This window comes from Beta vulgaris, chromosome 1, assembly GCF_026745355.1.
Source record: "Beta vulgaris subsp. vulgaris cultivar EL10 chromosome 1, EL10.2, whole genome shotgun sequence".
Taxonomy (NCBI): domain Eukaryota; kingdom Viridiplantae; phylum Streptophyta; class Magnoliopsida; order Caryophyllales; family Amaranthaceae; genus Beta; species Beta vulgaris.
The window spans coordinates 25,925,757-25,997,845 of record NC_079202.1 but is presented as its reverse complement, the minus strand read 5'-3'; the positions used below and the strand labels follow the sequence as shown (position 1 = coordinate 25,997,845).

At 37.9% G+C, this 72,089-nt stretch overlaps 2 protein-coding genes across 2 annotated transcripts; one reads left to right on the top strand and one right to left on the bottom strand.

The window, feature by feature from the left end:
- Positions 1-9,115: 9,115 nt before the first annotated feature.
- On the bottom strand, positions 9,116-9,714 carry LOC130592139 (uncharacterized). The gene is made up of 2 exons (XM_057396316.1): positions 9,602-9,714; positions 9,116-9,528 (listed from the first exon to the last, which is right to left on the bottom strand). The coding sequence occupies exons 1-2, from the start codon at positions 9,692-9,694 to the stop codon at positions 9,154-9,156; spliced, it is 468 nt and encodes a 155-aa protein (XP_057252299.1). The 5' UTR covers positions 9,695-9,714; the 3' UTR covers positions 9,116-9,153.
- A 21,516-nt stretch (positions 9,715-31,230) lies between these two features.
- On the top strand, positions 31,231-32,009 carry LOC104885737 (uncharacterized). Its single transcript, XM_057391563.1, has 4 exons — positions 31,231-31,352; positions 31,442-31,624; positions 31,713-31,823; positions 31,916-32,009. Exons 1-4 carry the CDS (start codon positions 31,318-31,320, stop codon positions 32,007-32,009), a joined length of 423 nt encoding a protein of 140 aa, XP_057247546.1. The 5' UTR covers positions 31,231-31,317.
- Positions 32,010-72,089: the final 40,080 nt, after the last annotated feature.

Below are 72,089 nucleotides of genomic sequence, written 5' to 3'. Positions count from 1 at the left end.
AAGTTGGGTATGAAGTAGAATCTGGCGATACTCTTGGATAATTGAAAATGATATGAGTAAATTGTGGTTAACAAGAGATTTAAGATTTGAGCTTTGTATATCTATTTCGAGGATTGAAGTATGGAATAAAGATTTAGCTGTGATGGTTAACCACATTGGGATATGTTGATTTGACTTTGGAAGATACGAGTTTGAGAAGTCATCAACTAAGTATTACAATTTTCTTTCGTATAGGGAAAAGTGCAGTTAGAAGTTAAATTTAGTCATTTAGAGATATCTCAAGGAGCTTTGACACTACTACAAAATAGGGCTATAGCAAAGCCCTTTTATGCAACAGTTTTACAAGTGTTAGTTGCTATATCATATATATTGCAACAGTTAAATAATTATTAATTTGAGTAGACTTTGACTTTGGAAAATTGTTGTTATAGGAAAACTATTGCAATAATTTTATATTATGACTATTTTATTGCAATTGTTTTATATTATGACTAATTTATTACAACATTTTTTAGTTTTTTAATATTTTGATCAGATATTGCAACAACTTTTTTGTCAATCATCTAAAACAAATTTAAAATTAAAAAAAAATGAAATATAGGTTATTAAAAAGTCTCATTACATCACTTCTTTTTGTTGTTTTCCCTCCCCACTACTAGTGCAAAAAGTTCAAATGACACAACACTCCCAAAAACTGGATCCATTTACAATAGGTTTTCTCGTGTAAGGAAGAAGAGGATTTAACTGTTCTGGTGGTCTCTTGGACCGGATAAGTTAGCCACCTACTCTTCATTTCACGTGCAAGGGAGAAGGGGTATTAGGGTTCCTACAGTTTTTCTTTCTTCACTCTTCATTTCACTTCACTCTGTCACCCTATTCTTTCTCAAAACATGCATAACCAAGCTCAAAGCTTCGAATCAAGGCTTCTTGCACTCAAATCTTACCCCTTTCTTCACTAAAACAAGTAACTCGCTCGAATTTTCCTTTTTTTTGTTTTGATTGATTTGGTTCAAATATCAAAAATCGATTTAGGGCTTTTTATTTTTTCCCTTTTTAATTCCTCGAATTTTCTTAATCGTTCGTATTCGTTTTCGATGTTGATGGCTAGATGTGCTTCGAAACATCGGATCTGCCCTGGGTGGAATCCCCTCACAACGCTAGTGCAACACGACTGCACCGCACCACCACTGAATGTCGCGTTCGGATCCCTTCTTTTCCCCCAATTTCAGTTTCTATTTTCATTAATGATATTTTGATAATATGTATTAATTCGATTATTATTCATCACTAGTGGAAAAAAATGTTAAATAACACAAAAGAACTAATACGATTGGGTCCTAACCCAGATCAGTTCAATCATTATTTTCTCTTGCAAGAAAAAGGGTGAATTTACAAAACCGGATCAATAGAATGATCCAAGTTGGTCCAAAAACACACAACCCATTTTTGACGTCACTCATCTTTTGCTCTTTCTTTTCCCCACTCCTGCTTTCGTATCCTCTCTCCTCAGTCCTCTCTCTACTCTCACACTCGAACCCTAAACCAACAACCATTGTCATATCTCATCTTCTCTCCACCACTTCGAACCGTACACTATTTGTCACTTTTCCTTTCATTCTCTCCCATCCATTCACGACCACACTCAAACATCCACAAAAACGCCCATGAAGCCCCGATATTGTTAATTCTCTCATGAATTTATTTGAGTTTCGATTCTTACTAGGTTGTCGGCAAAAAAATAAGCGACAAAGAAGAAAGCAACTGCTAAGGGAGGATGAGGAAAACCTAAAGCGTCGAAATTTACATCTTAATTTTTCCATTGTTAAAGATATCAAGATGTCATAACAATAGTTTGTGTTTCTTAAATATCTCTCCATCTTTTTTCTCTCTGTTTGGGCTTATTTCCCAGGTTAAGCCAGCCAGGGACAATTCAAGCCCAGCAAGGCCTTAAGCCCCCAGAGGGCCCACCTGTGATAGTGCCTCCCAGCTGTCAGTGCATTCCAGCTGGCCTACAGCTGGGATATCTCAAGCACTATAAATACTCAACCCCCTCATCAATGAGAAGGTATTGAATTCTTACCTAACAAACCAGAGCATCTCTCTCTAGACTTTATCTCTCTAAGCTTGATCACTGACTTGAGCGTCGGAGAGGCGATCCCGGAACCACCCCCGGGGCAGTCTAACTATTACTTTTGCAGGATTCTGGCGTATGGACTTTGGACTCAGGACATTCAGATCTTACCCGGTATTCCCTAAGCAAAGGAATTAGCATCCTTAATTTATAGACAGAAACAGTTTGGCGCCGTCTGTGGGGATAGAACAAAAAGTTACTTCGCCACCACTCATTAAGATTTACTCACTCAGCTACTCAGCTTCGAACGCAGTTGACAATGGCACCAACTAAAAACACTCGCGGCAAGCAAGCCTCTGACCAAGTCCCTCGGCCGGAAAGAGGCCACTCGCCCACACATAATAGGGAACCCCCAGTCCCTCGGCTAGAGAGAGGCCACTCACCCGCGCATAATAAAGAGGCCGAGCAGACCCCCTCTCCGGGTCGGAGGTCAACCACCGTCCAAACTCTGGATCCCCGGTCGGTCTCCCAACAGATTCAGAATGTGGAGCCTCAGCCGCTCTTTGCGACTGACCTGGCCCTTATCACTGCCCAGCTCCAGGAAACTTTCCAAAAAGGTATGATGGACATGATGGCCATGCTCCAGCAGAGGCAGCAGCAACTCGTCCCGCTCAATCAGCATGAGCCCAGAGAGCGCACAATCGTTCGCTCCCAAAGGGACCACTCTCTTTCTAATCGGGATCAGCAGCCTAGCCGGCCACGGTCCGATGCGAGAGACCCAAGCCATCGAGAAAAAGAAAAGTCGGCGCGACAGGGGTCGGCCCGTCAGCATGCGGAACCCATGTACAAATCCCCAAGGGGGGCGCGGGTCGGAAACCCCAAGACGCCCGGGAATTCCTTAACAACAAGAAGCGCCTCAGTCAAGGCTATGACGCCCGGGAGTTCCTCAAGAAGAAAGCAAATGACCGAGAGGGCCAAGGGGACTCGGCTCATTTTCAGCCTCCTAGGCTAACTGGAGGTGGGCTCAAGTTTCTGATCCCCTTCAGTCAGGAAATCCTAGGGACCCAAACCCCGGGGAAAATTAAAACTCCCTTGATCGAGCCATTCGCGGGACTAACCGACCTGGATGATCATATGGCTAGTTACAAGGCTCAAACGAGCGTTCAGACAAGTTGTGAGGCCACATGGTGTCGTTTTTCCCCACCACCCTCAAAGGTCTGGCCCTCAACTGGTTCCAAGAACTCCCGGCGGGGGTCATCACTGACATCGTCATACTTGAACACCTCTTCATCCACCAGTTTGTGGCTGGAAAGAGACAAAGAAAAACCAGCCTTCACCTCATGGGGGTGAAGCAAGACAAGAATGAACCTCTATCGGACTACATCAAAAGGTTCAATGAGGAGTCCCTCAAAATCACCGACTTGCAGGATGCGGTAGCTTTCGCAGCCCTCATGTCCGGGCTCCAGCCGGGTCGGCTTAGATGGTCGCTGGCCGAAAACGAGGTGAAGACCTACTCGAAAGCCATGGCCAGAGCCCAAAGGTTCATTCAAGCGACAGACATCTGTCGTTACTCGGATGAAGGGACCAAGAAGAGAAAAGATGAAGGGGTCCATGGGTCAGCCTAAGCATCAAGAACGGGGGGCCGCGGGGATCGGCTCACCGATAAGGCAACGACCCCGATTCAATAAAAACCGGAAAGAGATCTACTTTGACATCCGGAACAAAAATTGGCTTCCCAGGCCAGCACGCCCATCCGGACATCATCGTCTCGGAGGGATAAAGATGGTGGTGAACCACAAGGAATGTGGGCACACCACCAAGGACTGTCAGAGCTCAAGAAATCCTTGGATGGTTTGGCCGACCAGGGCAAGCTCAATCACTACCTAAAGCGCTCGAGCGAGGAAAAGGGGAAGCAAAAGGTGGGTCAGTCGAACAGCGGGGACACGGAAGGATTCATTGGTGTCATCGCTGGAGGATTCGCGTCGGGAGGCCTAACCGGCCGAGCACGCAAGGCTCACCTCCAAAACCTCAAACATCAGGTACTTGATGTCCAGCTCCCCCAGCAGTGGCCCCGTCATGACCTTCGGGGAACCCAGTCGGACGTTGCACGTTCCGCACGACGACCCCTGTCATCGAGCTCAAGGTAGCAATACAAAGGTAAGAGGGTATTGGTGGATAGTGGGTCATCCGCTGAATATCACACCCTTGACTGCCTCAAAAGTTGAAGTACACCGAACGGGATGTTACCCCCATGGCTCAGCCGCTCATAGGCTTCGGGGGCAACTCTGTCCCCGGTCGGATCAATAAAATTACCCACTCGGATGGGTGAAAAGGGTAAGGGGAGAAGCCTATCGACTTCTTGGTGGTAGACATCCCTTTGCCTTACAACATAATAATGGGGAGGCCCATGCTAAACAAAGCCAAGGCCGCCATCTCCACCTACCAACTCCTCTTGCAGTTTGAGACTGATGACGGGAAGGTAGGAAAAATTCAAGGCGACCAACAGGCAGCAAGAGAGTGCTATGTGAATAGCCTCAAAATAACGACGTCCAAAAGGACTCGGACAACGACGTCCAAAAGGACTCGAAAAAAAGAAATATGAAGGGGGTCAGCCCTCAACCAGCCTCGGGGTGTACATAACTGAAACCCCAAGCAATATGAACGCCTCTCAGCCAGCCGAGGATGACGAAGAAGTCGCATCGGCCAGGACCCCGGTCGGACTGTCAGGGTAGGCAAGGCCATGGACCCCAAACAAGGCAAGATATCATCCGAGTGCTCACGGAGTACCAAGATGTCTTCGCCTACGAGGCCACAGAAATGCCTGGGTCGACCCGAAAATCATGTGTCATGAGCTTAACATCAAAGAGGGGTTCAGACCAATCAAACAAAAGCTCAGGCACCAAGGTCCTGAAAGAAATGCCGCAGCAGCCGCGGAGGTCAAGAAGCTGCTCGAAGCGGGTTTCATTGAAGAATGTCAATACTCGGAATGGCTGGCCAACGTGGTATTGGTCAAAAAGCCGAGGGCATGGCGAATGTGTGTCGATTTACCGACTTAAACAAAGCCTGCCCAAAAGACAATCACCCTCTGCCAAAATCGATAGGCTGGTCGATTCGACGGCAGGGCACGCCCTTCTCAGCTTCATGGACGCAAATGCTGGCTATCATCAAATTCCCATGGCCGAGAAGGATAGGGTTCATACGGCATTTATCACTCCTCAGGGTGTCTACTGCTATAAGATGATGCCGTTCGGCCTCAAAAATGCGGGGCTACATATCAGCGAACCGTCAACAAAATCTTCAGCGACCAATTGGGTCGGAACATTGAAGTATACGTTGACGATATGATAGTCAAGAGCAAGGCCCAGTCGGATCACCCTGCGATCTGAAAGAAACGTTAGCACCCTAAGAAATACCGAATGATGCTCAACCCAAAAAATGTGTCTTCGGAGTTAAGGGGGAAAGTGCCTCGGATTTCTAGTGGATGAAAGAGGAATCGAAGCCAACCCGGACAAAATCAAAGCGGTCCTAGAGATGAAATCTCCTCGGAACGTTCGGGAAGTACAGCGCCTAACCGGCTGCTTAGCGGCGCTCGGTCGTTTCCTCTCCCGGTCGGCGATAAGAGCTTGTCGTTCTTCAAGGCCCTGAAGCGAAAAGAGTTCGCATGGGACGATGAAGCCGAGCAAGCCTTCACTGCCCTCAAGAATCACTTGGCAACTTTGCCTAAACTGATCTCCCCCTTGCCGGGGGAACCCCTGTTCATTTACTTGGCTGTCTCGGACTACGCTCTTAGCGCAGTCCTAATAGCCGAGCGAGAAGGAAAACAACATCCTGTCTACTTCATCAGGCATGCCTATAGGGGGCCGAGGCGAAGTACAGGATGTCGAAAAATGGTCTTTGCCTTAGTAATGGCGAGCCGGAAGCTCAAGCCTTACTTTCAAGCACATCCCATCAAAGTCCTAACCGGACAGCCGCTCCGGAAGCTCATTGAAATAGAAATCACTCGAGTCGGATGAGCGATTGGGCAGACCAGTTAGCAGACTTTGGGCTCGAATTTGAGCCACGAAGGGCAATCAAGGCCCAAGCACTCGCTGACTTCATCACGAATGGCAACTCGACCCCGGTCGGTTCACAAGAGGAGTGGGAGTTGCTTGTTGATGGGTCATCCACAAAGAATGGTTGTGGAGCAGGGCTGGTCATCAAACCCCCGGTCGGGAGAAAATTGAATATGCTGTTAAGTTCGAGTTTCTCGGATCTAACAATGAAGCCGAGTATGAGGCCCTCATCCTCGGATTCAACTATGCATCCTAGCGGAGCAACATCAGTCATAGCCAAATCCGACTCACAACTCATTGTGGGTCAGATTTCTGGAGAATGAGGCCAAGGAAGACAACATGAGAATGTACTTGGCCAAAGCTCGAGCTGTCATTGGAAGGTTGTCCGGATTCCGGATTACCCATATTCCTCGCTCGGAAAACCAACAGGCTGATGCACTGGCTCGGATGGCAGTTCTGCTGAAGGGTCGGCCCGAGAACTATAACTTGGGAATGTTGAAGGAACCTAGCATCAATGCCAAAGAGCAGCTTGTACTCAATCGTTCCTCGGGTTGGATGGGTGAAATTGTGGAGTACTTGCGAGACGGGACATTACCCGACGATCCTAAGGAAGCCGACCGGATCAAACATAAATCAGGTTGGTTCCTTTGGCATGAAAGGCAGCTCTATAAGAAGTCCTTCACCCATCCCCTTCTCAAATGTATAACCCCCGAGGAAGGAAACTATGTCCTTAGGGAAATACACCAAGGAGCTTGCGGGAGCCATCAAGGGGGCAGAACGATAGCCGGAAAGGCATTAAGGGCGGGATACTACTGGCCCACTCTGAAGGCTGATGCCACGGACTTAGTCCGGCGATGTCCCTCTTGCCAGATTCACTCGGACATACCAAGAGCACCTGCCACTCCCCTTACCACCATTCAAGCGGTTCTACCCTTCGACAAGTGGGGCATGGACTTGCTCGGACCTTTTCCCCCAGCTTCCGGGCAAAGGAAGTTCCTGATTGTGGCTATCGACTACTTCACCAATGGAAGAAGCCGAGCCACTCGCATCAATAACTGATAACCAGGTTCAAATGTTCATTTGGAGGAACATCATCACTCGCTTCGGAATCCCAAGAGCCCTAGTGTCGGACAACGGTCGGCAATTTAACAGCGGGCCGACCAGAGACTATTGCTCCCGGTTCGGCATTCAAACAAGGTTTTCAGCCGTCTCCCGACCCCAAACCAATGGGCAAGCCGAGTCGGCCAACAAAATTGTCCTCAAAGGCATAAAGAAGTCCCTAGATGCTGCCAAGGGGGCATGGGTAGATGACCTACCCGGCGTTCTCTGGTCGGCCAGGACGACTGTAAAAGAAGCCACTGGGCATTCTCCTTTGGGTTGGTATATGGTAGCGAGGCTGTCCTTCCGGTCGAAGTGGGAATCCCCTCTCCTCGGATGACATTCTATGAGTTTGACCAAAACGAGGAGGAAAAACCCGTCAACTTAGACCTGTTGCCTGAAACACGAGGCAATGCTTACTGCAAGCCATCCGTACAAGCAAAAATCACAAGGCACTTTAACAGGCGGGTAAGCCTCGGCCAATCAGCCTGGCGACTGGGTCGTCCGAAAGGTGGAAGCCACCGGACTCTCCCATCTCAAAGGGAAGTTGGGGGCAAATTGGGACGGGCCCTATAAGGTTACAGAGGTCCTCAAGCCAGGGACATTCCGACTCGAATCTCCCGAAGGGGTCCCCCTGGCTCGACCTTGGAACCTAGACAATCTCAAAAGATTCTATGTTTAATTTCTTTTTGTTACTTGCAATAGGGGCATATTGTAAAGCCAGCGCTACCTGGTCGGTTTTTGCTAGCAAATTCGAATGTAACTCGGACTTAGCCAGTCCATGTAACTCGATTAGCAGTCAGTATCAATCGGTTTTTACCCCAGAAATGAAAAGACTTAGCCAGTCTTATTATTTTATCAAAGTTGCAAACAAGACTTAACCAGTCCATTGTATATTTATGTTGTGATATTGCAAATAACAAAAAATAGATTATTAATAAAGACAAGTAAAGTTGCAAAATAATAGTTGTATTTCCATTGATCAAAGTTGCAAAACACAACCAAAAGTTTACAAAAAATACATGGTTGAAAGCAAAAATCCAAAAAAGCCAAACATGGCAAAAGCTAAGAGAGTAAAATCCTAAGGCAGCTAGGTGGAGGGGTCGGCCGCAGGTTGCCCAACAGCAGGTTGCTCGGCAGCGATCTCTAAGGCGGCTCGGTGCTACCGCCTTCTTCGGCAGCTTCTTCATCGTCATCATCATCCTCGTCATCCGAGCTCGCCTCCTCAGCCATTTTTGCTCAGATTACGGCTGCCTCGGCCTCAGCCAGCTCTTGGTAGCGAGACCAGACCGAATTCCAGTCAGCTGAAGGGCAGGAGTCGGCCAGAGCAACCCTGAGCTTGGTAAGTGCCTCATCCTCGCCCATCTTGTGGGAGGATTGGCCCACGTCAGCGCAGAAGTCGGTACAGGCATTCGAGGCCTGCCATGCTTTGAACCATTCCTCCTGAGAGCGGGAGACTGCTGCCTGGGCTTCTTTCAGCTGGGCCTCGGCCGTGGAGAGCTTGAACTTAACCCTTTCCAAGTCACCCTCGGCACGAGCCAGTTTGGACTTGGCCGCAACCTTGGCAGACTCGGCATTGGCTTTAGCCAGTGTCAAGTTGGCCCTCTCTACTTTCCAGTCCTCCTTCTCCTGCTGCCAAGCCGCCTCACCTTTGTCGATTTTGGTATTGGCCTCCTCCAGTCGCAACTCGGCCAACCGCTTGTCCTCCTTGGCCGCGTAGAGCTCGTCAAAATGAGTCCTGGCCGCCTCCTTCAACCCCTGGACCTCTTGCACCAGCGCGAGCAGATCCTCAGCCACCTTAGTCATCCGGATGGAAAACTGCAAAAGAAAAAACCAGTTAGAAGGTAGCAGTTAAGAGGCAAAAAGTGAAGTAAACAACGATACTTACGTCCATCCAGGTGCGGAAGAGCTCGCTCGACTCATTCCTCTCGTTCACCGCCCTGATGTGATCACGGTCGGCTTTAGTGCAGAGGATCTCCAGCGCATCGCTGATCCTTTACTTCTTCTCAGTTTTGGACAACTGAGTAAACGGTGGGGCGCCTCGGACATCGCCTGCTCAGTTTGGGATCCCCCTGGCACATGGCCGGGACTTCGAACTGGCTCGAAAACGGAGGGGTGGACGGAGATGTGAGTATTGTCATCCACGGACACCGGTCGAGGGCTGTTGACCTCGACAGAAGGCTCTTTCCTAGCCTTCTTCGCCAAGGCCTCCTTCTCGGCCCGGGCATTGGCGAAAGCCTTCTCCGTCAGCTCGACCCTCTCCTCAGTCCTCTCCTTGCGCTTCCTCGGCTTAGGGTTGGAAGGGTCCTAGAGAAACCCAAAAAGTTGGTGAGAATATGAAATGTAAGCCTGAACCAGGCCGGATAAAAAGAGTGCTTACCTTTGGCTTGGAGGGTTTGTTGATTTTGTTGGCCTTCATCTCGGCCCTGATCCGAGCAGCTTTCAGAGCTGCAGAAGTCAGTCGTTCGGCCATTTCCTGGTCGGTTTCCTTAATGAATGCTAGAGAAGCGTCTGCAAAAGGAAAAAGAGTTAGAAAATATGGCTAATAATACAATAAAAAACAAGTCAACTGGACCCTCTCTTGCCGAATTACCCTTAGGAAAGGCCGGACTCAGGCCGAACGCCGCCAGAAAGTGCTCGTTCTTAAATAATTTGCAGCTCGGGAGCCAGTTTCCCGCTACAAAGACTTCACTGCCATCTACTATCTTGGCCTCCAATTGCATGTAAATAGCAGCCATAGCTTCCTCATCGGGTAGCTCGGGCACCTTGAAGTTTAAGCAATGGTTTGGGTCGGCCAATGGAGGCACGGTGGGGATACCCCATTCCCCTCCGTGGTATACAAAAGCAAACCCTCGGCGGAACCCCTTTTGGGAAGTGGGAAGGTCAAGGACCGTTCGGTAGGCCCGCCGAGCCTGGAAGCACCACCAACCAGGACCATGGTCCCCTGCCGGCATCTCGCACAACTTGTACATGTGGCGCTAGAAAGTGAGGTTCGGCCTAACACCAATAATGTCGCAGATCACCTGGACAGCCAGAATTCCGTCCCAGGAGTTCGGGGAAAGCTGACCCAGACACAAATTGTACGCGTTCAGCAAATCCTTCTCGAACTGGGTCAGCGGGAACCTCAAGCCCATTTCCATGGCTTTGTAATAGAAAGCAGTGCACCCATGTGGAGGAGACAGAATAGTATGGCTAGCATTGGGTCGGACCAGCAAATAGGGGTCCTTTATTTGGAATTTGGCCGCTTGGCATCGGGCATCTTCTAGCAAAGCCCTTATTAATGAGGGCTGAGGAAACTTCGCTCCCGGTCCGCCCTTGGGGTCTATCTCCGGATACTCGAATCGCCCGGACGTCGAGGCTTCGCCTTCTTCTCCCGGCATAGTTGTCCTAACTACACCATCAGACAAATATTTGTCTAAGTAACTCCTCGAAGAGGGATAGGCCAGGGACACCTCCCAGGGTAGAGGGATGGTACCCTCGGCATCCTCCTCCTCGGCTTGCGAAGGAGTACTCGGAGGGAAAGCGCCTCAGGCACAGCCGAGGGATCCGGGCAACTTATTAAAGTTGACACCAATACCATTCCCATACCCTCACTTCCTCGGCTAAATTATAAGGAGGTAGAGAGGAGGTGTCACTGACTCGGACGAGCTCCCCATTATTTATCAACAGAGGGGGTCGGCCGATTTTATTAAAGAAAGACGAAAGAGAAACTTAGCGAAAAAAGCAAAACAAAAGCGTACCTGGTTGGACGAATAGAGTGAAGCCCGGACTTAGAGAGAGAAAGAGCTCTAAAGTAGAGAGAGAGAGAGCAGAAAATCTCAAATTTTAGAGAGAGAGAGAAATGAGGAAATGGCAAAATCTCTCTCTCCTCTCCCTATTTATAAGCAAAATTCCCCGGGTTTTGTGTCCCGCGTCAAAACTTGGACCGGGACCTGCTATTGCGCCCCCTTAATGGGCCTCTCAGATGGCCCAAAACTAGTAATAGGCGCAGCCCTAAAGAAGGCGAAGAGTCGCGAAAGGTCATAAATGACCAGAAGTTGAATCGCCACCATGTTTTCAAGCACCCCAATAATCCACTGTTGCCACGTGGCATTTCGAGTTTAAGGAAACTGTTGAGTTCACCAGCTCAAGATTACTAGTTCATCAGCTCAAGGTTACCAGCTCGGTCACTTCAGCCAGTGGTCCAAGATCTTAGGTACCGACTCGGACAAGCATGGGGCTCATTGGCCCCTCATCCGAGCCGCGTCCAACCAACTCGGCCCAAGGAGGCTCTCCTCTTTGGTTGAGTAAATCTCCTAAGTCCCAGATTGACTTAGCGAGAGAAGGCACCGGCTCGGACAAGCATGGGGCTCATTGGCCCCTCATCCGAGCCGCGTCCAACCAACTCGGCCCAAGGAGGCTCTCCTCTTTGGTTGAGTAAATCTCCTAAGTCCCGGATTGACTTAGCGAGAGAAGGCACCGGCTCGGACAAGCATGGGCTCATTGGCCCCTCATCCGAGCCGCGTCCAACCAACTCGGCCCAAGGAGGCTCTCCTCTTTGGTTGAGTAAATCTCCAAAGTCCCAGATTGCTTAGCGAGAGAAGGCACCGGCTCGGACAAGCATGGGGCTCATTCACCCCTCATCCGAGCCGCGTCCAACCAACTCGACCCAAAGAGACTCTCCTCTTTGGTTGAGTAAATCTCCTAAGTCCCAAATTGACTTAGCGAGAGCAGGCACCGGCTCGGACAAGCATGGGGCTCATTGGCCCCTCATCCGAGCCGCGTCTAACCAACTCGACCCAAGGAGGCTCTCCTCTTTGGTTGAGTAAATCTCCTAAGTCCCAGATTGACTTAGCGAGAGAAGGCACTGGCTCGGACAAGCATGGGGCTCATTGGCCCCTCATCCGAGACGCATCCAACCAACTCGACCCAAGGAGGCTCTCCTCTTTGGTTGAGTAAATCTCCTAAGTCCCAGATTGACTTAGCGAGAGAAGGCACCGGCTCGGACAAGCATGGGGCTCATTGGCCCCTCATCCGAGTCATGTATGAGCAATACCCTTCCTTTCCTCTAAGAGACCGGGTCGGCGCATGCCTCCCCTCTCCTCAAAGAGATCGGGTCGGCACATGCCTCCCCTCTCCTCGAAGAGACCGGGTCGGCACATGTCTCCCCTCTCCTCGAAGAGACCGGGTCGGCACATGCCTTCCCTCTCCTTAAAGAGACCTCGAAGAGACCGGGTCGGCACATGCCTCCCCTCTCCTCAAAGAGACCGGGTCAGCACATGCCACCCCTCTCCTCGAAGAGACCGGGTCGGCACATGCCTCCCCTCTCCTCAAGGAGATCGGGTCGGCTCATGCCACCCCTCTCCTCGAAGAGACCGGGTCGGCACATGCCTCCCTTCTCCTCAAGGAGACTAGGTCGGCACATGCCTCCCCTCTCCTCCAGGAGACCGGGTCGGTCTGGACTCAAGACTATCTAGGTTCCACCACGAACGGGAGACACTTTAGCAAGGCCTCGATATTTCCCATTCCTGGCGTGGGGCTAATTGTTTGGGCTTATTTCCCAGGTTAAGCCAGCCAGGGACAATTCAAGCCCAGCAAGGCCTTAAGCCCCCAGAGGGCCCACCTGTGATAGTGCCTCCCAGCTGTCAGTGCATTCCAGCTGGCCTACAGCTGGGATATCTCAAGCACTATAAATACTCAACCCCCTCATCAATGAGAAGGTATTGAATTCTTACCTAACAAACCAGAGCATCTCTCTCTAGACTTTATCTCTCTAAGCTTGATCACTGACTTGAGCGTCGGAGAGGCGATCCCGGAACCACCCCCGGGGCAGTCTAACCATTACTTTTGCAGGATTCCGGCGTACGGACTTTGGACTCAGGACATTCAGATCTGACCCGGTATTCCCTAAGCAAAGGAATTAGCATCCTTAATTTCTAGACAGAAACACTCTCCTTAATTATAATTTCATCTTTTTCATGATTTTTATTTTTCGTTTATGTGTTCATATCATACGTTCAAGAGGAAAAATGGAAGTCGCAACAAACACGGACCAGGTCTTGTTAATTTCATTTGCTGCTACAATTCGCATTTTGGGTGTTTAGAATACATGGAGATAAAGAGCTCATTCTTTTTCTGAACTTTTCTTAAGCTTTATGAATATAACTTCTTTAGTAGTAAGATTTTGCATTCATGTCTTTAGAATTTGAATTATCGAGCGTATCATTCCAATAATTTATTTTCTCTCATAACTTTATGTTTATAAATCCGCTAATAGTTTGTTTTCTCTCATAACTTTGATAAAGGATTTCCTGATCTAGAATAGTACAATTATGATACAATTCGTTCTGTTTCGATATTTTTCCATAGTCCAATCTTTGCTTCATTGCCTCTTCCTAACTTCTTTATTCATTTTTTTCTTCATATGTCGTTGAGAAGGAAGATGGTTTCTTTGGTTAAATTATGGCGTCTTAATTTTACGTTGATTTCCTGAAAACTATTAACTGATTCATTTGTCCTTAGATGGAACTCATGTTTTTAATGCTTCTCAGGGGAATCAATAGTGATGAGAAGATTCATCTAAGGCATAAATTATTGTTATCTCACTTGAGAGAAGAAAATGATAAGGTTGTGTAATATGTGGTCCCATTTTTGTCGGCTCTCATGCAATGGTTTTTGGCTTTAGGTTATTAGAGTATTTTTAGCCTTTCTAAGTTTATAGGTTGCATCATAGAGAGTAGTTGACTAGTTGCTAAAATCTTTGTTCTTGTGGACTCCCAGATAGCTTTGAAGCTGGCAGTACTTGTAACACCCCGATAATTCTCGCTCCCTTTTCAAAAATACTTTTTCAATATAAAAAATAGAGAATTATCAAAGCATTATTACCCGTGTGATAACGTATCGGCTTATTCAGAATTTTACAACGGAAAACATATAACTAAACTTCATACTTTAATATAATAAATAAATAAGTACTTAAAATCAAACATACTACAAATGTCTACTTCAAACCAAACTTATTATAATATGTTCCTACTAAGGTAGCAAATATAAGAATATGTTACACAAGCTCTCCATTTCGAAATTCCCAATGATGCAACAGATGCGAAACTGTAAATATAAATGCTCTAAAAAATCTGCTCACCAAAATGGGTCATCACAGGATCAATAAGGCAAAGTCATGATCAAGAATAACAAACAAAGCACATAATCAGCAAAGCTAAGTATTACATAGTATTACATAAACATTCCTAATATGATACTAATAAATAACATGCAGGGATAAATAATAATATCAAAATATAACATTTTGTAGATAACTTCTATTGAACTAAACTTTAAACATCTTTTTATTACTTAAATGGAATAGTTATTGGATCGAGTTGTCTTATCTAAACTTGCCTTCACCTAGGAAGATGAAATACGGGCGCTTCTTCGTATTTCAAGATGACCTGCAATATTGAGGAACCTTTGAAAAATAGGAATGGTGATCAATCCATCTCCCAGAAAAAGTCATGGCACGCTCACCATGTACCCTAACTCCTAATTGTCCAACTCTAGACGTGCACCAGTCTAAATTATATTACTATCCAAGTTACACTTTAAGTGATTTACAATTTATTACTTGCTAAAACACACACAAGTAACACATAAATATCAAATCCAACATTCACAACTGAACTTCTCTTTTATCTTAGGATTTAATAAGTGATCACACAACTTACAATTCAAGATTACTTTCTTTAGTTTCAATCTTTCTTAATTTATTGAACCTAGCCAACAATTAATCTTACCTTTCAAAGACACAACTTGTCAACTTACCAAATAAGACCCACAGTCCTTATAAAGTAGTGAAAATACTACTGTAAGGGAAAACATGATTAAACATGATTCAATCTCAATAATATATTAATTCCCCCATGTGAATTAATAGCTAAAGTTATCATCCGCATGCTTGCATCATTAATACCATAAAAACATGATAATCATTAACTCATAATCAACATGTTTGCACATAAGCATAAAACATGAATCCAATCATACTAGAAATCACATATGAACTTACAAAGTTCCTATACATGATACTACAACTTTTCCTTCTTAAATCATGATACTATATCACATAGCACATAGGTATGTATGTACCTTGTGTAAACAAACTGATAGGCCACCTTTAATTAATCACTTAAAAGTCACCTACTAACTAATCTCCGCCGAAAATAATCAATATAAATCCAAGTCAATACTCTAAATAAAATACAACTTTAAAATACTTTATATCCCCTTTAAAAATATTTAAAAGTTGCTTTTACCATTAAAACTTCAATTACTTTTGATATCTAGCATAGTACTACCATACTAGTAATTAGAATCCTTAAAACTCCATTATTAAAGCCCTTTCTAAAATTCCTACAACTTATAAAATTATAAAACTCTCTTTAAACATACTTAAACATGCTTAAATTCATAATTTAAATCAATCTCATAGTTTATAACATGCTACTATGATTTTCCAATATTTAATACTCTAAAAATCCATGCTTTGATAATTCAAAATCAATCTAAAAATAACAATCAAATCTGAAATTTTTTATTCTTTTAATACATAATATATATAATCCAGGATTAATTATTAAAACAATAAATTAAAGTTATTAATCATGATTAGTACTAAAATAAAGTATAAAAACATGATCTTTAATTAAAACTTGAGGAAGAAGAAAAGAAATTAACCAACAAATCAAAGAACAATGAACGAGGCGCCAAAAAAGGAACAACACGCCTGTCAGTAGCGGCGCACAAGGGAACTGGCGGTTGAAAAGGTGTGGTGACGTTTATTGGCGAAGAAGAAAGCGTTACTTGAAGAAGAAGAAAGAAAACTTGAGAGAAAAAACAAAAAAACAGAAGCACGTGGAAGAGAGAGAGAGATGGGCGGCTGTTTTGGAGAAAAGAGAGAGAATAAATTTTTGTGTGGTAAAACAATTGGGTCTAAGGTATTTATAAAGAGGTTTCTCCTTTTGGGCTTAGGAAAAGGAAATTGGGTTCAAAATAAAGTTTTGATGATGAATAGGATTAATGAATTAAAACTCCTACCAATATAAATTCTTTTCCTAATCCACTTAGAATTTTGGGTTACTCAAGCCCATATAAACTTCTTTTCCAAATCAAATTAGTATTTAAATATTTTTTCAAAGCATGCCTTGCTTAACAAAATATTTTAACTTCCTTAAATCCTTAAAATAATTTCTTTTGACTTTCAAAATAGTCAATCTTGTTTAAATAATTAAATCATTTAAAACTAAACTATGTTTATATATGAATGTATAAATACTAAAATATATTTATAAAATCCATGAAATTACGGGGATTACAGTATCGATATAAAAAATAGCACGCTACGATTATCCTAAAGAGTGGTAAGTACGTAATCGAAACTTGCTTGTCTATCTTGTAAGACGCTACTATCTTGTAGTGCTACTCTGATAGAATTATAAGTAGTAGTTGTGGAAAAGAAACATTGCTGAATTATCCTTTCTTTAACCTTGGTCCATAATTGTCTGAATCAAAATGGTTTAAGATTGAGACTTAAATTGAATAATGTCTCTAGTTCAGGGTTCTTTTGAACCTTCTTTGATGGAAGAATTAAATGGGTTTTACAGGAATTGAATCTTCTTTAATAATCTTTAAATGCGTTTAAGGTAATAGTATTGCTAGTTGCACCTTGAAAGTTTATAATAAATATACAATTTGATGCCTTATTGCATATGAAACATTGTTGTAACATTTCATATTCTCTGAAGTCTTAATTTTAACTTGCTTAAAACAATTATGATTGCAACTTTGAAATTTTATAATTATACGGTTCTTCTTAGTTTAAATGTTGCCTCTTATACGTATTCAAAGATATCTTTCCTGTATAAGATTTCTACTAATAATTTGGGTGGTTAATTACAGCTTATATCATATTATTCTGATCATTCAGATTAATATATATTCTCCTAAATTGTTAGATTTAGACTCCATAATCATATGAAACCTTGTCTCTGATAATTTTCTTCTTTTTTTCCATAGACTAGACTGTGGATAAACAAGCTGAAGAGTTGAAAGCATACCTAGTAGGTATGAGCATGACAAAACATTTATTAAGAAGAAAAAATAAAGGTATCGATCTAAAAATTTCTATACATTAAAAGAGCGACCATAATTAGGATTATTGTTGTCAACTTGTCAATTTTTCCTAGTCAAGAAAACAACGTGATGCCAAATTCATTTTGGTATGTTCCGCTGGAGTTGTTTGTTCTCGTTGTCAGTCTGTTACAATCCTGCAATGGAAGATGTGCTACTCGTTTTGGTTTCTTCCACGGCTTTAAGTTGTTGTTTTGCAACAAGTTTTTTTGCTCTTTAGAATTATTTTCCTTTGTTCAGGCAGAGGAAGTAGGTTTCTTCCCTTCACGTGCTTGCTGCTCGTTTGTGTTTCTCTATTTAACGCTACCTCATCACATTCTGTATTAAACGTGTCCTCACAAACCTTAACCCCTCTTCATCCCTCTTCCCTCTCTAATCCACTCACCCACCATAAACCCTAACCCCTAACCCCTCTTCCCTCGCTCATTCTCTCTCCCACCATAAAAATAAACCTTTCGATCTCTCCTCTCACGTCCGACCCTAACCCCTCTTCGATCTCTCCTCTCATCCAACACAAACCTCTTCGATCTTTCCACCCTAAACCTACTTCGATCTCTCCACCCTAAACCCGCTTCGATCTCTCCTCTCACCCACCATAAATCCTAACCCCTCTTCAATATGAAAGTACAAAGTGGGAAGAAGAAATCTTCGAAGAAAATATAATATGGGTTTCGTTGGTTTGCTAACAACAAAAACAAAATTCTTGCTTTCGTTCGTTCGCTAACAGCAAAAACAAAAATGAAAGTCATAGTTCTTCGATCTTCATTCGCTAACAACAACAGCGCCAACCAACAACATCAACAAGAACAATTTTTATTTTTCTACAAATGAAGTAAGCCAAGGAAGAAACACGATTTTGGGAAAATTGTACGAATGAAGCGAGGGCCCAGATCTAGTGTTCGTGATTATTTTAATTTTTTTAATTTCCTGCAAATTTTGTCTTGGATTTTTTCGTTTTAAATTTTTATCATTTGTTTGAATTATCTTGTAAATTTTAGTTTCTTGTGACTAGTTTTTTTTTGTAGATATATTAATTAGTCACTTCGATTCTAATATTTGGTGACTTGTAACTTTTTTTCATTTTAGATTTTTAAATTTAAATTTTATGCTGGTGTTAATATATGATTTGTATATTTTGATTAATGAAATTAAATTTTTGTGGAGTTAAGTATGGTAAACAATGAGATGACAAATGATGGATTATTGAAATTGTTTTTTGTTTTATATCAATATGGGATCCAAACAATAAAATGTTGGATATATTTTTTATTTTTAATCTGATTTGTGGTTGTTGCCTGTGATGCGAGGGCTTTTATTTAAATCCGCAACAAACTGATAAGGTCATCATTGAAAACTGAATTAGTAAACTACACAAATCTGATCGGATTTTCAACAATGACCAGATCAGTTAGTTGCTAACTAATCCGATCATGGACCGGATTAGTAAAAAAAGTGTATATTGTTGCGGCTCCATTTGTTGCGATTGATTTTCGAATCGTTAACGTCCATTTTGACCGCAACAGATGAGGTTTTTTTCACTAGTGTTGGTGAATAAAAAAGATGGCAGGAAGGACATAGATTGAAGTTCTTTTGGACTAATTTTGGACAAATAGATTAAATACTAGATATGGTCTAGATTGCTTGAACTATTAGTTTTTTTTGGAGATTCATTAATTTCCTAAATTACTGTATGTTTATTATAATAATGCTTTTTGTTATTAGAATGATTGTTATGGATAACTTATTTTAAAAACAAGTAAAATTTAATTCAAAATAAATATCTTCCTTTTGTTCTAGGTGGATATTCTGGATAACATTTTCATTTTAATGAGACGCGTGTGAAACTGTTGTTATAAACTCACATTAAAGTGTCATAATAGTTGTATGAAGAAACGTCGTTGTAGACTCATATATGTATCGCAATAGTTGTGTCAAGAAATGTTGTTATAGACTCACATAAAAATGTCGCAATAGTGTAGCAAGAAACATTATTGCTAGACTTAAGTGTTGCAATAGGAGTATCAAGAAATGTTGCTATAGACTACAAAATTGTTGCAGTATTAGAGCAATAAATGTTGTCATAGATTGTTGATAGTGCTACTATAGATAATAAAAGTGTTAGCTTAAATACTAAAAAATGTTGCTTGAAATCGTAAATAATTGTTACTACAACTTAATAATGTCGCCTTAGGTATAATAAAACTGTTGGCAAAAGTTAAAAATCATTGGCTAAGAAAAGCGTTGCTAATGATAACTATGACAACAGTTTTATAATATTGTTGCCTAATGCATCATAACTGTTGCCATAGAGTTATAGTAGCACCACCTTTTGGCAACACCATGTAAACTGTTGCTACAGGTCTATGGCAACATTTAATGGATCTTTACCAACACATTTAGGCTGTTGTTATAGCCCTATTTTGTGGTAATGTGAGGAAGTTGGGTTATATATATATTAAGTAATTGAAGAATGAATTGGTCGTTGAAGAATTCGGTTAGGAATATAAATTATTGTGTGAGACAATTGAGTTGTTAATTAAAGTTGTAGTTTCAGAGTTTAAATGTCTCATAATGGATCTGTGAGAAAATTATATGAGAACTTCTTGAGTCTAAAAGATGATATAACTACGTATCGATGGGATGCCATGAATAACAGACGTCAAGTTAAGCTAGGTTAAGGATGAAAACTTCATAATGGTAATATAATTAAGAGTTCAATATTTAGGTGTTGAAGGAGTATCGGATAGTAATTTGATATTGTAAAAGATTTGTAAATCTCGTACATAAGGATGGGATGTAATTAAATTATGAATTTATAATTTGATTACTAAACTAGAATATATAATAAAGGTTACACATTTCACTTTCTAACTAGAGGAGTTAGGTTGAAGAAAAAGAGAAGTCGGGATAATGTGAATTTTTTTTATGTTGGACGTGTTGTAAACTTAGCGATATGACTTGATAATGAAGGGAATACATGTACATATAAATATGGATGTAAGTTTAATTATTTGGGGTTACAAAATTCAAATCAATAACTAAAGGCTTGTTCGTTATCATTTTCTGTTTTTCAGTCTTTTCGAAAACCAAAAACCATAATATAAAAACTAAAGTTTTTAGTTGTCAGGTTTCAGAATTAGCATCATTACAATCATTATGACCAAATTTAAGTTTATGATACTAAGTTAGGAAAAAAGAATGGAGTTTGGAGTTCATATGACATTTGTGTGAGATTGAATTTGAGGTTAAATAGTTTCTAGTTGAGTTACTAGAAGATCGAGAGTTCAAGTATGAAGTGTTGAATAATTAAGATCTGGGATCAACCATCAAGTATTCTAGAGGAAGCAACTATTATTATGGAGTAATAATAGTTTGAATTCTAGAATCATAAGTTTTTATATATCTAAATTATAGAACTAGGTTATGGGATATTATGTATCATGAGGTTTAAGTATATGTGATGCAAACTTTGAAATCTATGATTATGAGCGATGAACAATTTATTTGTAATATCACATTTTAACTCTAGGATGAGTGTGAATAACACAACTTCTACTTGGGATATAACAAGAATATTATAATTAGTATCATTGAGCATAAGTACAACATCGAGATTCGCTTAAATGTATCGGTTGTCAAAATTAATATTAAATAAAATTTTATTTCTAAGTAAGAAAACTTTTGTAACTAAGATATGAAGTTATTTAAGATTAAATTTGTTTTAACATTTTGATTGGTAAGCCACGTTTTGAGCTTCGATTATAATAACATTGGACTATATTTACTTTAAAGTCGGTATTTTTAATGGTTTTAGCAAATGGATTTTGTAAAGGATTGAATTATATCCAAAAGCGATTATGTTATGATATTTTGATATATCTGACTCGAGAATTATGAATTGAGCTTTAGAAAATATTTAATTGTGAATTATGTATATTGATTATGTTTCTGTGAGGGGAAGAAGTTGCTAGAGTAGTGATGAACAACATTTATGTTCTGTATTTATGTATTATGGGGACATGTCCTAAAAGTATTGCAAGTTGTACAAAACGGAAGAGGGGAACTTCCCTTGTAAAAACTTAGAGACTTCGCCTGGTTGGCTACTCTAATCGTGTTCTTTTCCTCAGTCTAATATGATTTCAATATGATTTCTGAAAAAATGGAATATGTATTCGAATATGCAAATGGTTTCGTGGAAAGTTATTCCTTCTCGAAGTAATATTTTACTATCCAAAGTCTATGGAGATCATGTGCCAAATATGTGAATGATTTACTAAGAACTCATTAGGTATAGATGAAAGGAGTTATCTATACTTTTATATATTTGGATTAAAAGTTATTATAAAGAAAACACAAAAGGAAGAGACATTAATATATTTTAGAATATTTCAAAATTAAGGTTGATTATGGAAGACTGTATTAGATTCTGTAGAATGTTAACGATTCTTTCAATTAAATTATATGCTAATTATTTTGTGAGATATTCGTATTATTATTTTAAACAAGTGACATTATAAATTGTGTTCAAGTATTTGTTATATAATTCTTTCATTATGACTTTTCTGTATCTTGATTTCAAATGTCCCGTAAGATAAACTTAAAACTGTAAATGTGTTTTAAGCCACCAAAAAGATTTTCTGGTTGGATAGTGTGTACTTAGTTTTTCTGATTTGGTTCTTCGAACCTATCCTGGTGGGGGAAGCGTTCAATGTTAATGATCTTTGGAGAAAATGTTGAAGCGAACTTCGATGTGGTTAAAGAATTATCGTTGTTATAAGAGATGATTTACATATAAGCTATGCTGGAGATTATGTAGTGTAATTGAAAAGAATCCTTATGGTGTATTATTGTATTGTTTCGAAGATCCGGTTTGATCACTTCATGTAAATGTATTTCACTAGTAGAATAAATGCTATTTGCTGCGCTGATATTGCTGCGGTATTACCTGTACGCAGAAATATAACACGCAAAAAGGAAAAAAAATTGAAAATTACAATATTGCTGCGGTTTCCCGCCAAAAACCGCAGCAATATTAGTCAACGGCAAATTTTGAAAACATGTGGGCCCTAGCAGCAATATTGTGCGGTTTCACGTGGAACCGCAGCAATATTCGCTGGCAATCCAAAAAAAAAAGGGACGCGGGTTTCTCAACTCTCTCACCTCTCACACTCTCAATCTCTATCTCTAAACTCTCTCACAGTACTCTCTCTCAAACTTTCGACCCCCTCACACTCTCTCTCTCTCCTCCGGCGACACGTTCGGTCTTCCGGCGATTTCGCAACAACATTCCGGCGTCCCCCTTTCGTTTTCCGGCGTTTCGGTCCGGCAGTTCTCCTCCGCCGCCTCTCTCCTTCGTTGCTTCAGCGAATCGACTCCGGTATTCACTCCCCCCTTTGTTTTCCGGTGCTTCTCCTCTGGCACTTCTCCTCCGGCGCCTCTCCTCAGAATTTCCGGTGCATTCAAGCTTGTTCCTCGCCGTTTTGTCATCTTAGGTTAGTTTTTTTGTAAATTTTTCTTAATTAGTGTTTTAATAAATTTTTGGCTTAAATTGTAGTTTAAAATGATTAGTATAAAGTATATATATGCTTAGTTATAAGATTTGAGTATTAAAAACTGATTTTGTGATAATTTTGCTTTAGTTTTTGTATGCCCTAATATGTTATACGGGATTTGTTTTTTGTAATTCTTTGTTTAAATTGATATGAATGCAATGCCTTTATATTGATAGACTTACCAATGGGAGGGAAGGGAAATCTAAGGAATGGTTTGGTATTTGTTGTTTGATGATAACTTGAAATCGCTTGAATGCGATTATTGTTTGGTGAATATTTGGAATCGCTTGAATGCGATTGTTTTTATGTACATCATATTGCCTAGATACCCGTTCAAGACTTACTCATTAGGAGTAAGTCTTGAATAGTCCCCGTTTTGGGACTGTTCTTAAACGTCACATCTCACTTAGGTGGTGAATGTGTGTTGATTCTTTGATTCTAAGTGAAATACGGTTAGTCATTTCCCTAATTTGTTCTCCGGGTACATATAAGATAAACAATTATCTTTATCGTGTACTTGGAGAACTGAAGGGAAATGCTGCCGAATTTTACTTAGAATCAAAGATGATACATGCATTCACTAGTGGGATTGGACGTTTAAGGATGGGTTAGGTTGGAGTGATAAGGACCCAATGGAAGCATGCATTAGTTTGTTGTATGTGTTGGAGTTATGTGAATTTTAAATTGATAATAATTTGTATATATGTATGTGTTGGGGTTTTTAGAAATGGATCGAAGTTGGATGTATGGAAAGCGGAATACGTTGGAGTTCGTAGAAGGTGTGAATGAGTTTTGTAAACGTGCTGTAGAACATCAACAACTTACTTGCGAGGCTGAGATTTATTGTCCATGTGTTGATTGCTACAATGTGAATATGATTTCTGATATTAGGACCATAAGGGATCATCTTATCCGTCGTGGATTTAGGGCTGAGTATTATATTTGGTTATGGCATGGTGAGCAGGGAAAATATACTCAGGATAGGGTTAATGTTGATGTTGGCACTAGTAATTCATTAGAAATTGATATGTCGAATGTCGGGGTTGAGAATGAAGTTGTGTAGAAGATCATGTTAGGATTGAAGGGATGATGTAGTAGGTGATGAAAATGACAACGGAGATAATAGTGACACTGAGGATGAAGAGTTTGGTGATCGAATAGGTGAGATGTTGGAAGGGGCTCGTGACCATTTTAATGAGCGGCCACGAGTGTTTGACAGTTTGTCTGAAGCTGCTGGGAAACCCCTTTATCCAGGGTGTACAAAATACACTCAATTGAGTGGGTTTTAACTCTTTTCAACATAAAAGCGAAACATAATTTGACTGATGTAGGCTTCACAGAACTCTTAGAAGCTTTACATGATATGTTTCCTGAGGGTAATTTGTTACCAAAATCTACCTATATGCCAAAAAATTAATGTGTCCTTTGGGTTTGGAATATGAGCGCATCGATGCATGTCCGAATGATTGCATGTTGTATCGAAATGAGTATGCGGACCTTTATGAATGCCCGAGGTGTGGTAAGTCCCGCTACAAATTGCCGGATGGGGTTGTGCCCGGACCGGGCAATACTGGGCCTTCTGCGAAAGTGTTGTGGTATCTTCCAGTTGTGCCAAGGTTTAGGAGGCTCTTTTCTATAAAAGAAGATGCACAAAACCTAAGATGGCATGCTGATCGCAGAAAGAAAGATGGGATGCTTAGGCATCCAGCAGATTCTCCTCAATGGAAAGCTATCGATTCCAGATATAGAGACTTTGGTCAGGAAGCTAGGAACTTGAGACTTGCATTGTGTACGGACGGAATGAATCCTTACGGTACTTTGAGTAGTCAACATAGCACTTGGCCTGTTCTTTTAGTGATATATAATCTTCCTCCATGGTTGTGCATGAAGCGGAAGTATATTATGTTGTCTCTTTTAATTTCTGGGCCTAAGCAGCCGGGAAATGATATAGACATATATCTTGCACCTCTCATCGAAGATCTCAAAAAGATGTGGGACGAAGGTGTTATGGTGTTTGATGCGTATTCTAACGAAGATTTCAGGCTTCGTGCTATGCTATTCTGTACTATAAATGATTATCCTGCTTATGGGAATTTATCGGGGTATAAGGTCAAAGGGAAAAAGGCATGTCCCATTTGTGAGAATGGCATGGAGGCTACACATTTGCCACATTGTGGGAAACATGTCTATATCATTAATAGGCAATTCCTACATAGTTCTCATCCATATCGAAAGAAAAAAGCACCATTTAACGGGTTTGTTGAAAATGGTCCAGCTCCTATCCGTTAACTGGAAAAGAAGTTTATAATCGTGTTAAGGGGATGGGAACAATATTTGGTAAGGGGGTTAAACCTTCGGAAGACGATGGTGTCGTTTGGAAAAAAGAGTCTATATTCTGGAGACTTCCTTATTGGAAATATTACCAGTTAGACATTGTCTCGACGTAATGCATATTGAAAAAAATGTTTGTGATGCAATTATCGGTACTCTGTTGAATATGCCAGGAAAGACTAAGGATGGTCTTAAGGTTCGTAGAGATATGGAGAAATTGAAGATTCGGCCTAATTTATGGCCAAAGGTTAAGGAAAAGGCTAAGAAAGGAAAGGGAACAACAACGTATTTGCCTCCAGCTTGCTATACATTGTCTAGGAAAGAGAAACGATTGTTCTGTGAGTGTTTATACGGTATTAAGGTTCCCACTGGATACTCATCTAACATGAGAAGACTTGTTTCCATGACTGATCTGAAATTAATTGGGTTGAAATCTCATGACTGTCATGTGATGATGCAAGTGTTTTTGCCGATTGCAATACGCGGGATTCTTCCAAAACATGTCAGACTTGCTATCACGAGGTTGTGTTCATTTTTCAATACCATATGCAACAAGGTACTTGATCCTGATAGGTTGGATGCTTTGCAAAATGAGGTGGTGATCACACTTTGTCAATTTGAGATGTATTTTCCACCTTCTTTTTTTGACATTATGGTTCACTTAGTCCTTCATTTGGTAAGGGAGATTAAGTGTGTGGTCCTGTGTTTTTAAGATGGGCATACCCTTTTGAGAGACATATGGGTTCTTTGAAAAAGAAAGTGAAGAATCCAGCAAGACCAGAGGCGAGTATTATTCAAGGAACAATTGCCGAAGAGGTTGGAGGATATTGTTCTTCTTATTTTGCTAAGGCTGTGACGATAGGTCTTCCAAAGTCGAGACACGAGGGTAGATTAGAAGGCAAAGGTGGGGTCGGAATGCGACATATTGCACCTTCATTGGATGAGTTGCATAAAGCTCATCTTTTTGTGTTGCACCATGTTACTGAAGTTAATCCATACTTAGAAAGACATATGCGTGAATTGCGTCACAAAAATCCGTCAAAAGGGGAGAGGGCATTGATGAATGAGCATAACAGGTCGTTCATTGACTGGTTTCACAATAAAGTAATCGTGTGAATTGTCTGCAAAAACCATCATGTACCTGATACAATTAAGTGGTTGGCATACGGTCCACGTGACAGTTTTAACTCCTATGAAGGATATGATATCAATGGTTATACCTTTTACACTGAACGTCAGGATAAGAAATCAAAGGTGGTCCAGAATTGTGGGGTTTCAACGATTGCATCATCTAGGGAGTATGCGAGTGCAAAGGATAAAACTCCGATTGATGCTACACAATCATATTATGGGATCATTCAAGAAATATGGGAGCTCGATTATTGTGACTTCACTATGCCTATTTTTCGATGCAAGTGGGCGGATAATAGACGTGGTTTGCAAAGGGATGAGTGCGGTTTTACTCTGTCATATGAGTCGTCTGCGTGACACTGAAGAACCTTTTATCCTCGCATCGCAAGCAAAACAAGTGTTCTATGTATCTGATCCTGTAGACACTCAGTGGTGCATTGTTGTTAATGGTAAAAGGCGAATTTTAGGAGTGGTGATGTTGACGACGAAGAAGAATATGATAAGTTTGATGAATCCCCCTTTCTCAATCCCAAATGACGATATGATGAATGTGATTGATACTGAAAATAGTTACATGCGAATGGATCACCAAGAAGGTATAACAGTCATTGAGCAACCTATTGACCAAAATTAAAGGTAAAAAATGTTCTATATGAGTAATTTGCTTGTTTTGAATTTTGTTACAATGTGTGATGATGTATATTGTTTTAAATTTCGTTAACACTATCTTGTTTCTATCTATATGCTACAGATATGGCTAGTGACGATTCGAGCGAGCATTCATCGGATTCTGATGCCCCTTTTCACCCAGAAAAGGAGCCTGACCAGGGAGAGGCCAGTGATCGTGATGCAGATGCGTTAGATGCGTGGATGGAGAGATTTGAGCTAGAGGCTGATAGGAATGCCTTACTTGGCATTGAGGTGACAGGTGATGGGCAACCACCCCCGTCAGGTTCGCGTTTATTTCAATTTTTTAAACATTCATTATGTAATTTACTTGTTCGTTCTCTAATTTAATTTTCTTATTTTGATTCTTAGGTTCAGGTCAGACCACTACATATTATGGTGCACGGGGAGCGGGAAGAAGTCAAGTGGGAATCCAAAGGCAACACGAAAGAGTAAACGAGGTCCCACGATGAATCTCCACAACACAGGAGATATGGTCTTAGAGTTCGATGATTTGGGAAGACCAACAGGTAAATAGATGTATTTTATCATACTTAGCTTATTACAATTTCATATTTGGATTTTTAATTGTTTCTTTACTAGGTCCATGGCGAGCCAAGTATGGTGTTTGGATCGGTCTTTCTATACGGAAGCTGAACATCAACTGGTCATGGAGACACATTTCTCCTACCTTGTTGGATGTGATGTGGACAGACACTATGGTAAACAACTCAAACATATTATATACACTTAGTTTAATAATTTATAGGTAGATTTGATTCAAATACAACATATAGCTAGTTGGAACCAAAATTAGCCTTTTAGGTCATTTCGGGCCTTTTTCTTCCCAAATGAATGAAAATGACTTGTTTCATGCTAGTTTAAGTTGTAAACACCTTAGACATATCATATATACTTAGTTTGATGTATTTATAGGTAGATTTGATTGCAAATACAACATATAGACTAGTTGGAACCAAAATTAGCCCTTTTAGGCCATTTCGGGCCTTTTTCTTCCCAAATGAATGAAAATGACTTGTTTCATGCTAGTTTAAGTTGTAAACACCTTAGACATATCATATATACTTAGTTTGATGTATTTATAGGTAGATTTGATTGCAAATACAACATATAGACTAGTTGGAACCAAAATTAGCCCTTTTAGGCCATTTCGGGCCTTTTTCTTCCCAAATGAATGAAATGACTTGTTTCATGCTAGTTTAAGTTATAAACAACTCTAACATATCATATATACTTAGTTTGATGTATTTATAGGTAGATTTGATTGCATACAACATATAGACTAGTTGGAACCAAAATTAGCCTTTTAGGCCATTTCGGGCCTTTTTCTTCCCAAATGAATGAAAATGACTTGTTTCATGCTAGTTTAAGTTGTAAACACCTCTAACATATCATATATACTTAGTTTGATGTATTTATAGGTAGATTTATTGCAAATACAAATATAGACTAGTTGGAACAAAATTAGCCATTTTAGGCCATTTCGGGCCTTTTTCTTCCCAAATGAATGAAAATGACTTGTTTCATGCTAGTTTAAGTTTATAAACACTCTAACATATCATATATACTTAGTTTGATGTATTTATAGGTAGATTTGATTGCAAATACAACATATAGACAGTTGAACAAAATTAGCCCTTTTAGGCCATTTCGGGCCTTTTTCTTCCCAAATGAATGAAAATGACTTGTTTCATGCTAGTTTAAGTATAAACAACTCTAACATATCATATATACTTAGTTTGATGTATTTATAGGTAGATTTGATTGCAAATACAACATATAGACTAGTTGGAACCAAAATTAGCTATTTGAGGCCATTTCGGGCCTTTTTCTTCCCAAATGAATGAAAATGAGTTGTTTAATGCTAGTTTAATGTGTAAACACCTCTAACATATCATATACACTTAGTTTCATGTATTTATAGGTAGATTTGATTGCAAATACAAATATAGACTAGTTGGAACCAAAATTAGCCATTTTAGGCCATTTCGGGCCTTTTTCTTCCCAAATGAATGAAAATGACTTGTTTCATGCTAGTTTAAGTTATAAACAACTCTAACATATCATATATACTTAGTTTGATGTATTTATAGGTAGATTTGATTGCAAATACAACATATAGACTAGTTGGAACCAAAATTAGCCTTTTAGGCCATTTCGGGCCTTTTTCTTCCCAAATGAATGAAAATGACTTGTTTCATGCTAGTTTAAGTATAAACAATCTAACATATCATATATACTTAGTTTATGTATTTATAGGTAGATTTGATTGTAAATACAACATATAGACTAGTTGGAACCAAAATTAGCCATTTTAGGCCATTTCGGGCCTTTTTCTTCCCAAATGAATGAAAAGACTTGTTTCATGCTAGTTTAAGTTATAAACAACTCTAACATATCATATATACTTAGTTTGATGTATTTATAGGTAGATTTGATTGAAATACAACATATAGACAGTTGGAACCAAAATTAGTCATTTTAGCCTATTTTGAAAAACAGAACATGTTTCACCTTCCCGACGAGGTTCGATACAAGAAGCTCTACTTGTCTGCTCTGAACGTTAGATGGAGGATTTTAAGAGCAAATTGGTATCTGGCGGATAACAATGACGAGAGTTAGATCAAAGAAAGAGAAGTTAGGTGATAGTCCGCCTACGTATACAAGCACATCAAGAAGGAGGATTGGGCCACTTTCAAAGAAAAATGATGTCAGATCATGCTATAGTAAGTTTATATTCTTATTATTAACTTGGTTTTATTGATTTAAATAATATTATACTAACTTAATGTGTTTTTTTATTTTGCAGAAAAAGCGAGAAAAGCGCTTGAGAGCGCAAAGAAGAACACACATCATCACCACTTAGGTCAGAGGAGTTATGGAGATGCTAGAGAGTTGTGGAGGCAGGAGAAATTCGGTCCACCTAGTTTTGATTCTGGATCGTCTTCTAGTACACCATCCTCCTCGTGTCCTCCAGTTTTAACCGGGGTGATGATTGGTGGTGCGCGATGCATAAGAAAGATCCTGTTACTAAACAGAGATTCATTCCAGATGAGGAAACAAAGAAAGCAGCTGACAAATACGTATGTATATCATTATAATTAACTTTTAGTTTGACATGAATATTTTTTCATTTATTAACTACATTATTACTGTTAACTTGCTTTTTGGGCAGTTGGAGTACAAGGAGAAGCAAGCCAAGGGTGAGTTCATTCCGGTTCGTAACAGAGACGCCCTTTTTATGGCTCTTGGAGAGAAGCCAGATCATCCGGGTCGCTATTACGGTTTTGGGGGTGTTAATGTTGGCTATACCAAGGCTTTTGGACACGTACCTCGTACGCACTATAGGAGATCAATGAAGGAACAAGAGGAGGCACTCATACAGAAAATGAGTGAAAGGTGGAGGGAGGACATTGCATTCTCCTCAGCTGCAGGTACATATAATTATTATATATACATGTGCTTTATACAAAATATTATCTTATATACATGGCGCCCTATACAAATAATTATCATATTTACATGTGTGTTTTATTCAAATAATATCAATATTACGTGTTGCTGTTAGGACGAGGTTCCATGTTGATTGTATTTGGTAGATCCAACTAGTGGAGAGACTTGTCTAGTGGCAGATGCATATTCTTATGCTTTTGATGAGACCACTACAGTTCATGGGTCTAGAATGATGAATGATCACCTGAAAGTGAAAATTCATCGAATTATAGAGAAATATGGTCATTTGCCACTACCTGTTCCCGTCCCTGCATATGAGATCGACACTACAGCTACTGCTTTGGGTACTTGGGTGCAATGGCCAAAAAATTTAGCACAAATGTTAAGTGATGAGGTAATTGTTCATATAGGCCTCCATTTTGTAAATATAATAGCTTTCAATTTAAAAATTATAATCTTATGCCCGTTTTGAAAAAATAATTATTAGGTTACATCGACACCTAAAAAACAAAAAGGATTTCGGGGGAGGCTGTTAGATCTTCTAGCCAGTTGCATTCATCAGCCGGTTCGGCTTCTCAGTTTAGTCCAATTATCGACGATCGATCGTTCTTGGACTCCCTTACTGAGGACTGCAGGGAGTAGCAGATACGCTTGCCCTTGCCGTCGCAGACGATGATGCTGTTGTGTTACCTTGCCGAGATCCTTGTTCCATTATTTGACAGATGATGGCACCGCTTTTCTGACCAAGGAGGATATTGGTCAGTTTTTGAGAGGAGAAATGATTAATATTTCTAATATCCAAGTGTACATGAGGTAACAATAATCAAAGTTATGTTTTTTTTAACATTTAATTATATGGTAGTTGTATTTTTCACATATAGTTTACTTTTGCCAATTTTTAGGGCTACGCAGTCGGACTTGGCTGGATTTGGGGATTATATTGGATGTGTTTGTTGGATGTGTCCGCAAAGCACCGTTATGGAGTCTCATTCATCATCGGAGGAGGTAACAAAGTACATTCTGCATGCTATGGTTGGATGCGTCGATGTAAATGCTAGTATCATGTTCGCGCCAATCTTTCAAGAGTAATATTCTTTCTTAATATCTACAAATATTTATTGTTGCATGGTATGTGATTTTTCAAGTAATTATTGTTGTTTAATCTTTCAATAGCCAACATTGGATGCTACTTGTCATATGTCCCTTGCCTGGGATAGTTTATATCTTCGATTCTGCCAGCTATCACAAACAACGGAAGTTAAAGCTTAAATTGCCTATGATAGCGTAAGTTGATATATGTTTGATATACTTTATATGAATTGAGATGGTAACATTCCACAATTAAGGACTAAATCAAACAATGTTATGTTATCTAGTGCTTTTAGGAGGTTTCGGATGAGCGGCCACAAAGTTCGTCGAGAGAAGCTTTTGTGGAAATATGTTGAGGTATGTATTGATCGAATTGCTTGATTCAATTTAAAGCTTACTTTATTCTCATTATGCGGTAATTTTTCTCATTTTCTTATAACTTTTGATAAAGTGCCCGCAACAACAAGGAGGCATGGAGTGCGGTTATTTTGTGATGCGGTACATTTTTGACGTACTCGCTTCATATTTTGGTTCGTTGGATATGGACAAAGTAAGTTTATATAATTATTCATTTCATATTTAATATATTTTAACTATTTGATGCTAACTTTGGTAAATTATTTTCAGGTTGCTCAAACCTTTACCAAAGATCCTTATACGGAGGATCAAATCAATGAGGTGAAGAATAAGTGGGCAACATACTTTGTTGATGAGTGCATTGCATAGGTTAGTTAGTTTATGTTAATATTCTTTTTTTTGTTCTAACTTTAGACGAACATATACATTATTGCAACTTGTACAACCAACTTTGTAGTGATGGATTATCATGATATATAAATATTTTTGTTGGATTATTATGGAATTGTATATATGTTGGTTGGGTTGAATATGATGTTGGTTTGTTGGCTTGAATATTGGATGATGTATGTTGGAGATCATGGTGGTTGTTTGATGGATTTTTATTTGCTTGGATGGTGGATTCGGAGATGTTATTGGTTGTTGTACAGGTTAATTAAGTCCCTATTATGGGTTTTATCCAATTTACAAACGGAGCTCTGCCGAAATTTATGCAGAAAATTTATTAGCATATTGCTGCATAGCTTCATCAAGGTTGCATATATAGCTTCCTCTTCACTAATAAAAAACAAAAAAAAAAAATTAAAAAAAAGGTAATATTGCTGCGGTTTCTGGCCCAGAACCGCAGCAATATTACTTTTTTATTATAAAAAAAGTAATATTGCTGCGGTTCTGGGCCAGAAACCGCAGCAATATTTCTTTTTTATAATAAAAAAAGTAATATTGTTGCGGTTCTGGGCCAGAAACCGCAGCAATATTACCTTTTTGGGCCACCTTCTTTCACCACAATTCCTTATATTGCTGCGGTTTGGTCATTAAAACCGCAGCAATATTACGTAATATTGCTGCGGTTTAAAACCGCAGCATAATTATTAATACCTATTGCTGCACCCTTAATTGCTGCGCGCCCTATTCCGCAGCAATAGGGCACTTTTTAACCGCAGCAAGTAGCCTTTTTTCTACTAGTGTTTATATTTTCGGGTGTTGTTGTGGGATTATATGCCCCACCGATCTAAGATTGTATACCAAGGTAAATGTAATTCAAGGTTCATTAAGTGTTAATTTAGATTTGTAATATCTTAAGTGTGATTAAGTAGCAGCTCGGAAGTGCAGGTTGCTACACAAGTTTGCTAAAAAATGATATAAAAGCGAATAATAATGATATAATTTCTCTTTTTAATGATATTAGTTTGTGTGATAATAACAAGGTACATAATAAAGAGTTGAAAAATGATAGTACTTAAATAAGAGAAAGTGATATAAGTTTGCTGGAAAAATTACATAATAGTGAGTAATAGTGATATCATTTATAGCATTTATGTTATAAATGATATCAATTTTTGTAATAATGATAAGGTATATAAAGAGTTGAAAAATAATAATGAAATAAACAAAATAATACAAGTTTGTTTAAAATGACATATAAGTCTGTAATAAAGATATGAAACATATCAATTATGACATGAAGGAGTTTATAATGGACATGAAAAGAACTTTAAGATAACATGAAACAACTCGAAAATGATATGAAATACTCTTAATGACATGAAAGAGTTTTATAATGACATGAAATAATTATATTAGTTCTCACATGTGAGATGTTGTTGCATAATAAATTATGGTGTAACATGTTATATTTAAGACATAATCAATCATATGATCATTCAACCAATATGAACCATAATCTCTTCTCTCTCCTATTCCATAAAACCCTAATTTTCAACCTAGGGGCTACCACCACCCTTTTGGACGGCGGTAAGCCCCTTTTTTCGTTTTATTACTAGCTTTTTATGTTTATGGTTCCAATAAATCTCAGTCTCTCTCTGATGGAGAGTTTTTCTACCCATATATTGGGTTATGTCTACCCATATATTGAGTTTTATCTCTCTCCATGTGAGAGTTTAGAGAATTTGTTTTTGGGTTTTTGTGTATTTCAAGATGTTGATTTGTTGATCGAAATTTGTGTGGAGTTGCAACAGATGTCAAGACTTTTTTTACAATCACTTGAATTGAATTCAGTTCTATTTCAAGACTACAAAAGATTGTTAGACCCCCTTGCAAAAGGTTGCATCAGACAGCGATGTGAAAGACAAGGGTTTTCAGAAGTGTTACATCTACTCAACGATCGTGGTTTTATCATATTAGAATTGTATTTATTTCATTTGATATGTATTTGTTTAGTTTTGATTTTTATTGTAGATGTCGTACGACTTTGAATCAATAAATTAATGTTAATTTCAAAAAAAATGTTATATTTAAGACACACTCTTTATGTTTAGCTTTAGTTACCCGAGCTATTATAATTTTCTTCAAAAGTAGCCTATCACACCGACCATTAATAGTAACTAGTCATATATGCATGTGATGCTTACGTCAACAACCTTATGTAGCTATATATGTACGAATGAACATATTTATGTTTATCTAATATTATGTTGGAAGTGATGTAACCTATTGAAGTTCTTTTTTGGATGTTATTATCTTTCTAAATTGAAGGTGACGGATTCTTAACTGTTCAATATATATCGTCACTGAAAAGTTTGGTCGATGATGTAATAACTCCTTATCAGCAAGCTTTAGTATAGTTCTTTAATGATTGTAAATGTTAATAAACCATAATGTTTGAACTTTATATATATGAAGTACTATGTTGTCAGGATATATTGTAATACCCCCGCCGACCCGAACCCTTCTTTATTCAATAAAACTCGAGTTTTGGGGGAAAAAATAAATCCACGAGGGTTCAACCCGACGGGTGGCGCTACCGCCGCACTTATCTCCTTGGAAATAAATGCAAGCCTAAATTAAAGTATACTAAACTCAAATTCATTAAACCTTACAACCAAGTAAATCGTTCATTAAACATTACTAATCCTTAAGAGTTTCAGAGTTCCAACGGAAGCTAATCATTAGAGGTGGCCATGGGCCGGGCTGGCCCGCGGGCTGCCCGAGCCTAGTCCGTTCTAGGCCCGACCCGCTGTCCATAACATGGGCCGTGGGCCGCGAACGTCGGAAGAATTTAGGACTAAGCCCGGCCCGACACAAGCCCGAGGAAATGGCCCGTCCAAGCCCGTGGGCTGGGCCCACGAAAAAGTGAGTTTGTTGAAGTTGCCAGGCGCCAGCTCTAGCCGTTGCTGAAGTTGAAAAAGCAAGTTTGGCTTTTTATTGCTTTTCATTTAATGCATGACAATGACAACACACAAGTACACTATGTCACTATACACAACTCATAACTACACAATACTGCAAGAGTGAAGATATTGCAGATTTTGCAACGTTCATATGCACCAACAGCTAATTTTGCAACGGCTAATTTTTTTCCATTTTCTATATATGCACCAAAACTTCATTATTTTTTCCAAACAACTCATCACTCTCTTCTCATCATTCATTCTTCTGTATTATTTCAATCTCCTCAATTTAGAATTATCAAAGTACTCAATTCCTAAATAACAAAATCTCTCAATTATACACTAACACTTTGCTCTTCAAAAAATTAATAGTACTACTACAAAATTACTTGTTTTTTGGGTGAAGATTTTTCGGAGATCATTCAAGTAACCTGTAAAGTTGCGATTCTCACATTTCGTAATTCTATTTCTACTATATTGGTTGTAAGATCTAACTCAACTTTGTTTCAATCATTTTTAGTTTATTATTACTAATCATTTTCTATTTACAATTATATTATTAGTACGTTATTAGCTATTATTGTTAATTGCTTCCTTTTATATTAATTAGTGTTAATTTTGTTAATTTTAATTGAGTATATCTTGTTTTTGTGAATGTGTTTATGCAATGGCATCAAAATCAAATACCTCCTCCAAAAAAGCCAAACACATAGCTACTTCTAGTGACCAACAAAATCCAAACGTATCTATGTCGCCACCTCAAAACATGGGACTCCATCATTATAGCCAAATGAACCAACTGTTTTCTGCAATCGGTATGAATTGATTTTAACCAAACGCATACCAACCCTATTACGGATTTGGCACACCACAAGATCCTAGTTCTTACCATTCCACCGAAACTATACCTCAATTTTCATCAACAATGCCTAGCATGGAATCCAGATCTAGTGGACAATCAGTGGATAGGCCCTTCCCCGAAATCCCTAATCCATTATTAGATGAGTGGTGTACGAAAGAAGAAATGGCAACTAAGAAACATCGAAAGAGTAAGGTTTGGAGCTACTTTTTATTAAAAAAGGATGAAAGCAAAGCTAAGTGCAAAACATGTAACATTATTTTATCTGCTATATCCAAACAAGGGACGGGTCACTTAGCTAGACACTCCAAAAAATGTGGTCAACCCTCTAGCGATCCAGCACAACCCAAAATCTCTCAGTATCATCCACACGGTTTCACTTACAATTATGAGAGGGATAGGGACGAACTCGGGCAAATACTTGTGCATGCTGAACAACCTTTTCTTTTTGCTGAGAATGAACCTTTTAATAATTACATCAACAAAGCACTACAACCTCAACACAAGCCAATTTCTAGAAAAATTGCTCGTTCATCCGTGATGAGAAACTATTTAGAGCATAAAGAAAGGTTAATTCAACTATTAAGTAATCTTCCTTGTAGAGTTTCTTTAACCGCAGATGCATGGGATGGTGGTTATGGACTACATTACTTGTGTGTGACTTGTCATTGGATAGATGATGAATGGTTGTTGCAAAAGCGTATTATTCATTTTAGAATGTTAGAATACCCCCACACTGGTCTTAACATTGCTGATCATCTAATGCAAGCTATTGATGAGTATGGTCTTAGGACTAGAATTATGTCCATGACTTTTGATAATGCAACATCTATGATATATAGTGCAAACCTGGTCAAACAACAATTACCTGATTTAATTTTAGAGGGAGAAGCACTTCACATTAGATGCATTTGTCATGTTTTAAATTTATGTGTGAGAGATGGAACTACTGCTATTGGTCCCTTTTATGAGAAAATTAGAACTGCAATTCTTTCTATTAACAGTTCTTCTATGAGACTACAGGAGTGGAAAGCATTTCTTCGTCAGCAAAAGATAAAGGTGGTAAAACTCAAAGCTGATTGTCCGACTAGGTGGAACTCCACTTATGACATGTTGAGTAAGCCAATCGAGTATAAAATTCCAATAACGATTTTCTTCAATCCAAAATTTCCACAAATGGCTTTATTAGAAAATGATTAGAGCAATTGTGAAAAGTATATGAACTTCTTACAATTGTTATATAGCATGACCCATTGCTTTTCTTCTGTTTATAATCCATGTTCTCAATCTTTTCTTAGTAATGCATGTTTACTTGCTCAACTTTTTAATGAGCATCGTGGCGAAGAAACTTATGATGACTATCTTCCCGCAATGGAGGTGAAATGGCGCAAATATTATACGGAGCTTCCTATTATTTATGTTTTTGCTTCTATCTTAGATCCAAGGCAAAAATATGATGGTACTTTCTTGTTACTTGATATTTATTTTCAATGCATGCTACTTGAAAGTGATGTTGGATCTTTTAAAACTAATGTGACCACTCGATTTTTCGAACTATTTAGAATTTATGAAATAAATATGGAACAATTACTCGATTTGCTCTTCTCAATCATCCAAGAGCGTAAGTAAACAGTCAAAAGGTTTACTTGCACAAGCTGCTAATATGATGTCTAAATTTTCTGGTACTGAATCATCCCGGAGAACTCAAAGTGATGTTTCTGAATTACAAATGTATCTAAGCTATGATTTTATGAAAGTTATGGATGATGAAGAAAAGTTTGGACTTGACCTACTGAAGTGGTGGAAAGGACAAAGCACAAAGCATCCAATTTTGGCGGCGATGGCGCGTGATATTTTTGCTATCCAAGTCTCATCAGTTGCATCCGAATGAGCTTTTAGCGCATCAGGAAGAGTGCTAGATGATAGAAGATCAAGTTTAAAACCCGAAACTCTTGAAATGTGTGTCTCTTTCAAAGATTGGTTAGATGCCAAAGATCGATCTCAAGATAAGTCGTATGTACAAAACGATAATGATGAAGGCACGTCGGCTTCTGGATCTAATAGTTCTCAATCAATTCAATTAGCCGACGATCTTGAACAAGAAATAGATGATGATGATGATGAGTGATGATAATAGTTCTCAATCAATGCAATGTAACTTTCTTATTGTTTGTAATGTCTTTAGTTTTTAAGAATCTAGTTATTTTGTTCCTTTTAATATTATCAAGAGTTTAATAATAATTTTGAGGTATTTTTCAAGTTACAATGTTACCGTAAATAAATTTCCTTTACTTTTTACTTTTTGTTTTTCAAAATAAAATAACTTATAAATACAAATATAAAAATAAATAATTACAAATAGAAATATAAGTAGAAAATATGAAATTGGTAACGGGTAAGTATACATTATTTATTACTCCTTATCTTACATGAGAAAAATTGAAAAAGTAAAAAGTGGAGGTCTAAAAAGAGAAAGAGAGAGAGAGACAAAGTGCCAAAGTGGTACTAGTAGAGAGCTCTAAACATAAAAAGCTGAAAACATTCATCAACTTTAAATCAACATTCAACAACAATGCTAGACAAGTAGACAACATAGTAGTAGCAGATATGACACATATAAATTGGCCAAAGATATGACGCACAAGGCCCGCGGTGAGCACGAGATTTTTTTATTTTTTTTTGAAAAGCTGTGATTTTATGGACCAGGCCCGCGGTGAGCACGAGCCCGGCCCGCCAGGCACGTGGGGCTTGTCGTGCCATGGACAAGCTTCCCATATTTTCAGCCCGGCACGGCACGGCCCGAGATTGATGGGACGCGGGCCTGGCCCGGCCCGTAGTAACCCTAAGCCCGCGGGCCTAGCCCACGTTCAGGCCCAGCACGGCCCGTGGCCAGCTCTACTGATCATATGCTAAGTGGATGACAACTCTAAATGATCTCCCTTTTGTTCCCCCTCCCCCACCCCCCCGATCAATCATCCACCTGCACAAATACATTGAAAAGAGACAAGACAGACAAGCTCCCCAAAATTACAAAAACTGAGTAATTCCAACTCCATCCCGTAAAATACTTAAGTTCAAAATACTTTGTAAAATAGTAGATTAATAGTTTTGGAAGTCATAGCACATATACACATATATATGCACTGAATAATCATATCATTAATTCAATTAATTCAGTTATTCAAGGAGAGGAACGGGAACGCCAGTAAGCCGGGGCAAACCCCTGTAACTACTTACTTCAGCATTGCAGGCCGGGGGGAACCCCTGTAACCGCCTACTTCAACATTGTAGGCCGGGACGAATAACCCCTGTAACCACCTACTTGTAGGTCGGGGCGAACCCTTATAACCACCTACGGATATCATAATAGCCATAATAATAGAGTCACTAGTACCCCTTCTACTTGGATCACAACAAGATAGAAGGAAGACAGTAACAGAACAATCAGCATAGTAACTAGAGAAGCTGTAAGGGCCGCTGAACCTCTTTTACAGGGCAACCTGATCATCATTTCCCTCCGATATTTTACTTTACGTGATAAACATCTTTTAATTCAAGTCGTCATATAAATCACGTACACATTTAAGTCATCTTATTCAATCCAGTGTGAACACATTCAATCCATTCATAGTGGTTTCAATAACTCATTTCATAAACACAATCGTCACTTGAATTCATTTCACTTCAGATTCATAATAATTTCATTATCACAAGTTCTTACCAATTCTAACTTTCATGATTTCCCATAATAATAATAATAATGATAATAATAATAATAATAATAATAATAATAATAATAATAATAATAATAATAATAATAATAATGATAATAATAATAATGATAATAATAATAATAATAATAATAATAATGACAATATTAATAATAGTAACCATAACATTACTAAATGACATTAAACGATTTTAATAACGTTATAATAACCATCTTTGTCATATCGTACATCATATGTAGTCATGATTCATAGTCAATATCCATAGTCGTTATCCATTTTGTGAATCGTATTCATAATCCTGCATTAAGTCGATAATCCATAATTATAGTCCAAACTTATAAATTTTATACACACACAATTACGTAAACAATTCGTTTTACTCTAACGGGATCCATGTTTAGATGTACATCGGAGATTACCTCGTGACGCGTGCCTAAAAGTTAAGTTCACGAACGTATTAGCACTCTTGATATTCCTCGTCTACGCAATCGGAGTCTACAATAGGTATTATCGAGATCTAATTTAGTTCCTAAATAATTCCTTTTTATAAAATAAATAATTCAAATAATAACTTAAAGAAATTCTTAATGATCTTTAAGAAGGTTTATAAATCAAAGTTTTTATGATTCTCAAATCATTTATGAAATCATATTAAGTAATCAAAGATTACTTCAACAATATTTTTATTAACTTAAACAATTATTTTAACATAGAAAACTATCTTTATTATACTCATTTTATTTAAGAAACATCTTCAAGTTATAAAAGATTAACTTAAACTAAAATATACGAACTTAATAAGATAAGATAGTTTAGGAAATTTATGGGTTTTAGTTTTAAAAATAAAAGAAAGCAAACAAAACTAACTAAAACTCAAAATAACTAAAAGAAAAGGAAAAGAAGTTTTAAAATAACAAAGTCAGTTGCTCAAGTGAGAAACGAAACAGAGGGAAGATGAAAGAAGGGAGGGCGGCAGAGGGGAGAAACAGGGGAGATGGTGGAGTTTTGTGGTGGTGTTTTTCCCGACGCACGGCCAGGCTCAGGCCAGGGAATTCAGATTTTTCTTTGGTTCGACAGTCGTGCGAGTGAGGGAAGCTGGGCGCTAGTGAGGTGGCTAGACAGAGCTGTAAGGGCGAGCAGGGCTGCGCGAAGGGGGTTTGGCTGGCGGTTCGCGGTGGTTGGCGCGAGTTCTAGAGGCTTGGTGGTTTGATTAGGTGGTCTAAGGTGGTGGTTTCTAGCGGAGTGGTGGTGAAGAGAAGCAGAGGAGGTTGTTAATGGTGGTTTCAATTTCATTTTTTTTAATTTTCAAAATCAAAATAAGAAATTAAGGAAGAAAAGAAATGAATTGAAGAAAACCTTTTAAGACTGTTTGCTTGAGCAAATTAGTGAATAAGGTGCAGCATTTGTAGAGGTGATTGGTCAGAAATATTGAGCTTTGGTCAAATTCCATTAATGGTGGAAGTGAGGTGTGAGGGTTATGGTGTTTAGCCTTTGAAAATTTGCCCCTAAAAACTGATATTTGTAGACTGAAATTCAATTCTTTACTGAGAAAAGCTGAATTTTGGGTTGAAAATTTGGTTCTTTTAATCTGGAATTCAGAAGCAGAAGAAGGGAGGGGAGGGGAGATGGTGAAAACTGTTTTCACCTTTTTTTTTGGTTTTCTTTTTCGTTTTTTTTTTTGGCTAGAAGACATATGGATATAAACTTGTATTTGGGGTTTGCTAATATGGATGGATAACTTGTATAAGGATATTCATAACCAAAAGTAAAGAGTTTAATTATTTAGAAATAATGAAATGAATACTAAACAAGTAAATGATTTAATGAAAACTTGTTGAATAAATCAAAACTAAATGAAATCATTATTTTAATAAACATAGTTATCAAATAAAATCGCATTATCATAAAAATAATTTTGAGTAGAAATAATAATATTAAATCTTAATAAATAATAAAATAAGTTTTGAAAATTTGGGGTATTACATCTACTCCTCCTTAAAAACAAAGTTCGTCCTCGAACTTTAAAGTTAGATGTTTAATATTAACAAAACATTAGCTTCGCGATTTGCTAGTATTACATTTTGTCCCCCTTAAGGAGTTTCGTCCCTGAAACTCGATAATCGTACCTCAGAAAAGAGTTCAGGATAACGCTTTCTGATGCCGTCTTCTGTTTTCCAAGTTGCTTCCTCGGTTTGATGATTAGACCTAAAACTTTGAATAACTTTATTGCATTGTTTTGTGTGTTTCTCGTTTTGGAATCAAGGATTCTAACAGGACCTTCCTCAAAAGTGAGGGTCTTATCAAGTTCAATGGTTTCGGGTTGGATAACATGGGAGGGGTCAGAAATGTATTTACGAAGTTGAGACACATGAAAAATATTATGAACATTGGCTAATTCTGTAGGTAAGGCTAACCTATAAGCCACTTATCCAATTTTCTCCAACATCTCATAAGGTCCAATATAACGAGGACTTAGTTTTTCTTTTCTACCGAACCTCATTACTCCCTTGGTTGGTGAAACTTTCAGCAACACTTTCTCACCTACTGCAAATTCCAAATCTCGTCTCCTTTGATCGGCATACGAGTCAATCCTGAGCTGCTTTCATATGCTCTTGAATCAACTTCAACTTATTGGTAGTCTCTTCTATCATTTCTGGTCCTAAGTTCAACGACTTGTTCACATCACTCCAATATATAGGACTCCTGCATTTTCGTCCATACAGTGCCTCATACGGTGCCAATCCTATGCTCGAGTGATAACTTTTGTTAAGTTCAACGACTCATTCACATCACTCCAATATATAGGACTCCTGCATTTTCGTCCATACAATGCCTCATACGGTGCCATTCCTATGCTCGAGTGATAACTATTGTTGTATGAGAACTCAATGTGCATCAAATGATCATCCAATATCCTCCAAAATCCATCACACATGCTCTCAACATGTCCTTCAAGGTCTGAATGGTCCTCTCTGTATGACCATCCGTTGCTGGGTGGAATCCTGTGCTGAATTTCAATAGTGTACCCACGGTTGTCTGAAGCTGTTTCCAGAACTTAGATAAGAATCTCGAGTCCCTATCCGAAACGATGTCCTTTGGAACACCATGTAGCCTAACTACCTCATTAAAGTAAGCATCGGTGAACTATTTCAACGACCAAGTATCCTTCATTGCTACGAATCTTGCCGTCTTGGTCAAACGGTCCACTATTACCCATATTGCATTCTTTCTCGACCTCGTATTCGGTAATCCATGATGAAATCCATAGAGATAGATTTCCATTTCCATCCTAGCACTTTCAACGGTTGTAATTTTCCTCCAGGCTTTATATGTTGTATTTTCACCTTCTGGCAGGTTAAACATTTTGCCACGAAGTTGGCTACTTCTTGCTTCATCCTAGGCCACCAAAAGTGCTTCTTCAAATTTTTATAAAGCTTATCTCCTCCTGGATGTATAGAATATAGCAAACTATGGGCTTCCTTTAGAATTCTCGTCTTGAGTTCCTCGTCCCGTGGTACACACAATCTCTGTTTATACTTAGCAACGCCATTGTCATCGATCTCGAACTCTGGTGCTTGACCGTTTTCTTTCATCTCTCGTAACTTGCTTTAGCCACTTATCTGAAGCTTGTTTCTCTCGAATCTCCTCAAATATGTCCTGTTTAAAGGTAAGAGCATTCAAGTGAATGTTCACATAACCGATTTTAACTATTACCAAACTCAGTCTCTTGATCTCTTCACACAGTTCATTTGCCAAAATCAAAACATTTAGCGAATGAGCACTCTTTCTACTGAACGCGTCAGCTACTTTGTTCACTTTTCCTTCTTGATACACTATTTTCAAATCATAATCGTTTATAAGCTCTAGCCATCGTCTTTGTCTCATATTTGTGATCTCTATAGACTTTACACTGCTCTCCATACAAGTAATGTCTCCAAATTTTCAGCGTAAACACGATTGCTCCTAACTCCAAGTCATGAGTAGGGTGATTTTGCTCATGCGGTTTGAGTTGTCTCGACGCATTGGCCACTACTTTGCCATGTTGCATCAAAACACACCAAAAACCTTTCTTTGAGGCATCACTATAAACTTCAAATCCTTCTACTCCATAGGGTAATGTCAATATCGGGACTGTTGTAAGTCTTTTCTTCAACTCTTGAAATGCTTTCTCACACTTATCATCCTAATAAAATTTTGTTGTTTTCTTCATTAGGTTGGTGAGAGGTTGGGTCCTTCTCCAAAAATCCTTCACAAATCTTCGGTAATATCCAGCTAAACCCAAGAAACTTTTTTACTTCTATGACGTTCTTAGGTTGAGGCCAATCGGCACTACTTGAATTTTCGATGGATCTACGGAAATGCCTTCTTTTGATATCACATGACCCAAAAAACTTTTTCCATCCAAAATTCACACTTTGAGAACTTGGCGTAAAATTGCTTTTCTCGAAGAATCTCCAACACTTTCCTTAATTAAGCCTCCTGATCCTCTTTATCGTTCGAGTACACCAATATATTGTAAATAAACACTATCACGAACTTATCCAAGTATGGCTGGAAAGTCCTATTCATAGGTCCATGAAAGCTACTTGCGCATTAGTGAGTCCAAAAGGCATGAATGTGAGCTCATAATGGCCATATCTCGTACGAAAGGTTGTTCTCAGGATGCCTTTTTCAACAATTCGTAATTAGTGATAACCCTGTTAGGCAATCATGTATTTACGGAAAGTATTATATTTCGAGTCCTTAACATATACTGTTTCCATGTATTGTATTGATATATATTGCGTGAGAATCAATAATAAAGGCAAGCTTGAGACCCTAATCTTTCTCTCAACATGGTATCGGAGCCCTAACTCCAATTTTTTTTTTTCGAAGCATCATGGCTGGCAATGATCATCAGCCACCACAAAATAACCCCATGACATTACCTCTCGACATTAAACATCTGTTTTTTCTTGGCACCGGCGACCGTCCGGGAGACTATATTACTCCCACCAAACTCGGGTCCGACAACTACGAAAACTGGGCAGAAGATCTTCAACTTGCGCTTCAAGCCCGGCGCAAGTTCGGGTTTCTTGATGGCTCCATCACATGCCCCACCGAGCCATACACCGAGGCGGATCGGCTTACCGTCAATGCCATGATCGTTTCTTGGATCATGAATACCATTGATCCCGACGTAAAAGGTACGCTTACTAAATTTTGTGAGGCTCGCAAGTTATGGGATCATCTCAAAACTCGATTCGCCACTCTCAGTGGACCCCGAATCCATCAACTAAAATCGAGTATTGCTAAATGTGAGCAAACCAAAACTATGAGTGTATCTACTTATTATGGTAAATTGAACATGCTGTGGGAAGAATTGAATAAACATGAACCTTTAGTTTCCTGTAAATGTTGCTCAACGTGTATGGCTGATGGTTTGCATGAATCTAGGCGTGAAACTCAAAAACTTCATGATTTTTTAATGGGAATGTTCTGATTTTTATGGCCGTTTACGCACGAATATTATCTACCGATCCTCTTCCTTCTTTGGATCGTGACTACCAACTTGTGGTGCAGGAGAAACGTGTTCGTTCTGTCAAAACTGCCACCGAAGACAAGCCGGAGGTTCTCAGCTTTGCTGTTCGGGCCAGCGCGGGTCGTGGCCGTGGGTCTACTGAGCGTCCCACGTGTTCCCACTGTCATAAAGTGGGCCACGAAGTCTTTCGCTGCTGGTCTCTTTTGGTTTGTGCTCATTGCAAACGGTCGGGTCATGAGATAGGGCGATGTTATGAGTTAGTGGGTTATCCCGATGGCTCGGAACCTAAGGGTCGCGGCCGTGGGGTCTGCGGGTCGTGGTCGTGGCAGCATCAAGGCTAATTCCGTGGTTGGTGCTCCTTCATTCTCGGCCTCCTCCTCGGCTCCTATTTAGGGTTCTACTTCTTCACCTGCTCTTTTTACTCCAGAGCAGTGGAAAGCCCTTGCTGGACTCTTTGGTTCCACGAAACTTTCTGATGAACGCTTAAGTGGTACGTTTCTTTCCACTTCATGGATTATTGATAGTGGTGCTACACACCATGTTACTGTTAATGTTGATTCTCTGTTTGATTTGGTTTCTATTACCGCTTGTTCTGTTGGGCTTCCTAATGGGAAAACTGGTGTTGCTACTCAAAAAGGTCCAGTACGTTTATCTACTCATATTACTCTTCATGATGATCTCCTTGTTCCTCAGTTCAGTTGTAGTTTACTTTCTGTTGCTCAGCTTTCGCGTGATTTGGATTGTTTTGTGCAATTTAACTCTTCTATGTGTGCTATTCAGGACCACATGAAGGAGCTGATTGGAATGGGACGTAGAGTGGATGGACTTTACTACTTCAAAGGGGATGATAGTGTTTCGTTGGCGGCTGTGCATGGTGGTTCTTCTGTTTTTGAGCTGTGGCATAGAAGAATGGATCATCATTCGGAGAAAGTGGTGAAGTGACTTCCTCCCATTTGTGGTCATCAGGGTAGTTTGAATAAACCATATGAAATTTGTTTTCGTGCTAAACATTCTAGAGACTCTTTTCATTTGAGTGATAATAAGACTAATCGGATATTTGAGAAAATTCATTGTGATTTGTGGGGTCCCCACAGACATGTGTCCTCTTGTGGGGCCCGTTATTTCTTAACTATTGTTGATGATTTTTCACGAGCTGTTTGGGTCTATTTGATGGAGCATAAAACTGAGGTGTTTCACATGTTTGTGCTCTTTGTTGCCATGGTTGATAGGCAATTTTCTCAAACCATTAAGATTGTTCAAAGTGATAATGGGACTGAATTTAATTATTTGCTTGATTATTTTTCTGCTTCGGGGATTATTTTTCAAACCTCTTGTGTGGCCACTCCTTTAAAAAATGGGCGGGTTGAAAGAAAACATCAACATATTTTGAATGTTGGTCGTGCTTTGCAATTTCAAGCAAACCTTCCTATTTATTTTTGGGGTGAAAGTGTACTTGCTGCAGCTCATTTAATCAATCGTACTCACTCCCCTCTTTTGAACAACAAATCTCCTTTTGATATTATTTTTGGTTTTTCTCCTGCTTATGATGCTATTCGCACTTTTGGTTGTCTTTGCTTTGCTTATAACCACAAGACTAAAGGGGACAAATTTGCAAGTCGTAGTAGAATGTGTGTGTTTGTGGGCTATCCTTTTGGTATGAAGGGTTGGAGGTTATTTGATCTTGATTCCAAGGAATTTTTTGTTTATAGTAATGTCAAGTTTTTTGAGGGTGTATATCCATTTTTATCCCCGGATGATGTTAACATAGACCCTGCTACTGTGGTGCCCTCTTCTGATTATGTACATTTTGATTTTGATGATGATTATGGGTCTATTCCTTCCACTGTGGTGTTCTCTCCCATTCCTCCTCCAAATGAACCTCAACTCACAAATGAATCCCCATCTCCCTTATCTCATCCTGAGCCTAGCTCACCAATTTAGCCCACTTCCCCAAATACCCGCCTCCCTCCTTCACAAAATAATGGACCCAACCCCACTACGTCTCCCTCTTCCTCAAATAATTCGCCTAGCCCCATTCGCGCCACAACCCAGCCCGCATCTTTTGGTGCTACTGTCCGAAACTCACATCTGGGCCTAGCTCTTGGCCCATCAGCTCCTCGCGCGCCTCAACCAGCGCCTGTCTTCCTCTTCTGGGCCTTCGCCCTCCTCTGGGCCTAACCACGACTTGTCTACATCATCTACGGCTCCTTTGGGCCGCGATTTGAGGGGAAAATTCCCCTCCACTTTGTTGAAAGATTATGTCACTAATGTCGTTGTTTCGGAAAGTCCATCTCTCTCTATTTCCTCTCCATCCACTTCTTTAGGTAATCCTTATCCTATAGCTCATTATATGAATTGTACAAAATTTTCTCCAAATTACTTGAAGTTTATTGCAGCAGTTGTATCTACTACTGAACCAAAATCATTCAAGGAGGCTATGCGAAGTGATGGGTGGAAGGCGTCTATGCAGGCTGAGATTCAGGCCTTGGAGGATAATGGTACTTGGACCTTGGAGGAATTGCCTCCTGGGAAACGTGCTTTGGGTAGTCAGTGAGTTTATCGCACCAAGTATTTGTCAAATGGTGTTGTGCGACTTAAATCGCGTCTTGTTGTATTGGGAAATCATCAGGAAGTAGGTATTGATTACACAGAAACATTTGCTCCGGTTGCTAAAATGACTACTATTCACACTTTTCTTGCTATTGCAGCTTCCAAGAATTGGGAGCTTCATCAGATGGATGTTCACAATGCCTTTCTTCATGGGGATTTGGAAGAAGAGGTTTATATGAAGCTTCCTCCTGGCTTTGAGTGTTCTAATCCTAATCTTGTTTGTCGTCTGCGCAAGTCCTTGTATGGCCTGAAATAGGCCCCCCGATGTTGGTTAGCTAAGTTGGTGATGGCTTTGAAAGAGTATGGTTTTCTTCAATCCTACTCTAACTACTCTCTTTTTACTTTTACTTAGAAATCTGTTCAGATAAATGTCTTGGTCTATGTTGATGAGATTGTTATTTCTGGTAATGATTCCGCTTCGCTTTTGTAATACTCCGTATTTTTAGTAAGTTATTATTTATATTTTTATAAAAGTTTTAGTTTTTGAAAAAGGTTTTATTTACTAAAAAGGCGTATTATTTATTAGAAAGGCTTTTATGAGAAAGGTTTTGGGTATTTAAAACGAATTTTAGCCCAAATGAATTTTGGGCCTAACTTTCCTAAGTTTTACATTCAAGTAGTTGTTTCAAAATAAATTAAAAATATTTTAAAAATATTTCAAAAAGGTTTGAAAAAAAAAAGAAAAAAAAGGTTTATAAAAAGAAAAAGATTTAAGAAAAAAAGAAAAATTTGCCGCAACTCATCTCACGCGCAGTGAGTTACATTTTATCAATTTTTGTTAATCTTTCTTTTAACTTATCTTTTAGTTATTTTACTTTATAATAGTATTTGGGTAATTTATATCTTTTCTAATCTTAGTTGGATAAGCATAAATATTAGTTATATCTTAACTAGATTAGTTTATCTTTTTCCTAAATCTATCTTTTAGTTTCCTAATCCTATTCCGATTCTACTTTCCAACTAGTATAAATAGGGGTCTCCACCCATCATATTTTTCACACCAAATTTGAGAAATAAATCTCTTTTCTCAAGTTTAAACTCTCTCTCCCTCTTAGCCTACTTTTTTTCTTCTCCTAGTAGTTATTATTATTCAAGGTGCGTGTATTTGTAGATCTTTAATAATTGTTTTGCAAGTATAGTATCATGTTTTTAGGAAAATATTTTGGATTCAATACATGTTTTTATGAGTTTTATTATGAACTGCATCTTTTTTATGAACATGTTTAATGTTTATAAATTTTATTTATGAACTTTGAATTATGCTTTCTTTATTATATTTATAAAGTTTGATCTTTGAATTTATATTCAAAATATTTTAGAAGGAGTTTGATCGTTTGATTCATGTTTAAATATTTAAAAAGGTGTTTTTGAACTATTATTATTTTTCAAAGGTTAACCCTTGAGCAAGTTATTTTATTTATGCCTTTATATGGCTAAGTTTTAAGAATTATTATTCTTTTTAAAGGAGGATTATTTCAGAAGGATTTTTATTAGTTATGATCTTTTATGATCACAATTTATAAAGAGGCCACGGCTTGTTATTTATTAGCAAGAACGGTAGCTATTATATTATTTACCCATGTACTTTTTGTATAAGTCATGTGGACAAGGTAGTTCCCTCGTAATAGACTCAGTAAGGAATACTAAACTTGGGGGGTGTGCACACTTTAGGCAAGGTACCTAGGCAAGGAAAAAGGATTTTTATCAAGGTTATATACTTTATATTATACAACTATTATCAAGTATCCAAGAAAGGTTTTTGAATTAATATTTCAAAGTTTAATTAAATAAAGTGTTTAATATTCCGCATATACATGTACTCAGTATTTTTACTGACATGCTTTTGTTTTGTTTTGTTTTGTTTTATGGCTTTGTCCCTGTGATGACCCTTTTGGTGAGCAGATTTACAGGTTGATTATGCATACTTCATATGGGGGAGCTAGTGAGGAATCATAATTAGTCAAGGAGTTGTTATTTTATTTTCTTTATTTCCATTGTTATATAGTTGTACAATAAAGTTTATATTAATAAAGAGAAGTTATTATTTTCCGCTGCATTAGTTTAAGTTCAGTTAGTAGTTAGTATTAAAGCCTTTAACGTTATCACGTGGCAGTAATACTCTCAAGTTTCTCAAGGAGTTTTATATTAAAATAAGTTTTCCAAAAGAGAGAAATTTGGGGGTGTTACAAAGTGGTATCAGTTTTCAGGTTCTTTTTGAAAATAAAATAAACAGTCAATGAGAGTATGGGTAGATCTAGGAAGGGCATATAAGCTAGAGTTTCGCATTCTATTTGCATTTTTTTTACATTTTATATTATGTGAAAAAAATACTTCTTTTTTTTAAGCAAATAGTTATATTTTCAAGTATAAATATTTTCTGATTTATATTTTGAAGAACGGAATAAGTATGTGGATTTATTTTTCTGAGGAAAGTTCTGGCTAAGGAAAGACTTGGTACTTAAGTTGGCCGTTTGTGCCGCACCTCTCTTTCCTGGGAACTCACTCGATTAATTATTCATACACTAAGCCTAGTACTCAAATAAACAACTCTTTTGGTCATATACATATATAGTATTTTTCAAGAATATCAAAATTTTTTTTTATATAGGAATTTCAAATATTTTTTCGATTCATTTGAAATTATAGTTCAAATGTTATTTTTATTTTGACTATTATTTCAACATGCAATCCGTATTTATCTTATAAATCTATATATATTTATTTGAATTATAAAGTTGAACTTTTTTATAAAGTATTGATTTTTTTTATAAGAATTGTTTAGTGTTATTGTTCTATTTGTAATATGATTATTTTAATATATTTTAAGGAAGTTTGACTTATTGTCAAGTTAATATGAAAAATCTTCGTATTTTTCATAAGCAAAAGAAAGAGTTTATTTTTTATTATAAGAATTGAGTTATTATTTGTCTTTCATGACATGTTATTAAAAAGCTACTTCTAAGTTGGGATATTACTATCTCTTACGATATTTTATTTTTTAACATGTATATTTTATATAAGATGAACTTGGTTATTTAATGTCTTATATGACATGTATGCATGTGATCAAATTCATGCAAAGTGATTTATATACATTGTGTAAAGTATCAATATGTTTATTTTATGATTTATAAGTGTTAGGAGAACTTATGAGTTCAAAGTAAGCCAAGTTGACTATTTGAGATCCATTAAAGGTGAAAATTATTCTAGTTTATTCCTTTGAAGGAAAGAAGTTTAGTAGTTATTTTTTTAGTAGGAGTGAAGAAGGCAATACATTATATTATGTGCTGAGAATTGTGAAATTAGTTATTTGAAGTTTTATGTAGTTGGATGATCTTTAATGTTTAGTGACATGAGTAAGGAAGAGAAATTTCATAATTTGTGGAAACAAGTAGGAGGTCAATGGTTTATACCAGCTTGGAGGAATTATTAAGATTTAGATAAGTTATATATTTTGTTTATGGATATAGTCAACACCGTCTTAGAAATGATATCGAGATAACCTTTGAAGGTGACAAATAAGGAATATTATGAGGACCTTATAGGTATATGAGATACCATATTTGAAGCTGGATTTAATTAAGGAATTTTCCCTATGCTGAATGCATATTAAAGGAGTTATCGTTGTTATAGTTAAGCATAGAAAGTACGAAGTAAGACCATATTTGAAACTTTAGCAGGTTCCTTCAGATCATTTTTGTTTTAAAAGGTAGAGTAAGATACTAGAACTCTCTAAATGTATCCTAAGTTGATTTTGGAGGATTATTTAGTGTCAAGAGAAGTATTATTTTTGGGAGTAGTCTTAAACTTTGCTTAATGATAGAGTATATATATTGTTGTTTTGGCAATATGAAAGATAGAGTGATTATAAGATGGGTAGGTGCTTAATAATAGAAGAAAATATTCTTTTGGGAGAAATCTGGAGCTTAATAAAGGAGAAAAAGGGAAGAAATTAGTCAATCAAGGTAATTATTTTGGAAAGAATAGTCTATTTTTATTATGGATTTAAGCATTGAGTTTATATTATGTGAAGGAGTTAATTTATTGAAGTGAAGATTGTATGATTTCAGGAAAAGATTGTTTATTTACTATCTCAAGTCCTAGTTGACTACTTATTTATTTTGGAGAATATTAATTATGGTACTTTAAGAAAATTTGAAGATGAATTTCGAGGAGTTTTAGTTTTGAGGACCTAAGTAAGGAAGTCTATTTTTCTTCAAGTATATGTTGTGGTATATATACTAACAAGTTTTGCTTGTGAATAATGATGAATTGATTTGATTTTGATTTGTAATAAAGTAGGATCAAGGGTAATTTTTTTTATGATATTCATTGTGAGACCTTCATGAGTTATGTGAAGTTGATTAAATTTTGAGGAGAAACAAACGTATTTTACAAACAGAAAGAAAAGTTGTTAAATATTGTATTTTCGAGTAAAGCTTACGAAAGGTTTTATAAAGTTCTTCTATTCTCACTATATTATAGCATTTTGATAATATATTAGTATTTGCTCAAATAATTTTCCTACAAAACTTATCTTTAGTATCGGTATTTAATTCTTTATTATTTCAAGAATTTGAAAAATTTTCCTACTCAAATTGTATAAACTTTTTTAGTTTGTCACAAACCATCTTTTGTACTTATTCAAATTTTTTTTTTTATTATGTTGATCTATTATTGAAGGCAATTATTTCTGTTATTAATACCTTGAAATAGAGGTTATTATTTTTAAAGCTTAAAAGTTATTTTTGAAAGTGTTTTCTCTCTAGTGATTTTACTATTACATTTCCAGAATCGATTTTTATATTGTTTGTATTACAAAGTTGGTAAATAATTTTAAGTCAAGTTTTAAGCCTTAGCGAGTTACGGAGGCGTAACTCCTTTTAAGAGGGGTAGAATACGATAGAGTTTCGCGCTTTTAACTTAAAACGCTATTTTTGACCTACTTTTGACTTATTTTATGAGTTATTATGTGAGCTAACTTATTTTTATAGAGAGTTTGTGGTATTGTGAATTACATGCTTTACTTCTTACTTGCTTGTTTCAAGTTGCGAGGACGAAACTTCTTTTAAGGGAGGTAGTCTGTAATACTCCGTATTTTTAGTAAGTTATTATTTATATTTATATAAAAGTTTTAGTTTTTGAAAAAGGTTTATTTACTAAAAGGCGTATTATTATTAGAAAGACTTTTATAAGAAAGGTTTTGGGTATTTAAAACGAAATTTTAGCCCAAATGAATTTTGGGCCTAACTTTCTAAGTTTTACATTCAAGTAGTTGTTCAAAATAAAATTAAAAATATTTTAAAAAAACAATTTCAAAAAGGTTTGTGAAAAGAAAAGAAGAAAAAAAAGGTTTATAAAAGAAAAAGATTTTAATAAAAAAAAAAAACAAAAAAGGAAAAAAAATTTCTGCCGCAAACTATAACTCACGCCAGTGGTTACATGTTATCAATTTTTGTAATCTTTCTTTTAACTATCTTTTAGTTATTTTACCTTCTATAACTACGTATTTGGGTAATTTATATCTTTTCTAATCTTAGTTGGATAACGTAAATATTAGTTATATCTTAGCTAGATTAGTTTATCTTTTTCCTAAATCTATCTTTTAGTTTCCTAATCCTATCTCGATTCTACTTTTCCAACTAGTATAAATAGGGGTCTCCACCCATCATATGTTTCACACCAAATTTGAGAAATAAATCTCTTTCTCAAGTTTAAACTCTCTCTCCCTCTTAGCCCTACTTTTTTCTCTTTCCCTAGTATTATTATTATTCAAGGTGCGTGTATTTGTAGATCTTTAATAATTGTTTTGCAAGTATAGTATCATGTTTTTAGGAAAATATTTTATTCAAATACATGTTTTATGAGTTTTATTATGAACTGCTATATTTTTTTATGAACATGTTTAAATGTTTATAAATTTTATTTATGAACTTTGAACTATGTCTTTCTTTATTATATTTATAAAGTTTGATTTTGATTTATATTCAAATATTTTAGAAGGAGTTTGATCGTTGATTCATGTTTAAATATTTAAAAAGTGTTTTTGAACTATTATTATTTTTCAAAGGTTAACCTTAGCAAGTTATTTTATTTATGCCTTTATATGGCTAAGTTTAAGAATTATTATTCTTTTTAAAGAGGATTATTTTAAAGGATTTTTATTAGTCATATGATCTTTTATGATCACAATTATAAAGAGGTCACGCTTGTTATTTATTAGCAAGAACGGTAGCTATTATATTATTTACCCATGTACTTTTTGTATAAGTCATGTGGACAAGGTAGTTCCCCTCGTAATAGACTCAGTAAGAATACTAAACTTGGGGGTGTGCACACTTTAGGCAAGGTACCTAGGCAAGGAAAAAGGTTTTTATCAAGGTTATATACTTTATATTATACAATATTATCAAGTATCCAAGAAAGGTTTTTCGAAATTAATATTTCAAAAGTTTAATTAAATAAAGTGTTTAATATTCCGCATATACATGTACTCAGTATTTTTACTGACATGCTTTTGTTTTGTTTTGTTTTATGGCTTTGTCCCTGTGATGACCCTTTTGGTGAGCAGATTTTACAGGTTGATATGATGCATACTTCATATGGGGGAGCTAGTGAGGAATAATAATTAGTTCAGGAGTTGTTATTTTATTTCCTTTAATCCATTGTTATATAGTTGTACGATAAAGTTTATATTAATAAAGAGAAGTTATTTCCGCTGCATTAGTTTAAGTTCAGTTAGTAGTTAGTATTAAAGCCTTTAACGTTATCACGTGGCAGTAATACTCTCAAGTTTCTCAAGGAGTTTTATATTAAAATAAGTTTTCCAAATGAGAGAAATTTGAGGGTGTTACAGCTTTCTTCCTTCAAAGCATACTTGAGTGACTGTTTTAAGATGAAGGATTTGGGTTCTCTTAAATATTTTCTTGGCATTGAGGTTGCTCGCAGTTCTTCTGGTATATTTCTTTGTCAAAGAAAATATACACTTGATATCATCTCTGAGGCTGGTATGCTAGGTTCGAAACCTAGTGGTTTTCCCATTGAGCAGGATCATCGTCTTGCCTCTGCTTCTGGTGCTTTATTTACTGATACTGCTGCTTATCGTCGTCTCGTAGGACGGCTTATCTATTTGGCTGTTACACGGCCCGACTTAGCCTACTCAGTCCATGTTCTTTCTCAGTTTATGCAGGAGCCTCGTGTTGAGCACTGGGAGGCTGCCTTGCGTGTTGTTCGCTTCTTGAAGGGTACTCCTGGGCAGGATATTCTATTACGAGCTGATAGTGATCTCTCTCTGTAGGGCTTGTGTGACTCTGATCGGGCTGCCTGTCCTCTCACTCTTCGTTCCTTGTCAGGATGGCTCTTTTTTTGGGTCAGTCCCATATCTCTTGGAAAACCAAGAAACAACCTACTGTCTCTCGCTCATCTGCTGAAGTAGAATATCGCTCTATGGCCTCAGTTACTTGTGAGTTAAAGTGGCTGAAGGCTTTGTTGCTCACCTTGGGTGTGCATCATCCCAAGGCCATTCCTTTGTTTTGTGACAGCCAACCGGCTCTTCACCTCGCTAAAAATCCTGTTTTTCATGAACGCACAAAGCATATCGAGGTGGATTGTCACTTTGTGCGTGATGCGATCCATGATGGTCTCATTCTTCCTTCGTATGTTCCTACGAAGACTCAGCTTGCCGATATATTCACCAAGGCTCTTGGAAAGTCGCAGTTTGATTTATTGTTGTCCAAGTTGGGCATCTTCGATCCCTCACATGCCCCACTTGAGGGGGGGTGTTAGGCAATCATGTATTTACGGAAAGTATTGTATTTAGAGTCCTTAACATATATATTGTTTCCATGTATTGTATTGATATATATTGCGTGAGAATCAATAACAAAGGCAAGCTTAAGACCCTAATCTTTCTCTCAACAAACCCAATCTCAAATCGATCCTTGAAAATATTGTTGCACCTTGAAGTTGGTCGAACAAATCCTCGATTCTCGTGAGCGGGTATTTATTCTTTATCGTGGCATTATTCAACTCCCTATAATCGATGCACAATCTTAAAGATCCGTCTTTCTTCCGAACAAACAATACCGGGGCTCCCCAATGCGAAACACTAGGTCGAATGTACCCTTTTTCCAACAATTCCTCCAACTGCACTTTCAACTCTTGCATTTCTGCAGGTGCCAGTCGATACATAGCCTTAGAGATAGGTCCTGTTCCCGGGGCTAAGTCGATCTTGAAGTTCACTTCTCTGACTAGTGGCATTCTAGGTAACTCTTCGGGAAATACATCCGGAAATTCCTTTACTACCAGAATTTGAGTAAACTCCTAGGTTTCCATGCTTATGTCCTTTACTTGGCATAGGTAGACTGGGTAGCCTTTTCTAAGATAGGTTTGAAGGTTCAGGGCAGAGATTATTTTGACGTCGGGCTGGAAGATTATGCCTTTATAAGATATCCTATTTCCCTTTGGTCCTCTAAGAGATATTTTCTGGTTATGACACTCGATTTTGGCCTTATACTTAGCTAACCAATCCATTCCCAAGATAACGTCAAAGTCTTTTAGGTCAAAAAGGATAAGATCAGCCAATAATTCAGTACCAGTTATGACTACAGGGATACTTTAGAAAAGAGATTTACAAGAAACAGTTTCACATGTGGGCATGGCTATATTGGATCGACAAGACTGGGTAGACTTGAGGGGATACTTATTAACAAAAGTGCTAGAAATAAAAGAATGACACACTCCCGAATCAAAGAGTACATAAGCAGGATTTGAGTTCACGAGAAAAGTACCAGTCACAACGTTAGCATCGGTGTCAGCTTCAATTCGACTCATGACATTGATTCTTCCATTGGTGTAGCCTCCGTTGCCATTCTTTCCAAAGTTTCCATTCCCACCTCCAAAAGAGCAGATGTTCTGGTTTCCGTTCTGTGCAGCATTTCCTCCACTTGGGCGGTTGTTATTGAAGTTTTGAATTCCATTCCCACCTCCATTGTTGCCATTGTTACCATTGTTCGCATTTGGTCCATTTTGGGCTTGCTTCTTCGGACAGTTGAACGATTTGTGACCTACTTCTCCACACTCGAAACATTTGATCCTTTCACCATGACAAGTGAATTCCAGGTGGCTCTTGGTACACTTCTGGCAAACAAAGTTCCTTTGGATCCTATTTCCTTGTTGGGAAAGTTATCTATAATTTTGATTATTGTGCTTGTTGTAGCGTCCACTATTGTTGTTGGTTTTTCCGCCATTGTTGTTGTTGGGCCTTTTGTCGTACCCTTGGTTGTTGCTGTTGCTAGCATGTTCCTTCCTTTTATGTCTACTTAGCACTTCTCTCTCACGCTGTAGAATTCTCTTTAAGTTTGAGGCCTTAGCATACGCCTCCGCGAAAGTAGTTGAGGTACTACCTCCCATTCGAGTCTGAAGATCAATAAAAGTCCGTCTTCAAAATTCTGAGCCTTAGTTCCCTCATCGAGAACTACAGTTGGGCAAAAGCGAGCATACTCATTAAATTTTTGAGCGTACTCTTGCACACTCATGTTATAGTCTGGTTGAACCTACTAAACTCATTGTATTTCTGCCTACGAATGTGCTCGGGGAAGAATCGAGCCTTAATTGCTACCTTAAATGCTTCCCAGCTAAAGTTCTCTTGAGCTTTAACAATGAGTCCAACACTTTCCCACCAAGTATCAGCGTCCTCGTGTAAGTAAAAGGTCGCTTGGTCTACTTTCTGGGCCTCATGCGTACCTGTGGCCCTGAAAATCTTTTCGAAGTCTCTTATCCAAATTTTGAGAAGTAATGGGTCTTCTCTACCAACAAAGGTTGGTGGTTTCAAAGCGGAAATCTTTTTCGCCATTGCAGCTTGCGTATCATCCCCATGGGTTGTTGTTGAGATGGTTTTGAAGAACTAAGCCAAATCTTTGAGCTAGTTGCTCGAGAGTCCTAAGTTGTGCACTTGTGCTGCAACTTGTTCATGAGTTTCAGCCATTTGGTTTCCTTATCGCCTTACTTTAGATCGCGTATAAACGTATTGCATAAGCAACCTGCATTACTCACATTGGTGTTCTCACCATTCACATTGATCCTTAAATAAGGGGTAATTCAAATGCATAATTAAAGCTCATTCGATTCATTCACTTTTTTACACAGCATATTCAGGTCATATACCAAAATTTCGTCATTTCATTACTCAAAGAGCACCATGCACATTTCATCACATAAGAGTTATCTTAGTTTTCGTAACTAAAAAATACTAGCATCACAAGACAAAATAAGTTAATACTAACATTAAGAAGTCTACTACAGGTTTACTTAGATTCCTAGTGGTTAAGGCTAGCTAAGGTTGAAGGTTTTACTCATCATACTCGGACGGGTCTTCTTCTTCATCTTCGTTTTCATTTTCGCCATGGTTTTCAACGGGTGGGGCAGGGATTCTTTCTATATCTTCATTATCCCTATAGTTAGGTTCATTGTTTTCGGAGGTTAAGTAGTCATTAAGCCACTTGGCTCTAGCATCGGGCATTCGTTTCTCCAAGTAACTCAACGTGAGATACCACTTCCCTTTCCATGTGTATCGCTCATAGTTTGGCCTTCCATTTTTCAGAATATCAGAGTATTCGCCCTTGATTCCGGCATAAGGGCCATCGTTGGGGAGAGTGTGAATTAAAACATCGGCTTGTTTAGGTGGCGTGAGGTAATTCGAATACCCATGACCTTCATTAAGGTGACATGGTTAATCGTAACCTATAGATGTAAGATGAAATAGACTCTCACCCTCATCCTTAGCTTAAAAGGTAAGGTCCTTGACGTGGGGTTTTGGTGCATTTCCTGACTGTCATACGTGCCCTAGCCATCTAATAAAATATAAACAATTAATAAGTACCTTTAACGAGTACTTTCATACATGCACACATAACCCATTCGTACCCATACTAGAACCTTAAGTCATATTTTAATCCTAATTTCATTTCTTCTAAATAATTTTATTATCTTGACTTCCTAAATAAATTTTAAGTTTAACCTATTTGATTCATTTTCCTTATTTACTATATTTTAACAATTTTAATCTTTCCCTGGTTAATCTAACTCCGCTCTGATACATTCTGTAACACCCCCGCCGACCCGAACCCTTCTCTATTCGATAAAACTCGGGTTTTGGGGGAAAAATAAATCAACAAGGGTTCGACCCGACGGACGGCGCTACCGCCACACTTATCTCCTTGGAAATAAATGCAAGGCTAAATTAAAGTATACTAAACTCAAATTCATTAAACCTTACAACCAAGTAAATCGTTCATTAAACATTACTAATCCTTAAGAGTTTCAGAGTTCCAACGGAAGCTAATCATATGCTAAATGGATGACAACTCTAAATGATCTCCCTTTTGTTCCCCCTCGATCGATCACCCACCTGCACAAATACATTGAAAAGAGACAAGCTCCCAAAAATCAGAAAAACTGAGTAATTCCAACTCCATCCCGTAAAATAATTAAGTTGAAAATACTTTGTATAATAGTATATTAACAGTTTTGGAAGTCATAGCACATATACACATATATATACACTGAATAATCATATCATTAATTCAATTAATTCAGTTATTCAAGGAGAGGAAATAGAACACCAATAAGCCGGGGCGAACCCCTGTAACCACTTACTTCAACATTGTAGGTAGGGGCGAACCCCTGTAACCACCTACTTCAATATTGTAGGCCGGGGCGAACCCCTGTAACCACCTACGGATATCATAATAACAGAGTCCCTAGTGTGTACACCCCTTCTACTTGGATTACAACAAGATAAAGAAAGACGGTAACAGAATGATCAGCATAGTAGCTAGAGAACCTGTAGGGACAGCTGAATCTCTCATACAGGGAAACATGTTCATCATTTTCCTCCGATATTTCACTTTGCGTGATTAACATCTTTTAATTCAAGTCGTCACATAAATCACGTACACATTTACGTCATCTTGTTCAATCCAGTGTGAACATATTCAATCCATCATAATTTCAATCTATTGATAGTGGTTTAACTCATTTCATAAACACAACCGTCACTTGAATTCATTTATCACTTCAGATTCATAATCATTTCATTATCACAAGCTCTTACCAATTCATACTTTCATAATTTCCAATAATAATAATAATAATAATAATAATAATAATAATAATAATAATAATAATAATAATAATAATAATAATAATAATAATAATAATAATCATAATCATAATCATAATAATCATAATAATAATAATAATAATAATAATAATAATATCAATAACAATATTAATAATAGTAACCATAACATTACTAAATGACATTAAACGATTTTAATAACGTTATAATAACCATATTTGTCATATCATACATCGTCTGTAGTCATGATTCATAGTCAAAATCCATAGTCGTTATCTATTTTGTCATTCGTATTCATAGTTCGCATTAAGTCGATAATCCATAATTATAGTCCATACTTATAAATTTTATACACACACAATAACGTAATCAATTCGTTTTACTCTAACGCGATATATGTTTAGATCAATATCGAAGATTACCTCGTGACGCGTGCCCAAAAGTTAAGTTCACGAATGTATTAGCACTCTTGATATTCCTCGTCTACGCAATCTGAGTCTACAATAAGTATTAACGAGATCTAAGTTAGTTCCTAAATAACCCCTGTTTATAAAATAAACAATTCAAATAACTTAAGGAAATTCTTAATGATCTTTAAGAGGGTTTAAATCAAAGTCTATGATATTCAAATCATTTATATAATCATATTAAGTAATCAAAGATTACTTCAACTTTATTTTTGTTAACTTAAACAATTATTTTAACATAGAAAACTATCTTTATTATACTCATTTTAGTTTAGAAACATCTTCAAGTTATAAAAGATTAACTTAAACTAAAATATACTAACTTAATAAGATAAGATAATTTAGGAAATTTATGGGTTTTAGTTTTAAAAATAAAAGAAAGCAAACAAAACTAACTAAAATTCAAAATAACTAAAAGAAAAGGAAAAGAAGTTTTAAAATAACAAAGTCAGTTCCTTAAGTGAGAAACGAAACAGAGGGAAGATGAAAAAAGGGAGGGCGGCAGAGAAGCAAAACAGGGGAGATGGTGGAGTTTTGTGGTGGCGTTTTTCCCGACGCACAGCCAGGCTCAGGCGAGGGAATTCAGGTTTTTCGGTGGTTCGACAGTGGTTCGAGTGAGGGAGGCTGGGCGCGAGTGGACGTGGCTGGACAGAGCTGTAAGGGCGAGCAGGGCTGCGCGAAGGGGGTTTGGCTGGCGGTTCGCGGTGGTTGGCGCGAGTTCTAGAGGCTTGGTGGTTTGATTGGGTGGTCGAAGGTGGTTGTTTCCGGTGGTGTGGTGGTGAAGAGAAGCAAAGGAGGTTGTTAATGGTGGTTTCAATTTCATTTTTTTAAATTTTCAAAATCAAAATAAGAAATTAAGGAAAAAGAGAAATGAATTGAAGCAAACCTTTTGAGATTGTTTGCTTGAGCAAATTGGTGAATAAGGTTCAGTATTTATAGAGGTGATTGGTCAGAAATCTTGAGCTTTAGTCACATTCCATCAATGGTGAAAGTGAGGTGTGAGGGCTATGGTGTTTAGCCTTTGAAAATTTGCCCTTAAAATCTAATATTTGTAGACTGAAATTCAATTCTTTACTGATAGAGGCTGAATTTTGGGTTGAAAATTTGGTTCTTTTGAGCTGGAATTCAGAGGAAGAAGAAGGGAGGGGAGGGAAGAGAGTGAAAATTGTTTTCACCTTTTTTTTTGTTTTCTTTTTCTTTTTGGCTAGAAGACATATGGATATAAACTTGTATTTGGGCTTTGCTAATATGGATAGATAACTTGTATAAGGATATTCATAACCAAAAGTAAAGACTTTAATTATTTAAAAATAATGAAATGGAAAATAAAATAAGTAAATGATTTAATTGAAACTTGTTAAATAAATCAAAACTAAATGAAATTATTATTTTAATAAACATAGTTATCAAATAAAATTGCATTATCATAAAATAATTTTAAGTAGAAATAATATTAAATATTAATAAATAATAATATAAGTTTTGAAAATTCGTGGTATTACATATATCGCTAACTTTTTTGATTGAAGATTCTAATCAATGTCGTGAACTGATTGTGTGAATATATTTTTTCAAGTTATTAATGATGATTGCTTATTCCATTTTTGACTTATTTCATATGGCAAGTTGCATTAATTCTCCTTTTTAAATTTTTTTTATAAAAAACGTTGTTTTAAATTATAAGAGAGTATTTTATTCATTTCAAAGGGGGATACCATACATCCTTTTTTTGACAGTAAAGTTAGACCAGGACTTTTTCATATCAAGCTCCGCCAAAGCTATAATACTTTGGGGAATATACAAACTAATTTAGAACTATTTCTCGTATCTCATCTTCCCACTAGACGAGCTCCCGTATTCCAGACCCTCTTAACATGAGAAAAGCTAAAAGTCTTAAAAGACTTAGACAATTTGCTAATATCATCATAGGTCAAGAACATGGGAGAAAAACCAATGAGCTATTATGGAATGTTGTTGTTACCACGCTAAGAGCATTGTTTTCAAGGCATATGTCATTGTAACCCGGCCTCCTAGCCACTTGAAGACCATACAGTGTTGTCACTACTTCTGCCATTGCAGCATCCTGACCCCTTCCTACTTCTTTGTGGCTGTCATTAGCATTGTTCCCCTTGACTCTTGAGTCCCTTAACACCACGGCTCACTTATACACCCTCTACAACTGGGCATCGACATTAACCTTGACAGCACCATGAAAAGTTCCTTTCCAACCGAATGACGAAACCTGTTGGGCTGTTCCATTGGTAATCGAGCGGTAAACACACTTCGAAAATGTGCAATAGTTCACCACAAGGAAACATGTAGCTATTGTTTCCCCACACAATGACTCTTGAGCATATACGAATTTTTTGCGACAAAACCAAATGGCCCATGCTATAGCCATAATCTCTCGTATCTCTACCATTCCCACTTGGTTCACCCGCCATTCAAGCTTCGAAACAAAGGACCTCGTTGGAGCAGGTTGTGCTTGCTATTCTCCTAGACTGCCTTAGTCAATTCATATTCAAAGAGCACACGGTTTATGGACTCAACCTCCATGCCACAACTCACACAGCTGATCATTAGCAATATGTCTCTTGAAGAGAACTTCTTTCACAATCATGTTGCTATTACATGCTTGCCACACAAAATGAGAGAGTTTTGGGGGTTCTCCCAACTTCCAAATGTAACGCCCCGACTACTAATTCACCATTTAAGACAACCTAATTAGCAGCGGAATACTTATTTAGTCGAGGCATTACTGCCGCACCTTCGGTTAAGAGGGTGCAAGGCTACAATCATTAAACATATTTAAACATTATGAGACATATTAGTGATAACTTAAACATCTTATATTAAAGTAAACCACGTTAACGTTACTTGACATACAACGATAACTTATATTAAAGTATATGGTCTTATATTCTAATTAAGTTAACCTTACAAGTTAGTAGCACTATTACTAGATGATTTAATAAGGTGGTAATCCTTGCCACTACGCAGTACCATCGTCCCCAGCAGTACCTAAAACATAAATACAAAACGTTATGAGCTGAGGCTCGGTAACAGACTACCCTAGCAACGTAAACTCGTTTCAACTCATTTTATTTACAAAACAGGAAGAAAGAATAATTCAAACCACTAGTGAAAAAATGAAGAAGGGTTGCGCTAAAAAAGGCATGTAGGGTTGCGCTTTTTGACAGCAGCCCTTTCAGTAGCAGCCCTTCACATTTTAAGTAGGGCTGCGCTAGAAAAGCGCAGCCCTTAAGCTAGAAGGGTTGCGCTAGTTAGGAAAAAGCGCAGCCCTTCTAACCCAGAAGGGCTGCGCTAGTTAGGAAAAAGCGCAGCCCTTCTGAGCTAGAAGGGCTGCGCTTTTTCCTAACTAGCGCAGCCCTTCCTACCAAAAAAAAAAAAAAAAAAATTTGACATTTTTTTACTCATAATCTCACATTTTCTGAAATTAAACAAAGATGAAAATACAAGAAATTATATACAAAGAGAAGTATACAAGAACATTAATCAAAACAAAGAGAAGTATACAAGAACATTAATCAAAATAAACAAAGAGAAGTATACAAGAACATTAATCAAAACAAAGAGAAGTATACAAGAACATTAATCAAAATAAACAAAGAGAAGTATACAAGAACATTATAGATCTGAAAATACAAGAACTACCTCCAAACATTAACCTAATAATGTTTAAATACATAAAACAAAACCCTAATACATAATTTAAGGGAAAAAAAAATTCGGAAAAACTTAAAATGGCTATTTGGAGGCTTAAACGAACTCGGATGGCTTAAAAAGCCTAAACATCAACGCATAGCCGTGAGTTTGACTCGTTGGCCCGTTCCGCTTCCGAAAAGGTATCACAATAGGCAATCGGACTCCGTCGCCATGTTTAGTGCAAATAATTTCAAGGTTTTTGTCGCAAATGTTTATGGGAGTTTTTGAGAGAGAAGAGAGGATGAGAGAGAAGAGAGGATGTGAGAGAAGGAGGAAAGGAATAATGAGGGACGTGAGAGAGGAGAGAGAATGAGGGATAATATATTTGACGAATCCCCGCTCAATATTTCAAAGCCCGCGATTTCGAAATTTCAAATTTTTTCAGGAAGGGCTGCGCTTTTTTTAAAAAGCGCAGCCCTTCTTACCTACATAAGGGCTGCGCTTTTTTAAAAAAGCGCAGCCCTTCCTGCGCAGCCCTTTCTGTTTTTTCCCCTAGTGAACATTACGAAAAACAATATCCATTCAATTCACTTTAATATTCCATGATCTCATTTGATCAGTTTTTACTCTAGTTGATGTATATCCATTAGTGCTGGGACGTCTCCCAGTATGTGTATGCACCACTTTGCAAGGGCCTTGTCCCCGGACATTACCCTACAGCAGTTAACAGTAGTGGACCAGTGCCCCAGTAAACAGTAGCGGGCCAGTGCCCTAGTAAACAGTACGGTACGTGCACGACCTTCAGTCAGTCAGTAGGTACAACCAACCAGTTCTTTCACTTTACTTTATCATGTTATGTTTCTTTTGCTTTAACAGTGATTAGTATGCTTCTGTAACTCAGTATCTTTCAATCATAAACATCTCAGGACACGTAATCAAAACATGTAACAATAATCCTGCAACTCAAAAACACATGTCCATAAATCATCATCTTAGTAGCATATTATAAAAATGCATTTCAAAGGAATTGCGGGTACTAGCAGTAGTTGTTACCTTGATTGCAGAATAATAATAATAATCCTCTTCTTATGTCCTTGATATCGTCCTTACTGAGCTTCGAGGAACAAGTTCTTTTAATTTCAGTACAGGTATTTTTATATGTTGGTAAATTAATAGAAACATTAGTATTAGTGCTCTTTAAGAACGATTCTTATTTTATAGTTTATGAAATCGTAACTTATATAACGTTCTCGTGACCAATTGGCTTTATATATAGTTCATAGGATTCTTTTTAATGTACTTGTTCATAAACATAGTTTGAACTCAAATTAAAAGTATTACTAACTGTTCCTAGTATTCAGTTATAAAATTCAGATTATAAGAACTAGAAGATAATTAGTTTAACATAACATTTTTAATTAATCCCTAACATAATTATTTACACATCTAGTTAAAGGTTTCATTTGAACAAGTGATTTAATTTAAGCCCACAAAACAGTCCACTTAAGCCCAATAAATAAACAAGCAACCATTGAATCAAGTTGGTTTAGCTAAGGTAGATCAGATTATAGGCCCACTTAGATTAATTAGTAAAAGGTAGCAAGTGGGCTTGTATATAAAGAACTAAAAATCAGTTTTAGAGGGTAAAAATTATAGAGATGGTATACCTCTGCTCTCTTGGAGCGGGGACGTACGAGCAACAAGGGAAACAAAGCTCCGGCAGCAATCCGGCGAGACTCGGTTGTCGACGACGAGCAGCGCGAACTCACGGCGATGTTCTTCGGTGCAGTACACGTGCGTTCTAGCCACGGCAGCAGCGAGCAATGCACGAAACAGAGGAGTGGGCGAAGAAAGGAGGAGAGAGAATGGGCGTGCAGGGGTTTCGAAGGAGACGAAAGAGTGTGCGAGAGAGGAGAGGGGACTGGGGCGGTTGGTCGGCGGCGGCTATGTCTGCTCGATGGCGACAGGAGGGCAGGTTGTGGTGGTGGTTACTTGATGGTCGACAGAAGATGAACAGAGAAGTTAAAGATTCAAACTTTTATTTTCCAAATTCTTTTAGTTGATTTTGCTTTCTGAATTGTTGTTGATTTTGGGTTGCGAATTTCGAACTCAACCTCCCTATTTATAGAGGATAAACAACTCATAATTTAAATATCAGAATTTAAAATCCTCAAACCATTAGCATCCATGGTTTTTTAAAGAAAACAAGAAGTTCACCCACTGTTTTGAGAATTTCAGTGGATTTGATGAGTTTGTGAGAGTAAAAATATAATTAGAAAATGTTTGCTGGTTTTAGTAAAACAGGGAAGATGAAGAATTTATGGCTTTTGGTAATTCTGACAAAGGAGGATGGATTTTCCTCTTTTTGTCTTACATTGCATTTACTGATGTTTGGTGGAAGTTGGGCTCAATCTATGGCTTGAGTTTCTTTTACTTGTTTGGTCTTTAGACAAGAGGGCCATCAGAATTTACTACTAAGTACTAGCCTTAAGTTTTATACTCAAAACATTTTCAAGGTTGACTAAAGACTTTAGAAATCTAATTTATACACTTCATTAACCATAACTTATTAAACGATATACTCAAAATTAACTTAGCGATTTTTAATTACTAAATTTGGATCACTTTTAGTTTAATAATTAGGATTAATTATTAATTAAATAATATTAAAGCTTAGGATATTACATCCTTCCCCTCTTCTCAGTTGCTTTTCCCTCTGATCACTTTTAGAGGTCAAATGGTTAGCCCATAAAACCTTCACCATTTGGATCACCTTACTTCTCAGCTGCTTTTCCCTACGATCAAGTATTTCAATCGGTTTCTCCTCATAGGTCAAGTCATTTCGTAGTTGTAAGGGCTCATGTCTAATTGTGTGGCTTGGATCAGGGACATATTTGCGCAACACCGACTCATGGAATACATTATGGACCTTATCCAAGTCAGTCGATAATGCTAACCGATATGCTACCTCATTAACCCGTTCTAAGATCTCATATGGTCCAATATATCTTGGACTTAACTTCCCTGATTGGCCGAATCTCATGATTCCTTTCGTGGGTGATATTTTCAAGAATACGTGATCTCCCACTATAAACTCCAATGGTCTTCTCCTTTAATCTGCATAACTCTTTTGTCTACTCTGAGCTGCTTTCATTCTGGATTGTATCAATCGGATCTTATCTGTGGTTTCCTGATCAATTTTGGGCCTATGACACGTGCTCCGTCAATATCGCTCCAGCACAAAGGTTTGCGACACTTTCTTCCATAAAGTGCTTCATAGGGAGTCAACCCAATGGTGGCTTGATAGCTGTTATTGTACGAAAACTCCACCATATGTAGGAATTTCTCCCAAGTTCCTTGAAAGTCCAAAATACAAGCTCTAAGCAAATCCTTCACAATCTGATTTGTCCTTTCTGTCTGTCCGTCTATTGTCGGATGAAAAGCAATACTAAAGTTAAGCCTTGTTCCCAGAGCTTTTTGTAACTCTTTCCAGAATTTTGCTTAAAATCTTGAATCACGATCAGAAACAATCGAGCTAGGTACTCCATGTAATCGTACTATCATGTTCATATATAATTCAGCCAATCGATCCAAACTCCAATTACTCTTCACCGCTAGGAAATGTGCCGACTTTGTCAATCGATCGACAATAACCCAAATGGCATTCATTCCCTTGCTTGACATAGGCAAATCCAAGATGAAATCCATTGATATGGAATCCCACTTCCACTTTGGCACGTCCATAGGCTGCAACAAACCAGCTGGCCTTTGGTGCTCTATTTTAATCCTCTGACATGTCAAGCATTTAGCCACAAAATCTGCTACTTCTTGTTTCATATTGCTCCACCAATACACCTGCCTCAGATCTTTGTACAACTTATTTCCTCCAGGGTGAATCGAATATGGTGCATTGTGAGACTCAGTCAAAATTCTTTTCTTCAAATTTTCATCATTTGGAACACATAATCTTCCTTGAAACCTCAAAGATCCATCCTCTTGGATAACAAAACCAGGTGACTTCCCATTCCTCACATCCACCTTTATTCGTTCCAGTTGTGAATCCTTTCCCTAAGCTCCATTTATTTCATCCATTAAGCACGGCCTTACCTCCATTGCATTCAAACAAACACCCTTTTCCTTCTGATTGAGTTCTACCTCCATCCTCACCAAATCATCATGAATGGCTCGAGGAATAGATAGGATTGTTTTTAGGTGAGATTTACGACTCAGGGCATCAGCAACTACATTAGCTTTTCCGGGATGGTATTGAATGTCAAGATCATAGTCTTTTAGGAGTTCAAGCTACCCGCATCGCCTCATGTTGAGCTCTTTTTGGGTGAAGATATATTTCAGGCTTTTATGATCAGTGAAAATTTGACACGAGGCTCCATACAAATTATGTCTCCAAATTTTGAGGGCAAAGACAACAGCAGCAAGTTCAAGGTCATGGGTGGGATAATTTTGTTCATGTGTTTTGAGTTGGTGAGAGGCATAGGCTATCACTTTTCCATTTTGCATTAAGACACAACCTAACCCGTGTCTGGAGGCATCACTATAGATAACAAATCCCTCGGTTCCAGATGAAGGGTAAGAACAGGGGCAGTGGTGAGTCTTCTTTTAAGTTCTTGGAAGGCAAGTTCACACTCCTCAGTCCACTTATATTTGACATTCTTCCTCACAAGTTTGATTATGGGTAAGGCAATTCTATAGAAATCTTGCACAAATCTTCTGTAATAGCCATCTAATCCCATAAACTCCGAACTTCAGGAACATTAGTTGGTCTAGCCATCCACCATTGCTTCTATTTTCTCGGGATCCACATACACACCTTCTTCAGAGATTATATGACCCAAAAATGATATCTCCTTAATCCAGAATTCACACTTTGACAACTTAGCATATAACTGATTTTCCGCTAACATCTCCATTACTTTCCTCAAATGCTCCTTTGTTCTTCCATGTTCTTAGAGTATACCAAAATATCATCAATGAAACAACCACAAACTTGTCTAGGTATGGCTTGAAGACACGGTTCATTAAATCCATAAATACAGTGGTGCATTGGTTAACCAAAAGGCATAACAACAAACTCATAATGACCATATCGGGTTCTAAAGGCAGTTTTTGGAATATCCTCAGGCTTGATACGAAGTTGATGGTAACCATACCTCAAATCTATTTTTGAAAAGACTTTTGCACCTTGGAGTTGATCAAACAAATCATCTATGCGGGGTAATGGGTACTTATTCTTAGTGGTGATCTTGTTCAACTCCCGATAATCAATGCATAACCTCAAACTTCCATCCTTTTTCTTACAAATAAAACTGGGGGTCCCCAAGGTGATACACTCGGTCGAATATATCCTTTTTCAAGTAACTCATCTAATTGTTTCTTCAAATCTTGTAACTTGGTTGGTGCCATCCTATAGGGTGCCTTGGAAATGGGGGCTGATCTTGGGATTATCTCGATGCTAAAATCTATTTCTCTTTGTGGCGCATACCAGGTATCTCATCGGGAAACACATTTGGGTATCACAAACCACAGGTATATCAGTTATGGAAGGTTTAGGGGAATTTAAATCTATGACACTACAAAGGTACCCAAAATAGTCAAACTCGGCATCTTTTGAGCTCTCAACCCATAAACAATTTGGATTTGAGGTTTTGTCACAAATTTTTGGTATGAAATTCTACGCCCATCAGGTGCTTTAAGGGTCACACTCTGCTTAACACAATTGATGTCAGCCTCATATTTAGTCAACCAATTCATCCCCAAAATCACATCAAACTCAGATAACTCAAATTCTACAAGGTCAACTAGAAACTCAACTTTCCCCAACACAATTGGACAATTTCTATACATGACTCTACATTTCACAGTTTCTCTAGTAGGTAGGGCAACATTAGAGAGGAAAAGTCACATGATGGTTGCAAGTTCAGGTTTTGGCAAACAATGGGGAAATGAAAGAATGTGAAGCTCCAGAATCAAATAAAACATGGACAGGCAAAGAATGGATAGAGAAAGGTACCGTAATAACAGTGTCATCATTCTCAGCCTCATCTTGCCTCATGACATAGATTCTTCCTGTCGGTGCTTGTCATGGTGGATTACGATATGCTTCGGCGGTGTTGTAGTTTCGGTTGCGATTAGTACCAGCTAAAGATGTTCCTCCAATGCTACTATTTGCTCACGGTAGCTTAGGACAATCTCTGACATAATGATCACGACTCCCGCATCTATAGCAAGCATTTGAGCCAACACGACATTCACTCTCTGAATGGTTCCTTCTTCCACACTTGGCACACTCCTGAGGTTTGTTCACAGGTGCCCTGAAGTTACTCTGAACTCGGTTACCTCCATGATAACCTTGACCCCTATAATCAGATTGACCACTATCATTTCTCCTGAAATTTTGACTCCCTTGGTTAGGCCTTTTTGCCCCTCCTTGATTATCATTCCTCCCATCATTCCCATTTTTAAAGTTACTATTCTGAGATTCTCGAAGCAATACTACGCGTTCCACATTAACAGCAACATCAACCATATCTTGGTATGAAGTGAACCTTTGAGATGCCAACCTATCCAGATATTTGAGCAGAAGACCTCGCTCAAAACGGTTCATCCTTGACTGTTCACTAGTTACCAGCTCAGGTGCGAACCTGGAAAGCTCCATGAACTTTTAGCATATTCCAAAACACTCATGGTACCTGCTGTAAGTGAAGGAATTCATCTCTTTCTGCTTCCTAAGTGAGGGAGGGTAAAATTTATCTCGCATCAAATCCTGAAGTTTCTCCATCCAAACCCAGGTTCATTTTTCTTTTCTTTAACAATCTTCCACCATAAGCTTGCTTGGCCCGTGAGATAAAATACAGCAAAGTCTACCCTCCATTTCTCAGGGCATTGCAAGGTTTCAAACAGCTGATCAATGCGATTAATCCAATCTTCAAACGCTACTGGGTCAGGCTTACCATCATATGAGGATGGGTTAAGAGATAAGAACTTCTTGAACATCGCGGCACTCTCATTTTCATTAGCAACTACCTTCCTCCAGGATTCTTGGATTAACTCAGCTAACATAGTGCTCATATTTTCCAACCTTTCCGTTCTTTCCGCATTCCTATCAAAAGGTTCATAATCATCATCCTGATCATCCTCTATGTGCACATCCTCTACGTGCACATCCTCTACGTGCACATTTCCATCACCGTTTATAACATCGTTGTTGGCGTCAACGGTCGACATTCTGCATGTCAAATTACAGCTACGTTGAAATAAAATTGTAAAATATTTCCCTTTTCCCGTATCCTACGCTCGCACTCATTATATATTTTTCATTATTTTACTTTTCGATTTACTTAATTCAATTTTTTTTATTTTCTAACCATAATTTCTTATTTAATAATTTAATCAACGTGTCTTTAAATCCTTTTTATAACTTAATCCTTTTTATTTAACGTAAACCATGGGGTTAAACGTTATGGTTCAGAACCGTGTGCTCTGATACCACTCTGTAACGCCCCGACTACTAATTCACCATTTAAGACAACCTAATTAGCAGCGGGATACCTATTTAGTCGAGGCATTACTGCCTCACCTTTGGTTAAAAGGGTGCAAGGCTATAATCATTTAACATATTTAAACATTATTAGACATATTAGTGATAACTTAAACATCTTATATTATATTAAAGTAAACCACGTTAACGTTACGTGACATACAACGATAACTTATATTAAAGTATATGGTCTTATATTCTGATTA

Coding starts and splice junctions, on each gene's coding strand:
- LOC130592139 (XM_057396316.1), bottom strand. CDS start 9,694: ATGGCCGAACGACTGACTTCTGCAGCTCTGAAAGCTGCTCGGATCAGG. Junction 9,529..9,601: donor ACAAACCCTCCAAGCCAAAG/GTAAGCACTCTT, acceptor GGGTTTCTCTAG/GACCCTTCCAACCCTAAGCC.
- LOC104885737 (XM_057391563.1), top strand. CDS start 31,318: ATGATTAATATTTCTAATATCCAAGTGTACATGAG. Junction 31,353..31,441: donor AATATCCAAGTGTACATGAG/GTAACAATAATC, acceptor GCCAATTTTTAG/GGCTACGCAGTCGGACTTGG. Junction 31,824..31,915: donor CTTAAATTGCCTATGATAGC/GTAAGTTGATAT, acceptor TATGTTATCTAG/TGCTTTTAGGAGGTTTCGGA.